This window comes from Cajanus cajan, chromosome 1, assembly GCF_000230855.2.
Source record: "Cajanus cajan strain Asha chromosome 1, NIPB_CcT2T_4, whole genome shotgun sequence".
NCBI classification, from domain to species: domain Eukaryota; kingdom Viridiplantae; phylum Streptophyta; class Magnoliopsida; order Fabales; family Fabaceae; genus Cajanus; species Cajanus cajan.
In genome coordinates, this window is record NC_138517.1 from 66,531,559 (window position 1) to 66,603,647 (window position 72,089).

General features: G+C 37.7%; 1 long non-coding RNA gene across 1 annotated transcript; it reads right to left on the reverse strand.

Moving 5' to 3' along the window:
• Positions 1–31,722: 31,722 nt before the first annotated feature.
• Positions 31,723–35,902, reverse strand: LOC145949361 (uncharacterized). The gene is made up of 6 exons (XR_014431286.1): positions 34,414–35,902; positions 33,445–33,511; positions 33,234–33,363; positions 32,946–33,157; positions 32,730–32,836; positions 31,723–32,512 (listed from the first exon to the last, which is right to left on the reverse strand). It is a non-coding gene; the product is annotated as an uncharacterized LOC145949361 (long non-coding RNA).
• Positions 35,903–72,089: the final 36,187 nt, after the last annotated feature.

The window sequence follows — 72,089 nt, forward strand, 5'->3', positions numbered from 1 at the left end:
CACGCTTCAAGAGGTTTCCCTTCAATCCTTCCTTTTACTGCTTTCTGTGTGCATATTTAAACTGTCATCATGTAGATAGTCAATTTATAATTGCTTAGAATAAATAGGGGTAATTTAGTAATTTTATACTGTTCTTTTAAAAATAATCTGTCATAGGGAACCCGAAAGGGGCGCCGTGGGGTGCTAACACCTTCCCCACGCGTAACCGACTCCCTTACCCAACTCTGGTTGTAGTGGCCAAAGTTGATTTTTTAAATCAATTGCCTTATCCCTTTTTCCAATGTTTTGAGTAAAACATTGGTGGCGACTCCACGAACCCTCCTTTTGCGAAAACCACTAAACCATGGAGGGTCCCGCTTGGGATTAATATGGATTAGTGAGACTTTTAATAAATAAATTGGATAAGATCGACAAGGTCTCAGTTTGAGAATAAGTCGTTCTAATAATCCAATACATTTTCAAAACCAAAATAAAAGAGTCCAACCATCCTTCGCGAATGCCGAAAGCCCGTTTCGGGCCGGTGGCGACAAGGTCATTCATGCCCAAACACTCCTTAGACCAAACGTGTATCCCACTAGAGCAAAGGTCATATCTTACCTATTCTACTCAACCTCATTTACTATCAATGACATCAATAGCTCAAATATCAATTTCATATTCCACGTACTCTCTTTTTAGTCTCCTTTAACAATAGATTTTCACATCACTATCATTGTCATATCACACTACCAAATGCCTTTGATAGTAAATTTAAAGAAAAGAATTTTAATAAAAAAATTTATTAAAAATATTATTTCTCATTTCTTTACTATCAATCGTCCTTAATAGTAAAATAAAAACATTTTGAAACTTTTCACAAATTCTTTTCTTTTTCCGAAATTCTTTTGACTCAAAAATCATACTATGCATCATGTCCATGCAAAATGTTATATGCATTTATAGCAATTCATCAGTTTCAGTAATAAATCAAGTCAAATCAATTCATGCAACTTTATACACATTTAATAAATTAATTATTTTTTTTATTTTCAACTAATTAATAAAATATAATATTATTTTTATTTTAAGCATATTTCATGATATACTTTTAATGTTATCCCAAAAATTTATTTAAATGTGTGACTATTTTCTAATATTCCAATTCAAGCCCTAATTTTAATTATTAATTCTAATATTACTCTTAGTTAATTTTTAATATTTCAATTATACCCTTGAACATTTCATACCATTCTATGGCTCTCACTAAAGAATTATCAATATTACAATTATGCTCCTAATTATTTTATAATATTCTATTTTTACACTTAAGTTTTCCTAAATTTCCAATTTTACCTCTATTTATTTTCAAAAATTTCAATTTTACCCCTACTTAATTTATAAAATTTCAATTATACCGCTAAACATTTTCTATTATTCCATTTATTTCAATCATTACTAAAATTACCATTATACCCTTAATATTTTACAAAAATTCTATCTATGTTCCTAGGAACTGAAATGACCATTTTTCCCTTAAACTTTTTACAAAATTTCCATTTTGTCCCTTTCTTCAACCTTAGGGTGGAATACTCCACCATCACAAACAACATTTATACTTCAAATTTTTAACACCCAATCATCAAATCCAAGTATAGTTGTCATCCAGCAACAACACACATACTAAAATCACTTTAAAAACAACAAATTCATCACATAATCCAACCATAATCCAAATCTTCTAATGTATGGTTTCAACCATATAAACTTAAAAGTAATAGTCAAAACATACTTTACAACTATCCTGGATACAAAAATATGAATAATATTAAACATCTAACTCATACCTATTACTCCAAAATTTTGTTAATTTTCTTCTAATTTTCTTAACTTTCTCTACCCATTTCTTCTTCTTCCTATCTCCTTCTCTTCTTTTTTTTCTTTTTATCTTGAAAATTTGGTTGTTTTCCAACTTGTTTCCTCTTGTGACCGTGGGGTTTGGAGGTGGTTTGGTTGGTTTAATTTTTTAAGTTAGTTTTTTTTTTATATTTTTTATTTATTTTCGTTATTTATTTTTTACCTCTACCAACTTGGATTTCTTTTCCAAATTTTGGTCAATTTTTTTGATGGCATCCTTACTTGCATGAACATGAGATGATGAGCAAGGAATAGGACGCCTACTTCAAGGATCAAGTTATTCAAAGGTGACACAAGGTTTTAGGGTGGATGATGATGGAATGGACGAAAATGGAAGTTGGGTAGAAGGTGTTTGATGAAAGGCTTGAAAGGTGCACTCTAGGGTTGGCTCACATCATTGATGATGAAGGCCACTTCTAGGGTTTTTCTCTCAAGGTGGAGATGGTAGGGTTTGGCCGAAAATAGCCAAGGAAGACTAAGGAAAATATTAAGGCTCAAAGGCTCACTCAATATTATAATTTCCAAAGTCTTTACAAGGTGTGGTGCCTAGGGTATTTATAGGAGTGCGAGGCATCTAGGGTTGCATTTGGAGAGTGAATGGCCAAAATTTACAATGCCAAATGCACACCAAATTAACCCTAGATGCAACTTGGTGGCCAAGGATGGAATCTTTGGGTTTAGTTAGGCTACATCTAGGTGCATGATAAGACCATGCAACCTTTGCCCTCCACTTGGGCCTAAGCCTTTCTAAGTCCAAAAGTAGGTCTAAAAACCACCAAAAATACGTCTAGCCTCCTAATTAAATACCTTAGCCCAAAAATAAAAATAATAAAAAAAAACCTATGATCTAAATCACCCCATAATACAAGGGTAAAATGGAAAATACAAAAGAAAATAAATACTATGACTAAGATACCCCAAAATACAAGGGTAAAATTGGAAAATTAAGGACAAGGGTAAAATTAGAAATAAGAATAAATTCTACTAATAAAAACGTAGGAGTTAAGGCCCAAAAGTAGGCCCACTCCTCTTATGATTTTTTAACACTAACTCATTCCTCTTGCCTCCTTCATATATCATCTCTTGGTCTTCTTGGCCTTAGTGTTATTCCATCATTCCCTCCCTCTTTAAAAGGATTTGATCTCAAATCAAGAGGTTCTTCATGGTGGGTATCATGATCAACAAAAACATAAAAAAGGCATTAAAGGTAATAATATATGATAGAAATGGAAAGTGTATCCTAAAAGGAGTTCCACTAAAAATGTTAAAAAGTTTGTCTAAACTAAAAGGACTAGACTCTCTAATGCTAAGGATAGGATCCTCCCCATGGTGAAGTCTAGGTGTATAACTAAAACCCAAAAAGGTAAAAAGACTAAAACTATGGCACACTAATGCATTAGTCCTAAAAACTAAAATATCTTGTTGGAGGTACCCAATGTAGTGACCTAGGTATGTATTGGAAAATAAAGAAAATTTAACTAAAAAATTACCTAAACAACTTTGTATTGCATAATTTGTTAGATACATATGAGAAAAAGGTGTTAAGATGAGTCTAGAAAACTTATATAATCTAAGTTTGTCTTGTAAGGAAGTAACCAAGTTAAGTTCAAATAAGTGTGAACTTCCTTCAAGATCAAAAATAGAAGATACAACACCATGAGATGTATCTAACAAACCATACAAACCAAAAGTTGGGTGCTTTTTGAAGAGAACTAAAGTAGAAAGAGTCTTAAAGAAAGAAGGCTTATCTTCCTTGGGCACCACCAAGGAAGTAGCACAAGAAGTGGGACTAAGTGAAGTCCACTTTTTCTTCACTAAATCTTGAAGTTGAGATTCTTTTTCTTTAAAAAGGATTTGTTTTTGAATCTCCACTTCATGACTAGTGGCAATGTGAGAGAAAGAGCTAAGGTCTTGATGAATGAAGAGAGTCTTTTTTAAATCATTTTCAATGGGAAAGTGTCTTCAAGCATAAGCCCTTTGGAAGAAACATTATCCTCCTTACTCTTCTCTAAGAGTGTTGGTTGTTGTTTTTCTTGTTCTAACTACTCTTTAACCCTCTATATACTTTTCTTCTTTTCTTCTTTCTTTTCTTTTTCTTTTCTTCTAAGTTATTCCTCTCCTTTGGTGTTTTCTTCCTCATGCAAACTCTTAGGGATTCTAACCTCTTTGGATTTTTGATACTTAGTTGGGACAACCCTAGGTTTGGATCCACTAGTTTCTCTACCCTCAACTAATTTTGCAAGTAATTGTTTTATTTCCTCCTTATTCCTAGCATTTTCTTTTTCCCTTTTTCTAATTTCTTCCTCTCTTTTTATGTGTTCCTCTTCTTTTTTTCTTATGTACTCTTTTAACTCTCTAATCTCATCTCTAACACTAGACCTAGTATTACAAGAATTATGACCTTGTACACTAAAAGGATCACTCATCTTTGATCAAGAAAAGGTTTTCACAAATTTGTTTTCAAAAGGTTGGTAAAAAGGTTTTCACAAAGAATGAGTGATAAAAAGGTTTTCACAAAAAGGTTTTCAAGATGCAAGATTGGTATGAAAAGACCTAAGTGTACAAAGTGAACTATCAAGGGAGGTGGACTACTAAGAATCACTTAAAAACCAAGCCTTTTCAAGTAAAAATCACTAAGCCTTTTCATGCTTTTCTCACAAAAAAAAAAATTCACAATACTAAGGTGTGTGATGTGCACGCCCCCCTAGTAGGCAAATGAAGCCTTCTAAACGAAACAAATAAAAAAAGTAAAGTCCTAGGAAAATATACTACCTGATGAGTCATTATTTTCCCTTATTTATTTATCTTTTTGTACTTATTTTAATTGTTGATTTGGGCTTAATCGCTTATTAATTGTACAGTTTCTCTATTTGGGCTTCACTGGGCCAGTAATTCGAATTTTAATTAATTCTAATTCACTTGGTCTAATTTTTGCTTATCAATTGTTTTCAGGTTAATAGTGGAGCATTCTCGGGCTTCGATATTGTTTTTGGACTTCAAGAGATAAAGTTCCACGTAAGCGCCATGTCAGCACCAATTTGCCACATCAGCCACAAACTTACATTTTTGTTTACCTTGTTTTAGTCTTTTTTGGGCTAGACATATGGGAAGGAGGCCCACTTTGTTTTAGGGTTTTGACCATGTGTCCTTTAGGTCTTATGGCTGGCCATGCAGCCACCACTTTTGAACTTGGGAGGCAGACTTGATGTGACCATATTCTCCTTTTTCATCTGGACATTTTCCTTGTTCTGGAGCTGTTCATCACCTTTTTCTTCCATTGTTTCTTCTCTGGTTGTATTAAGTAACTGAACCCTTCCATTTTCTTCCTTTTAGTTTTTCGTTTTCTTCTTTGTCTTCCTCCATGGAAGGCTAAACTTGTAACACTTTCTAAATCAGTTTAGTGCTCATTGAGGTCTGTTTATTTCACTGCATCTTCGTGTTCTAACCCTTTTATTTCCCATGCTTCATGGTGTTTGTTCATCTGGGTTGAATGTTCTGATCATGGTTTGCTTAATCTTGTGAAACAGAGAAATGAATGTATGCTAATGCTTCATTTGTATGCGTTTAAAACAAGAGTAATGACGTTTAGTGATTACTAGAAATTGAACCAAGGTTTAAAACAACTAAAGATAATATTTCGAACCAATGATGTGTGTGTGATAACTGAGTTGGAAAGTGTATTGTTTTATTGGTTATTGTTGACATATTGCTCATTTGAATCTGAAACCCCCCCATACTGTGTGTTTGTCTGTATTTCATGAACCTATTGGTATTGTTGCTCCTTGAGAGACGACCTAGGAGTCACTTCCTAGTACTACAAATTTCGTATTTTATTTGATCGGGTACGACAACGATCACTTCCAAAGCTTTAAAGCATGCAAAGGAAAGCACTTAAAGCATATGCTAGTCGGTTTCCTAGGTGAAGGTTTTCAAATCACCTTCAACTACACGATGATGAGGTTCCACTTGTGAATCCTCAAGAACACTTCAATGCTTCTCAGATTCCTTGTAAAGTTGTCAAGGAAGAAGACTCCAAGTAGCACCAATGTGACCTAGGCTTGCTCAAGCTAAGTTCGAGAGAAGAAGATGCACTCTAGCTCTACAAAGAGAGGAGCTTAAGAAGGGTAGAGGTAGAGTATAGGAGTGACTTTCAGAAATGAGAGAATTCAAAGAGAAAAGTCTCATGTATATCATCCAAAAGTGAAATACAATTCTCCACCACTTTGATCTTATAGGGAAAATTAGGTTAAGGTTACTGTAGACCCCCAAAATTGTCCGGGTCGGAAATAAGACTCGAAGACCCTCAAAGATCGAAGGAAAGTCAGCCAGAAGGACTCCCAGAAGACCATAGGATGACTATCTTTAGGTTTAGAGGTCTTAGAGTAGCCAAAAATAAGGAAGTGGGAGGTTTGGAGCTCAATACGGTCTCCTTGGAGTTCGGTACGGCCGTACTGCACATTTTGAACTACAATACGGCCGCACTGAACTCAATACGGCCGTATTGAAGTTTCTGAGCTTCAATACGGCTGCATTAAAGTCAATACGGCTGCACTGAACTTCAATACGGCTGCATTGAATTCAATATGGCTGCACTGAACTTCAATACGGTTGCACCGAACTTCAATACGGCCGTATTGAGGTTTTTTGAACTTCAATACGGCCGTATTGTAGTTCAAAATTTCAATTTGGACCGTATTGACCCCCAGAGACCGTATTGAGCCTCACCCCTATAAATATGACGTCAATGGGACGTCATTCCACACTTTTGGACTGAGTTTTAACCCTCTTCTTGAGTATTCTGGGTTTTTTTGAGCAGTGCTCTGCCTAGAAATCACTCGGAGAGTTGATCCGACGAAGTTTTTGAGTTCTGAGCATTTTGCTTGAGTCTCAAACTAAGTCGAAGGGAAATCCATCGGATTTCCAAGTCAAAAATTATTTTTTAGGAGGGAGCGAGCGGTCTTGTAGAGGGAGGGAACGCCAAAACGCTTCCCAATTTCTGTCAAGATATATAAGAAAGCACGCTTCAAAGGTTTATCTCTTTAAAGTCCATTCTTTTACCGCTTTCTGTGTGTACATATTTAAACTGTCATCATGTAGATAGTTAATTTATAATTGCTTAGAATAAATAGGGGTAATTTAGTAATTTCGCACTATTATTTTTTAAAATAAATAATCTGTCATAGGGAACCCGAAAGGGGCGCTGTGGGGTGCTAACACCTTCCCCACGCGTAACCGACTCCCTTACCCGACTCTGGTTGTAATGGCCGAAGTCGATTTTTGAATCGATTGCCTTAAATCTCTTTTTCCAATGTTTTGAGTAAAACATTGGTGGCGACTCCATGAACCCTTCTTTTTTATGAAAACCGCTAATCCATGGAGGGTCCCGCTTGGGATTAACATGGATTGGTGAGCCTTTTAATAAAATTGCTCATTTGACGAGGTCTCAGTTTGAGAATAAGTCATTCTAGCAATCCATATTTTAAACAAATAAAAGAGTCCAACCATCCCTCGCGAATGCCGAAAGCCCGTTTCGGGCCGGTGGCGACAGATGGCGACTCCACTGGGGAAGCCTCGAGAGTCAGTCCCATTTAGTGACAGATTATTTTTAACAAATAATAGTTAAAATTACTCCATTACCCCTTTGCTTGTATGATAACATGTTTATCTATTTGGCTTTAAATAACTGTTGTATGTTTAAATTTTTGCAATTGTTTGAAATAAAAACTGCACACAAACCTTTGCACACAACAGTTCCCTCTATACCCGGGGGCATAAGTGGTAAACCATAGGGAGTGGATGTTAGTACGGCCGGTTGTCGAATGGGTCTATAGGTGCCCGTAGACCGTTGTCGAAAAAGCATCACTCAAGGTGATAACCATGAACTCGAGTCCGACAGTGCGTTGGAGCTTTCCATCGACTTACGACGAGAGGAATTGGGTCCCTATAATGGGGGCACCTTGGGGGCCTCAGACCGGTGAGAACAGTTAGAACCACCTTGAATATGCACTTTTCTGCAGGATACCCCTACCTCGTGATTCGCTCGTGACTGTTCGTGGATGAGTGAATTGTGTGTGCATTTTTATGTGACATTGTATGAGCATACATTGCACCTTTTAAACATACAACGTTCTTTTTTTTAAATAAAAAGAATAAATAGAAATAAAGATCTTCTAATACATGGTGTTAACATCTACCTTCATTGCATTCATATAGGTAGTTTCCCTTTTCACCCAAAAAATACAAAAAGATTCAAAATATCCAAAAGAAAAAATATGTATTTATCCAAACCAAGCAATATCATGCATCATCTTAGGAAAATCCCAAAACATGATAATGCTTAGTTGAATAAACACTATGCATGCATATTCATCTCCATCATCTCATATCATGCATTGTATTGTAGAATATGGAGAGGTCTAAGGAGATGCATGGGCAGTTGAAGAAAGTAGACTTCTTGTTATACCATGCTGAGAGGTTGGATCACCTCTGTACTTTGATGCCAAGAGAGGCTCGCGTCAAGTTTGAGAAATCATATGGACGAGTCCTCGACTTGATGAAGATTTGTGTGGATCCAGCATTTCTGAGAGCACTGGTTCACTTCTGGAGTATCGATTTGCGCTGCTTCGAGTTCCCCCAGTTTGACCTAGTTCCTACTCTCGAGGAGTACGAACTCATGCTACGATGGCCCAAATCAGCCGGGGTCTATATCTTTCATGACAACCATGTGGCCGTAGAGAGAGTTGCCACTCAGGTCAAATTACCATAACGATCAGCTGCCTTAGTGGGGAACGACAGTATTAAAGGTTGGAAGCTTGCTATGATTGAGGACCACCTTTCTTCCTTGGCTGGTGAGGGAGATTGGTTAGCTTTCAACAAGACTCTAGCATTAGCTGTGTTTGGGATGATCCTATTCCCCTTTCACGCTAACACAGTGGACCATGCTGCGATGGACGCTTTCTTCGCTTGGGACGTACATATGAAGAGTCCCGTGCCTGCTATTCTTGCCGACACCTTGCTCTTTGTTCATCTGTCTCAACAGAAGCAAGGAAAAATCATCCGATGCTGCACCTCCTTGCTGTATGTGTGGAGCGTCACTCATTTCTATGCCTCTAGTCATATGGGGACCTTGCCCGACCCTTTGAGGAGTTTTTCGAAAATTCCCGTACGCCGCCGATATGCTTCTGAGTGGAAGGAAGAGATGGAACAGTGGAGTATCGAGCACTTCACGTGGGTTTGCCCTTGGTTCCGTCCAAGCCATGTATTGATGAGATGCGGCAGTTATCCGAGCATACCATTGATGGGCCTCAGAGGTTGCATAGCCTACTCACCTAGATTGGCTATGAGGCAACTGATGAGGACTCAGACCATTCCTACTATAGAGGAGCTTGGAGGTTTGTGTTTCTCCTTCGATTCCGAGCATCAGAAGGACATGCACGCTGTCATGAGAGCGTGGGAGAGACCAACCTATGAGGGAGATCTCGAGCTTGGAAAGCCTCGGGTATCCGTCTCCATTGATTATGAGGAATGGAGGAGCGAGAGGGGGGTGCCTCAACCATCCACTTCTTGTGCAACCTCAACAACAAGGAAGGTGTTGCAAGAGCAAGTCGACGCCTTAACCAAGAAACTGGAAGTCATGGGAGCTCAGATGAGAGTTCTTGAAGAGAAAAATGAAGAATCCAGTTATACTATTGATGGTCTTCAAAGGCAATGCAAGAAGAAAGACCACGAGATAGAGCGGCTCAAGGATGATTGTGCTAACCTCAATGAGGAGGCTACTCGGGCACCCAAAATGCCAAAGGTTGAACCGAGTAGTCAACTCCAAGAAGTCAACATGAAGATAGCACACCTTGAGGCCGAGTATTCAAAGCAGGCACAGTTGATCAAGGATATGCAAGACGATCTGCTTATGACTCGATCCAATGCGCAACAATGGCGGGAAGTTGTTCAACGACAAGCCGCAAACCTTTCCGACTTCCGCAAAAAGGAAAGGGAAGGATTGGCACAAATGGCCAAACTCCAAGAGGATAATGATATGAGCCAAGTGGTCCATACTCAGATTGAAGCAATGGGCCGCCATGTGGAGGAAGCCGAAGATGAATGGCAAAGACATATGAACCCGCCTGTGGGTTTTTACCGGCTTTTCTCTTTTTGTAAAAAGTTGCTTCAAAGCATTGTATAAAAGTTGTACACTTTCTTCAATTAATGAAAATTGTATTTTTGAGATTTATTGCCTTTGCATCTCATTAGTCATTCATTTGCATTTATCTCTCCCGGTAATTTAATAATAAATATTAATAAAAAGAAAGAATTAATCGATGCGTATGTTCAGAATGGATCGCACGCCATTGGTAATTAAATGCAAACCAACAACTGCACCAAGCAAGCACACGGCAACTCCGTTGTTGGTAATCAAGACAGACAAAGGGAAAGGTCCGACACCGTTAAGGATCATCGCTCCAAGGCCTTTCCCCTACGAATCAAATAAGGCTGTGCCATGGATATACGACGTCCATTCTTCTGCCGACAGCGATATCTCCAACATCGCTGGACTTGGGGGCATGACTAGGAGTGGAAGGATCTACACTCCCGAAGATCTGCACGACAAAGCTCCCAAGAATAAAGGAAAAGAAAAGGAGAAAACCGAGGAAGATAGAGAATCCGAGGAGGAGACTGATGAGCTGTTAAAATTCATCAAACAAAGCGAGTACTCCATCGTGGATCAACTTCATAGGACGCCAGCAAAGATTACGCTGTTGTCGTTGATCCTAAGCTCCGAACCGCATCGGCAAGCTCTGTTGAAAGTCTTGAACGAGGCATATGTGTCGCATACCATCTCCCAAAACAAGTTTGAGGGGATTGTTAGTCACATCACGGCTAATGATCACCTCTCTTTCACCGATGAAGAGATCCCCGCTGAGGGACCGAACCACAATAAGCCCTTGCACATCTCTGTAAAGTGCAAGGAGTATCACATCGCAAAGGTCTTGGTGGATAATGGATCTTCCTTGAACGTAATGCCAAAGAGAACGTTCGACCAAATGACAATCAAGGGAGTCCAAATGCGCCCGAGCAACATGATCGTTCGAGCTTTCGACGGCTCTAAAAGAGAAGTAGTGGGAGAAATCAGTCTTCCAATCCAAATTGGGCCCACTATCTTTAATGTCGAATTCCAAGTAATGGATATTACTCCTGCATATAGCTGTCTCCTCGGCCGACCTTGGATTCATGATGCGAAAGCTGTACCCTCTACGCTCCACTAGAAAGTCAAGTTCATAGTGGGTGACAAGCTGGTGACTGTACAAGCTGAAGATGACATACTCATCAGCAAGCCATCCACCATACCTTATGTGGATGCAGCAGAGGAAGCTTTGGAAACCGCCTTCCAAGCATTGGAAATTGCCAATGTTGAGACGTTTCCCCGAGAAATGAAGAAAGTAGCCCATATGCTCACTAAGAACGGATACTTGCCAGGACAAGGATTAGGCAAGGACTCCCAAGGAATCCCGGAGCTACCCATTATCAAGGATAATCCGGGGAAACAAGGGTTAGGATACAACCCCGTTAAAGATCAAAGAACGAAGAGGAATCAAGATCCTTCTCGACGTTCTTTAAGCCAGATCTTTAGGAAGGCTGGTTCACAAATATCAAGGCCGGCTGTCGTCATCAAGTGTTTTTCTTCTTCCGATAGGGATGTATAAACTCGATGACTATTAGAGATTACTCCTCGGGGACAGCCCGACCCCCGAGCCTCGATAGGGCACATGTTTTCCACTATGATTATAATAAAATCATTCTTTATTGTTTCTTATTGCTTCTTTTCTTGCTTGCAATAAATCTCTAGACCGCATTATTTAACCCTGTTTGAATAAACATAAATGAGGTTAAAATCGTCTTAATAAAAATAAACCCGCATCTTTTTTATGTGGAAGTGTGTGACAACTTGGAGCACCTTTCCTTGGCCTCAATAAGTGCCGTCATGGATAAAAAGAAATCCATTCAGGACAAAAATCCTAAAAAACAAAAAGCTCGGCAGGAAACCCAAAAAGGGGACTGCGCAAAAATAAGAGCAAAAGACCCGCTAGGAATCCCACAAAAGGGTGACCTAGGCAAAAATTAGGGTTACAAAACAATGAACAAAAACAAAAGCCTGCTAAAACTCCACAAATGGGTGTTTTAGGCAAAAGTTAGGGCAATCGAAAAACAGAATAAATCCATGATGGTACCACCAACTGAATTCAACAAAGGGGCTCAAGAAAAGCTATCCAAGTTGTCAAATCACAAATATTAATAACCAAGACGTGCTTAACTTCATAAGTGTTTAATCAAACAAGCCTAAACACTTAAGCCTACCATTGGCCAAGCCATTCTTACAAAATCCATTTTTCAAAAAATAAATAATCCCTTCTAAAACACAAACTTTTGAAAATATATCCTTTCCTTCTTTTCTCTCTTGTCCCAGCGATTTTTTAATAATCTAGTGGAAACATGGAGATATAGTGGTCAATAGGAGGGTTGACACATCTTCTAAAGGAAGGGAAAGATCATTGGGTTGATGACACAAAAAACAAATATGCATCATTCCCCGGTCATAAAAGTCGGCAGCGCACAGTCCGTCTGGAGGAATGGCAAAATCCAAGCAAAAAACGCATCGGTTAATTCTTTTGAAAAATGAATCAAATAGAATTAGGTGCATCATACTGCATACATGCATACAGATGATAGGTGTACTAGAAGATCACTTATTCTCTGTTTATCTAAAAAAAAAAAAAAAAAAAAATTAATTAATTAAATACGCCCGTATTGAATTCAATACGGCCGTATTAAGACGACCGTTGAAGCAACCTTTCAGCTTCAATACGGGTGTATTAAATCCAATACGCCCGTATTGACCTCCAATACGCCCGTATTGAATTCAATACGGGCCGTATTGGTTGCCAAAATTGCCCAATAACGGCTACACCAATACGGCCGCATTGAATCAATACGGGACGTATTGGCGAAAATTTGTCTATAAATAAGCGTTTTCCTTCTCATTTTTGCATTCCAATCTTCATTCCTCTGCATCCTGCTTGTGAGTGAACCCCAAGAAGAAACCCCAGAAATGGCAGAATCATCTAGAAAGAGGCAGAGGGCGCTCGACTTCGACATTCTCCGTACTGTGGGCTTGGAGGATGAAGTCCGAGGCTACTTCGACAGTATAGGATGGGGATTCCTCCTTGATCCCCCTTCTCACCTGTACTTGACGGCGACGAAGGAGTTTCTGGCCACTGTCGGCGTTACTGAGTCGACAAACAGTTTTGGGGAGGCTGTCTGCTCAGTTGACTTCTGGATAAACCAGGGGTACCGCTCACTGACGTTGGACGAGTTCAACGTCCAGGCAGGATTTTTCAGCAGGACTGATCAGCTCGCATATCGAGATGCTATATGCGAGTGGCCTGATCAGTGGACCCCGGTCGACATGTGGAGAGCGATCACAGGCCACGAAGACTATCATGCCGGGGTGAAGGGCACCCGGCTCCCGACCGCTCTTCGGATCTGTCACAAGATCCTCACCAGCACCATCCATGGCAGGTGGAAGAGCCCCGAGTCGGTGACACGGCCGGATTTATTAGCATTATACTGCATGGCCACCAGTCGGAGGGCCAACCCCGGATACTTCTTCCTCGAGCACGTTAAGAACTTGGGGGCACGAGAGGGAGGATCTAGGCAGGGATACATCCTGGTTGCCCCACTCCTCTCACGGCTTGCGGAGACTTGGGGATGCCCAGACGGCGTAGAGCCAGGGCCATTGGCACCGAAGCCAATTAATGCCTCCACCTTGATCAGTATGAAGATCATAGCAAGGTCAGGAGGGAGGTATGTACGAGCGGACGGCCCCGACGCCTTCGCCGAGCTCTTCAATGACGTTGATCTTCAGGGCGACGACAGCCCACAGCCAGAGGCCAGCACCTCACAGTCGGATAGGGCCTACTTTGATGCCCGCTTTGACGCTTTACAGCAAAGCATCGATACTCAATTCGATGCTTTTCAGCACAGTATCGGCGCATGGCAGCAGAGCACCGATACTCGACTGGACACTTTGGTGCAGGGGTTCGACAACCTCTCGGTCTGGATGCACCGCCAGTTCCCTGCTCCTCCACAGGACCCGCCGGCAGAAGAATGAAGACCGGCTTTCTTTTTCCTATTTTTATGTATTTGTTTGAATGGGCTGCGTCCCATCATTTCCCTTGTACAAAATTTCATGTTTATTTAATGAATGAAATTTTTCACTCTTTGAGTCTAAATCTTTTAACACTTTTATTTCTGTACAACAAAAGCCAAAATCAACAAAAAAGGCAAAATACAAAAAAAAAGCCAAAATCACAAAAAGGCAAAATACAGAAAAAGCCAAAATTCGACAAAAAAGGCAAAGATTCAGAAAATCAACAGCATCATACAGAATAATTGAGCCTGGAGAGGCTCGCAGAAATAATACTCCCTAGAGAAACCTCAGCTTAAGCTCATGGGCCAAATTCCCCAGCAAAAGCTATCAAACCAAGATCAGCAAAATTCCCCAACGGAAGCATGATCCAAACAAAATATCCAAGTCAAAGGACTTAAACTTCTTCAGTGGAAGATAGCTTTCCAACTCAAACAAAGAGTGAAGCTAAGCCTGTAGAGGCTTCCTAAATAATACTCTGGGATACATAAGATCCCTAAATCCCCAGTCGCCTACTCAAGAGGCATTCCTACAAAAAGGAAAATCAAAAAAAAAAAAAAAAAGAAAATCAATAAACCATTCCCCAAGTGGAAATCGGCTTTCAGCCAAAAAAAAAAAAATCAAGCGTCAAGATGATCCGCCTAACAGAAGAGGCTAATCAAAAATCAACATCCAGAATCCCCAGCGGATAACAGCCTACACAGAGGCAGCAAAAATCAGAAAATCCAACAGAGTCACCCGAATAAGGATAGCCGGGATACTCCACAACGTCGAAAGGACGACAGCCAATCATAAGGCACCGCTCACATCAGAAAGAGCATCTTTGTGTCTGCACCCCCAAGGAAACAGAAATTCCTCAATGGGCACCAATTACGCAATGCAAAATTGGGACACAAGAACCTATGAGTAACTGCACATCCCCTAGACGGATCCCTGCGTTATCCAGCCCTCAGCGGCACCAAAATCAAAAACAAATCGTCGAAGCAGCATCGTGGACTGTGGAGACAAAACCATCACAGATCCCTGGAGAGGGCAAACTCACATTGCCAACGTCGTCAAGAACACGGAGGCAGACCCTGGGGAGGGCAAACCGCAGACCCTGGAGAGGGCAAACTCAACTGCCTAGGTTGTCAGAAACACCAAAGCAGAGCCTGGAGAGGCGGTACTCACGCTACCAAAGTGTTCAGAAGCACGGAGGTATGCAGCTTCCAGCTCGGGCGGCGAGCGAAGCAAAGCCTGGAGAGGCGATACTCACAACTTCCAGCTCGGGCGTCGAGTGAGGTTGAGCCTGGAGAGGTGATGTTGTGTATTTTACTCGTATTTTAGCACTTTAATTCACAAGAATTCATAGCATAATCATGCATATCTTTCATGTTTTTAATAAATTTTTATATCATTTTCCTATTTTATGCTTTTCTTGGTATGTGTTGTGTTTTCTCTGAGCAGGATCAAGATTTAAGAATTAAAGAGGAAATGCTGAGCTACAGGGAAAATCACGGCCGTGATTCTAAATCACGCCCGTGATTCACCAGAGAAAATCACGGCCGTGACTCCCAATCACACCCGTGAACGCCACTGACCCTTCATAGATGTGCTCCAGAGAAGATCACGGTCGTGATTCTCAGTCACGGCCATGATTCACTTCGCGTCCCAGCTTTTTAAGTTTTATGTTTTATTTTTATTTTTGTAATTTTTATCTTGGTAGTTTTACCTTTTTACCCTTTTAGGTTATAAATTAGATGAGGTTAGCCTAGAACAGCACTTTTGTTTTCGGAGACAGTTTTTTAGTTTTTGACACTTAGAGAAGGTTGGGCGCCTGTGCCATCAACTCTAAGGTTTGCTTTTCTTTTATTCTTCTTTTCTTGGAGAACTACTATGAACTCCTGTGAGTAGTTTCCCTTTTTCTGGGATCAGGGCTTAGCCTCTGAGAACCTCTTTATTAATGCATTATTCAGTTTCTTAATTTTATTCCAATTCTTGATTTGTTCTTTTATATTTTATATATGAACTTTAACATTATTGTTTTCATAATAACATTAATTAAGGATGAACTGAGAGGAGAACTTGATTATAATTATGATAAACAATTAATCTTAATTTTCATAATCATAGATAATTAGGGATGAACTGAGAGGAGAACCTAATTATCGGAACCTAAAGGAACAGACTTGAGTGTTAAATCACGAGAGTTGATTTAAGCTTTCGAGGAGTAATAGATTAACAAAGATCTTAATGGGTTTAATTGAACGTAATTACCACGAGAGTAGGGATTAATTTTAATTGAACACGTCCTCGTAGCCTGAGAAGGTGCAAGGATTAAATTAGGTTAAGACTACCTTCAAGATGGAATAGAACTAATTAATGAAAATAATAATTCAATATTGTTGGAACTCTTTGTGCGAACCCTAGATTCCCGGAAATCTCCTTATCTTATCTTAAAGTTTTATCTTATTCATTAATTGCATTACTATCTCTTTTACCAGCGAATCTGATCTTATCATCTCAAAACAAACATTCTATCTGTTTTAAAATTCAAATTAAAATACTAGTAATTCTAGGTCAAACACGTAGTCCCTGTGATTCGATATTTATTACTTGACGACAACCGTACACTTGCGGTTTTCCACACAACAAGAGGCGGTACTCACAGCTTCCAGCTTGGGCGGCAAGCGAAGCTAACCCTGGAGAGGGCAAACTCAACTGCCTAGGTTGTCAGAAACACCAAAGCAGAGCCTGGAGAGGCGGAACTCACGCTACCAAAGTGTTCAGAAGCACGGAGGTATGCAGCTTCCAGCTCGGGCGGCGAGCGAAGCAAAGCCTGGAGAGGCGATACTCACAACTTCCAGCTCGGGCGTCGAGTGAGGTTGAGCCTGGAGAGGCAGTACTCACAGCTTCCAGCTTGGGCGGCAAGCGAAGCTAACCCTGGAGAGGGCAAACTCAACTGCCTAGGATGTCAGAAGCACCGAAGCAGAGCCTGGAGAGGCGGTACTCACAACTTCCAACTCGGGCGTCGAGTGAAGTTGAGCCTGGAGAGGCGGTACTCACGCTACCAGAGTGTTCAGAAGCACGGAGGTATGCAGCTTCCGGCTCGGGCGACGAGCGAAGCAAAACCTGGAGAGGCTACTCAGCAAATTTTCCACCGGAAGACACTACAAGTCGGAAGGATGGCCTTATTCCCCGGTCAATTGGGTCAACCCCTTTACTTATCAACCGGTACACTAAAAGGCTGTTTGACTAAGTAAAGGGGGGCAGCTGTAGACCCCCAAAATTGTCCGGGTCGGAAATAAGACTCGAAGACCCTCAAAGATCGAAGGAAAGTCAGCCAGAAGGACTCCCAGAAGACCATAGGATGACTATCTTTAGGTTTAGAGGTCTTAGAGTAGCCAAAAATAAGGAAGTGGGAGGTTTGGAGCTCAATACGGTCTCCTTGGAGTTCGGTACGGCCGTACTGCACATTTTGAACTACAATACGGCCGCACTAAACTCAATACGGCCTATTGAAGTTTCTGAGCTTCAATACGGCTGCATTAAAGTCAATACGGCTGCATTGAATTCAATACGGCTGCACTGAACTTCAATACGGCTGCACCGAACTTCAATACGGCCGTATTGAGGTTTTTTGAACTTCAATACGGCCTATTGAATTCAATACGGCCGTATTGTAGTTCAAAATTTCAATTTGGACCGTATTGACCCCCAGAGACCGTATTGAGCCTCACCCCTATAAATATGACGTCAATGGGACGTCATTCCACACTTTTGGACTGAGTTTTAACCCTCTTCTTGAGTATTCTGGGTTTTTTTGAGCAGTGCTCTGCCTAGAAATCACTCGGAGAGTTGATCCGACGAAGTTTTTGAGTTCTGAGCATTTTGCTTGAGTCTCAAACTAAGTCGAAGGGAAATCCATCGGATTTCCAAGTCAAAAATTATTTTTTAGGAGGGAGCGAGCGGTCTTGTAGAGGGAGGGAACGCCAAAACGCTTCCCAATTTCTGTCAAGATATATAAGAAAGCACGCTTCAAAGGTTTATCTCTTTAAAGTCCCTTCTTTTACCGCTTTCTGTGTGTACATATTTAAACTGTCATCATGTAGATAGTTAATTTATAATTGCTTAGAATAAATAGGGGTAATTTAGTAATTTCGCACTATTATTTTTTAAAATAAATAATCTGTCATAGGGAACCCGAAAGGGGCGCTGTGGGGTGCTAACACCTTCCCCACGCGTAACCGACTCCCTTACCCGACTCTGGTTGTAATGGCCGAAGTCGATTTTTGAATCGATTGCCTTAAATCTCTTTTTCCAATGTTTTGAGTAAAACATTGGTGGCGACTCCATGAACCCTTCTTTTTTATGAAAACCGCTAATCCATGGAGGGTCCCGCTTGGGATTAACATGGATTGGTGAGCCTTTTAATAAAATTGCTCGTTTGACGAGGTCTCAGTTTGAGAATAAGTCATTCTAGCAATCCATATTTTAAACAAATAAAAGAGTCCAACCATCCCTCGCGAATGCCGAAAGCCCGTTTCGGGCCGGTGGCGACAGATACCATGGGTTAGCCTAAGGTTAAGTGAAACCATGGTATGGTTTACTTAACCTTAGGCGCCCAAAATTTGAATTCAAAATTCAAATTTTGGAGCCAAACCCGGAACCACACCATGTGCACCTCATTTGGAATGTAATTAAGCTTCCATTTGAGTTGCATTTCGGTCACACCATGTGCATGTGTTGCACATGGCCGAAATGCATACCAAATGTAAAACTAATTACATTCTAATGCAAATACACATGTAACCCTAAATAAACCCTAAATTCAAATGACCATTTAAATGAAAACCTACTCTAAATGGCCGGAAATACAAGGCCTAAAAGAAATAAAAGGCCCTAAGGCCCAACCCTACACTACTCCTACTCTACTTGGGCTTGAATCAAAGCCCAACTAAACAATGTGATGGGCTTTCCTTGGGCTTGGGCCCACTCCTCTTGGATCCTCTTTTCCATAGCCCTAGTAGTTGGGCCCTTAGCCCATGGGCCTCCTCCATCATCCCCTCCCTCTTGAAGAGGATTTGTCCTCAAATCCAAAGCATCCTCCTCTTGGGTAGCAAGTCCTATAAAGATAGACAAATCAGAAACATTAAAACTAGGAGTAACACCATATTCAGAAGGGAGATCGAGGAAATAGGCATTATTATTGATTTTCCTAAGGACTTGAAAGAGGCCATCTCCTCTAGGACTAAGCTTGGACTTTCTTTTGGAAGGAAACCTATCCTTTCTAAGGTGCAGCCAAACCCAGTCACCTTCCTTGAAGAAAAATTCCTTTCTACCCTTATTATTGTATTTTTGATATTTTTCAGTTTGGGATTGAATATGATTTCTAACCCTCTCATGTAAATTTTTAACAAATTCAGCCCTAGATGTGCCTTCTTTATGGATAAAGGAAGCAACATCTGGAAGGGGCAATAAATCCAAAGGAGTAAGAGGATTGAAACTATAAACAATCTCAAAAGGAGACATGTTAGTGGTTTTGTGGACCACTCTATTATAGGCAAATTCCACATGTGGGAGATAGTCATCCCATGACTTTTTGTTGCCTTTGAGGATCGCCCTCAACATAGTCCCTAGAGACCTATTTACTACCTCAGTTTGCCCATCAGTTTGGGGATGACATGTGGTAGAAAATAGAAGTTTAGTTCCTAGCCTTGCCCAAAGAGTTTTCCAAAAATGGCTAAGGAACTTAAAATCTCTATCTGAGACTATAGTTTTGGGTAACCCATGTAGTCTCACAATTTCTTGAAAGAATAACTTAGCAACACTACTTCCATCATCCACTTTGTGGCATGGAATAAAGTGTGCCATTTTACAAAAACGGTCCATAACCACATGTCGCCACCGGCCCGAAACGGGCTTTCGGCATTCGCGAAGGATGGTTGGACTCATTTATTTTGGTTTTGAAAATGTATTGGATTATTAGAACGACTTGTTCTCAAACTGAGACCTTGTCGATCTTATCCAATTTATTTATTAAAAGTCTCACTAATCCATATTAATCCCAAGCGGGACCCTCCATGGTTTAGTGGTTTTCGCAAAAGGAGGGTTCGTGGAGTCGCCACCAATGTTTTACTCAAAACATTGGAAAAAGGGATAAGGCAATTGATTTAAAAATCAACTTTGGCCACTACAACCAGAGTTGGGTAAGGGAGTCGGTTACGCGTGGGGAAGGTGTTAGCACCCCACGGCGCCCCTTTCGGGTTCCCTATAACAGATTATTTTTAAAAGAACAGTATAAAATTACTAAATTACCCCTATTTATTCTAAGCAATTATAAATTGACTATCTACATGATGATAGTTTAAATATGCACACAGAAAGCAGTAAAAGGAAGGATTGAAGGGAAACCTCTTGAAGCGTGCTTTTATATTGCAAAGAACTGGGAAGCGTTTTGGCGTTCCCTCGCTCTACAAGCCCGCTCCTCGCTCTCCTAGAACAAAATTTTAACTAAGGGAATCAAAAAGATTTCCCCTCGACTAGGTTCGATCCTCAAGCAAAATGGCTCGGGGCTCAAGAACTTCGTCGGATCGACTCCCAGAGAGTTTTCTAGGGCAGAACACTGCTCAAAAACCCCAGAATACTCAAGGAGGGAGTCAAAACTGAGTGAAAAAGTGTGGAATGACGTCCAATTGACGTCATATTTATAGGGAATAGGCGCAGTACGGCCTACAGGGCCAATACGGCCGTATTGAAATTTTTGAACTTCAATACGGTCGTATTGGAGTTCAATACGGTCGTATTGAAAGTCAGAAATTTCAATACGCCCGTATTGAGTTCGCAGCGGTCGTATTGAAGTGTCAATACGGTTGTACTGACTTCAGTACGGCCGTATTGAAGCTTCAATACGGCCGTATTAAGTTCAGTACGGCCGTATTGGGCTTTTTCCCTCCACTTCCTTATTTTTAGCTATTCTAAGACCTCTAGACCTACAGAGAACCCTCCTAGGGCCTTCGAGGAGTCCTTCTGGCTGATTATCCTTCAGTCTTCGAGAGTCTTCAAGCTTTATTTCCGACCCGGACAATTTTAGGGGTCTACAGCTGCCCCCCCTTTACTTAGTCGGACGGCCTTTTGGTGTATCGGCTGACAAGTAAAGGAGTTGACCCAATTGTCCGGGTATTGCGCCGACCTTCTGACTTGTAGCGTCTTCCGGTGGAAAAATGTTGAGTAGCCTCTCCAGGTGGGTGCATACCTCGGCGCTTTTGACATCCTCGGTAGCTGAGTTTACCTTCTCCAAGGTCAACTTCACTCGACGCTCGAGCCGGAAGTTGGACATCAACGCGCCTCTGATGACGCTGATGGTTGAGTACCGCCTCTCCAGGCTTAGTCTCGCTCTTTGTTCGAGCCGGAAACCAAGCACCTTTGCGACGACGGTGAGCAGTGTGAGTTTTGCCTCTCCAGGCCTTGCTTTGCTTGTTGCCCAAGCTGGAAGCTGTGAGTACCGTCTCTCCAGGCTTAACTTCACTCTTTGTTCGAGCCGGAAGCTAAGTACCCTTGTGACAACGGTAAGCAGTGTGAGTTTTGCCTCTCCAGGCCTTGCTTTGCTTGTTGCCCAAGCTGGAAGCTGTAAGTACCGTCCTTCCAGGCTTAGCTTCACTCTTTGTTTGAGCCGGAAACTAAGTACCTTTGTGACAACGGTAAGCGGTGAGTACCCCTTTTCCAGAGATAGCTTCTCTCATTGCCCGAGCCGGAAGCTACATACCTCCGTGTTTGTGACGACGGGGTAGCGTGAATATCTCCTTTCCAGGGATTTGGTGATGATTTTGTCTCCACAGTCCACGATGCTGCTTCGACGGTTGTTTTTTGATTTTTGTGCCGCTGAGGGCTGGATAACGCAGGGATCCGTCTAGGGGATGTGCAGTCATTCACAGGTTCCTGTGCCCCAACTTGCATTGCATTGTTGGTACCCTTGGGGAATTTCTGACTCCTTGGGGTATAGACACAAAGATGCTCTTTCTGATGTGAGCGGTGCCTTATGATTGGCTGACGTCCTTTCGACGTTGGTGGAGTATCCCGGTTATCCTTGTTCGGGTAACTCTTTTTGATTTTCTGATTTTTCGCTGCCTCTGTGTAGGCTGTTATCCGCTGGGGATTCTGGATGTTGATTTTTTTTGACTGGCCTCTTCTGTTAGGCAGATAGTCTTGATGTTCGATGTTTTGGCGGGATGCCAAATTCCGCTTGGGGAATTTTATTAATCTTTTTGATTTTTCTTCCCCTTTTGTGGGGATGCCTCTTGGATAGGCGATCATCCACTGAGGATTGATGTTGATTGGCCTCTTTTGTTAGGCAGATCATCTTGACGTTCATTTGTTAGGCTGAGAGCCAAATTCCACTTGGGGAATAGTTTATTGGTCTTCCTTTTGTAGAAATGCCTCTTTAGTAGGCGATTGGGGATTTGAAGTTTTTATTCATCCCAGAGTATTATCTAGAAAGCCTCTTCAGGCTTAGCTTCACCCATCGCTTTTGAGTTGGAAAGCTATCCTCCATTGGGGAAGTTTAAAGTCCTTAGACATTTTTCTTGGATGATCAGGCCTCCTTTGGGGATTTCGCTGATCGCATTCTGATAGCTTTCACTGGGGAATTTGGCCCGTGAGTGTAAGCTTGAGATATCTCTGGGGAATCGAGCCTTTCTAGGCCCAACTATTCTGAAGGAAGAGTATTGTTTCTGCGAGCCTCTCCAGGCTCAATTATTCTGAGGGAGTATTCTTTCTGCGAGCCTCTCCAGGCTCAATTATTCTGAAGGAGTATTATTTCTGCGAGCCTCTCCAGGCTCAATTATTCTGAAGGGAGTATTCTTTCCGCGAGCCTCTCCAGGCTCAATTATTCTGAGGGAGTATTCTTTCTGCGAGCCTCTCCAGGCTCGATTATTCTGAAGGAGTATTATTTCTGCGAGCCTCTCCAGGCTTAGCCTCACTCAATGCCTGAGTCGGAGAGCTACTTTCCACTGAGGAAGTCCGAAGTCCTTTGACTTGGATATATTACTTGGATGATCGTACTTCCTTTGGGAGATTTTGACGATCTTGCTTTGAAAGCTCTTGTTGGATATTGGCTTCATGAGCTGAGGTTCCCTTTGGGGAGTATTATTTCTGCGAGCCTCTCCAGGCTCAATTATTCTTTGATGTGGAGGATGAGGAGTATTTTGGTAAGCCTCTCCAGGCTCAGTTATTCTGTGCAAACTGATTGTTGGATTTTCTGTATCCTTGCCTTTTTTATTTTTTGGCTTTTTCTGTATTTTGCCTTTTTTTATGTTTTTGGCTTTTGCTGTACAGAATTTAAATTACTAGAGAATTTTGAATTCAAAAGTGGCAAATTTCATTAAAAATGAATTTGTACAAGAAAAATTTGAGACATGGGGCTAAGCCCAACCAAACTAGTACATGAAAAAGCAATAAAACAGAAGCCGGTCTTCACTCCTCTGCTGGCGGGTCCTGTGGCGAGTCCGGGAAGCGGCGATGCATCCAGACGGAGAGGTTGTCGAACCCCTGCACCAAGGTATCTAGTCGAGCATCGGTACTCTGCTGCCATGTACCGACACTATGCTGAAAAGCATCGAATCGCGTGTCGATGCTCTGCTGAAAAGCATCGAATCGCGTGTCAATGCTCTGCTGCAGTGTGTCGAAGCGGGCGTCAAAGTATCCCCTGTCCGACCGTGACGTGCTAGCCTCTGGCTGCGGGGTGTCGCCTCCCTCAAAGTCGAGGTTGTTGAGGAGGTCGTCGAAGGTCTCGAGGCCATCTACTCGCACAAACCCCCCTCCTGGTGACCTAGCGATGATTTTCATGTTAATCAGGGTGGAGGCACCAATCAACTTTGGCGCCAAAGCCCCTGGCTCTGCACCATCGGGACATCCCCATGTCTCCGCCAGCTGTGAGAGGAGTGGGGCAACCAAGATGTACCCCTGTCTGGACTCTCCTCCCTCTCGTACCCCAAACTTCTTCACGTGCTCAAGGAAGAAATATCCAGGATTGGCCTTCCGGCCGGTGGCCATGCAATATAAGGCCAGCAGATCCGGTCGTGTAATCGACTCCTGACTCTTGGACCTGCCATGAATAGTGCTGGTGAGGATCTTGTGACAGATCCTAAGAGCGGTCGGGAGCCGGGAGCCCTTCACCCCTGAATGATAATCCCGCCGGCCAGTGAGCAAACTCCACATCTCAACCGGAGTCCACTGATCAGGCCACTCGCATATGGCATCTCGGAAGGCCAGCTGATCAGTGCGGCTGAAAAACCCTGCCTGGACGTTGAACTCGTCCAACGTCAGCGTGCGGTATCCTTCATTCATCCAGAAATCCACCGCGCAAACATCCTCCCCATAGCTGTTAGTCGACTCCGTGACGCCGACTGTGGCCAAGAACTCCTTCGTGGCCGTCAAATATAGCTGGGATGGTGGATTAAGGACAAATCCCCATCCTATGGCGTCGAAGTAGTTCCTGACATCATTCTCCAAGCCCACCGCTTGGAGAAGCTCAAAGTCGAGCACTCTTGACGGCTCGATGGTGAACGTCTCTATGAGCTGCAGCCGGTCTCGGTGTCGGTCTGTCATTACACGTCTGGCCGGGGCTCTCTGCCTTTTGCGAGAAGATTCTGCCATTTCCGATAATCTCTCTAGGAATGCACTCACAAGCAAGGAATGTGGAGAATGAAGAAAGGTATGCAAAATGAGGGAGGGGAAGCCTTTATTTATAGGCAAAATTCCGCCAATACGGCCCGTATTGGATTCAATACGGCCGTATTGGTCTTTCCGTTGATGTACAAAATTCACAACCAATACGGACCGTATTGGGTTCAATACGATCGTATTGGGATTCAATACGGTCGTACTGGATTTTAATACGCCCGTATTGGAGTTGAAACGTTGTGCTTAACGTTAACTCCAATACGACCGTATTAATACCAATACGGGCGTATTGGATTTTTCTGATTTTATGATGATTTTTTTTTTTTTTTTTTTTTTTTTTTTTTTTTTTTTTTTTTTTTTTTTTAGATAAACAGAGAATAAGTGATCTTCTAATACACCTATCATCTGTATGCATGTATGCAAATGAGATGCACCTAATTCTATTTGATTCAGTTTTTCAAAAGAATTAATCGATGCGTTCTTTGTTTGGATCTTGCCATTCCTCCATACAGACTGTGCTTTGCCGATTTCTGTAACCGAGGAACGATGCGTATTTGATTTTTGGTGCTATCAACCAAATGATTCTCCCTTCCTTTAGAAGATGTGTCAACCCTCTTATTGACCACTATATCTCCATGTTTCCACTAGATTATTCAAAAATCGTTGGGGACAAGAGAGAAAAGCAGGGAAAGGTATATTTTTCAAAAGTTTGTGTTTTAGAGGGGATTGTTTTATTTTTGAAAAATGGATATTGTAAGAATGGCTGGCCAATGGCAGGCTTATTGTGTTTAGGTTTGTTCGATTAAACATTCATGAAGTTAAGCACATCTTCGTTATTAATGATTGTGCTTTGACAACTTGGATAGCTTTTCTTGAGCTCCTTGTTGAATTCAATTGATGGTACCATCATGGATTTATTTTGTTTTTCCTTTTTGACGGCCCTAACTTTTGCCTAAAACACCCGTTTGTGATGTCTTAGCGGGCTTTTGTTTTTGTTCATTATTTTGTAACCCTAATTTTTGCCTAGGTCACCCTTTTGTGGGATTCCTAGCGGGTCTTTTGCTCTTATTTTGCGCAGTCCCCTTTTGGGTTTCCTGCCGAGCTTATTATCTTTAGGATTTCTTTTATCCATGATGGCACTTATTGATGCCAAGAAAAGGTGCTCCAAGCTGTCATGCACACTTCCACATAAAAATGATGCGGGTTTATTGATTATTAAGACGATTTTAACCTCACTTATGTTCGTTCAAACGGGGTTAAATAATGTGGTCTAGAATTTTATTGTAAGCAAGAAAAGAAACAATAAGAAATAATGAAGAATGATTTTATTATAATCATAATGGAAACATGTGCCCTATCGAGGCTCGGGGGTCGGGCTGTCCCCGAGGAGTGATCTCTAATAGTCACTGAGCCTATACATCCCTATCGGAAGGAGAAGGACACTTGATGACAACAACTGGCCTCGATGTTTGTGAACCAGCCTTCTTAAAGATCTGGCTTAAAGAACGTTGAGAAGGATCTTGATTTCTCTTCATTCTTTGATCTTTAACAGGGTTGTATCCTAACCCTTGTTTCCCCGGATTGTCCTTGATAATAGGTAGCTCCGGGATTCCTTGGGAGTACTTGCCCAATCCTTGTCCTGGCAAGTATCCGTTCTTTGTGAGCATATGGGCTACCTTCTTCATTTCTCGGGGAAACGTTTCAACATTGGCAATTTCCAATGCTTGGAAGGCGGTTTCCAAAGCTTCTTCTGCTGCATCCACATAAGGTATGTTGGATGGCTTGCTGATGAGTATGTCATCTTCAGCTTGTACAGTCACCAGTTTGTCACCCACAATGAATTTGACTTTTTGGTGGAGTGTAGAGGGTACAGCTTTCGCATCATGAATCCAAGGTCGGCCTAGGAGACAGCTGTATGCAGGAGTAATATCCATCACTTGGAATTCGACGTTGAAGATGGTAGGTCCAATTTGGATTGGAAGATTGACTTCTCCCACCACTTCTCTTTTAGAACCGTCGAAAGCTCGAACGATCATGTTACTCGGGCGCATTTGGACTCCCTTGATTGCCACTTGATCAAGAGTTCTTTTGGGCATCACATTCAAGGAAGATCCGTTATCCACCAAGACTTTTGCGATGTGGTAATCCTTGCACTTTACAGAGATGTGCAAGGGTTTGTTGTGATTAGGTCCCTCGGCGGGGATTTCTTCATCGGTGAAAGTGAGGTGATCATTAGCCGTGATGTGGCTAACAATTCCCTCAAACTTGTCTTGGGAGATAGTGTGCGACACATATGCCTCGTTCAAGACTTTCAACAGAGCTTGCCGATGCGGTTCGGAACTTAGGATCAACGACAACAGGGTAATCTTTGCTGGCGTCCTATGAAGTTGATCCACGATGGAGTACTCGCTCTGTCGGATATATTTTAACAGCTCATCAGTCTCCTCCTCGGATTCTTTATTTTCCTCGGTTTTCTCCTTTTCTTTTCCTTTATTCTTGGGAGCTTTATCGTGCAGATCTTCGGGAGTGTAGATCCTGCCACTCCTAGTCATGCCCCCAAGTCCAGCGATGTTAGAGATATCGCTGTCGGCAGAAGAACGGATGTCGTATATCCATGGCACAGCCTTATTTGTTTTGTAGGGGAAAGGCCTTGGAGTGACAATCCTTAACGGCATCGGACCTTCCCTTTCGTCTGTTTTGATTACCAACAACGGCGTCGTCGTGTGTTCGCTTTGTGCAGTTGTTGGTTTGCATTTAATGACCAATGGCGTGCGATCCATTCTGAACATACGCATCGATTATTTCTTTCTTTTTATTAACATTTATTATTAAATTACCGGGAGAGATGAATGCAAATGAATGACTATGAGATGCAAAGGTGATAAATCTGAAGGATTCGATTTTATTCATTGAAGAAAGTGTACAACTTTTTATACAATGCTTTGAAGCAATTTTTTACAAAAAGAGAAAAGCCGGTAGAAACCCACAGGCGGGTTCATACGTCGTTGCCATTCTTCTTCGGCTTCCTCAACATGGCGTGCCATTGCTTCAACTTGCGAGTGGACGGCTTGGCTCATATCATCACAAGTCTTCTGAGCCTCCTTCGCTTTCTGAATGTGATAGTTGATCATGGCCTGTAGCTCGTTAAGCTCGTCTTCGGCTCGATCCTTCTCCTCTTGGAGTTTAGCCATTCGTGCCAATCCTTCCCTTTCCTTTTTGCGAAAGTCGGAAAGGTTTGCGGCTTGTCGTTGAGCGACTTCCCGCCATTTCTGTGCGTCGGATCGAGTCGATAGCAAGTCCTCTTGCATGTCCCTGATCAACTGTGCTTGCTTTGCATGCTCGGCTTCAAGGCGTGCTATCTTGACATTGACTTCTTGGAGTTGACTACCCGGTTCAACCTTTGGTATTTTAGATGCCCGAGTAGTCTCCTCGTTGAGGTTAGCACACTCATCCTTGAGTCGCTCTATCTCGTGGTCTTTCTTCTTGCATTGTCTTTGAAGACCATCAATGAGGAAACTGGATGCTTCGTTTTTCTCCTCGAGAGCTCTCATTTGAGCTCCTTGGATTTCCAGTTTCTTGGTCAAGGCGTCGACTTGTTCTTGCAACACCTTCCTTGCTGCTGTAGTTGCACAAGAAGTGGATGGCTGAGACACCCCCCTCTCGTTCCTCCATTTCTCGTAGTCGGTGGAGGCGGATACCCGAGGCTTTCCAAGCTCGAGATCTCCCTCATAGGTTGGTCTCTCCCACGCTCTTATGACAGAGTGCATATCCCTTTGATGCTCGGAATCATAGGAGAAACACAACCCTCCAAGCTCCTCTTTAGTAGGAACAATTTGGGTCCTCATTAGTTGTCTCATAACCAATTTAGGCGAGTAGGCTATGCAACCTCTGAGGCCCATCAATGGTATGCTTGGATAACTGCCGCATCTCGTCAATACATGGCTCGGATGGAACCAAGGGCAAACCCATGTGAAGTGATTAATGCTCCACTGTTCCATCTCTTCCTTCCACTCGGAAGCATATCGGCGGCGTACGGGGATCTTGGAGAAACTCCTCAATGGATCGGGCAAGGTCCCCATATGACTAGAGGCATAGAAGTGTGTAATGCCCCATACATACAGCAAGGAGGTGCAACATCGGATGATTTTTCCTTGCTTCTGTTGTGATAGATGAACAGACAGCAAGGTGTCGGCAAGAATGGCAGGCACGGGACTCTTCATGTGCACGTCCCAGGCGAAGAAAACGTCCATTGCAGCATGGTCCACTGTGTTAGCGTAAAAGGGGAAAAGGATCATCCCAAATACAGCTAACGCTAGGGTCTTGTTGAAAGCTAACCAATCTCCCTCGCCAGCCAAGGAAGAAAGGTGGTCTTCAATCATAGCAAGCTTCCAACCTTTAATACTACCGTTCCCCACTAAGGCAGCCGATCGTGATGGTAGTTTGACCTGAGTGGCAACTCTCTCCACAGCCACATGGTTATCATGAAAGATATAGATCCCAGCTGATTTGGGCCATCGTAGCATGAGCTCATACTCCTCGAGAGTAGGAACTAGGTCAAACTGGGGGAACTCGAAACAGTGCAACTCGAGACTCCAAAAATGGACCAAGGCTCTCAGAAAGGCTGGATCCACACAGATCTTCATCAAGTCGAGAACTCGTCCATAGGATTTCTCAAATTCCAAACGAGCCTCTCGTGGCATCAAGGTACAGAGGTGATCCAACCTCTCGGCATGGTACAATAAGAAGTCCACTTTCTTCAACTGCCTATGCACCTCCCTAGATCTCTCCATAATCTACAATACAATGCATGATATGAGATGATGAAGATGAATATGTATGCATAGTGTTTATTTGAACTAAGCATTATCATGTTTTCGGGATTTTCCTAATATGATGCATGATATTGCTTGGTTTGGGATAAATATATATTTTTCTTTCGAATATTTTGTATATTTTTGTGTTTTTTGGGTGAAAAGGGAAACTACCTATATGAATGCAAATGAAGGTAGATGTTAACACCATGTACTAGAAGATCTTTATTTCTATTTATTCTTTTTATTTAAATAGAATAGGGATGTTGTTTGTTTAACAAATGCAAATATATGCTCATACAATGTCACATAGTCAATGCACAAACAATTCACTCATCCACGAACAGTCACGAGCAAATTACGAGGTAGGGGTCTCCTGCAGAAAAGTGCATATTCAAGGAGGATCTAACTGTTCTCACTTGGTCAAAGGCCCCCAAGGTGCCCCCATTATAGGGACCCAATTCCTCTTGTCGTAGGTCGATGGAAAGTTCCAACGCACCGTCGGACTCAAGTTCATGGTTATCACCTTGAGTGATGTTTTCCGACAACGGTCTCATAGGCTCCTATAAACCCATCAACCGGCCGTACTAACATCCACTCCCTATGGATTACCACTCATGCCCCCGGGTATAGAGGGAACTGTTGTGTGCAAAGGTTTGTGTGCAATTTTATTTCAAACATTTGCGGAAAATTAAACATACAACAGTTATTAAAGCCAAATAGATAAACATGTTATCATACAAGTGAGGGGTAATAAAGTAATTTTAACTATTATTTGTTAAAAATAATCTGTCACTAAATGGGACTGACTCTCGAGGCTTCCCCAGTGGAGTCGCCATCTGTCGCCACCGGCCCGAAACGGGCTTTCGGCATTCGCGAAGGATGGTTGGACTCATTTATTTTGGTTTTGAAAATGTATTGGATTATTAGAACGACTTGTTCTCAAACTGAGACCTTGTCGATCTTATCCAATTTATTTATTAAAAGTCTCACTAATCCATATTAATCCCAAGCGGGACCCTCCATGGTTTAGTGGTTTTCGCAAAAGGAGGGTTCGTGGAGTCGCCACCAATGTTTTACTCAAAACATTGGAAAAAGGGATAAGGCAATTGATTTAAAAATCAACTTTGGCCACTACAACCAGAGTTGGGTAAGGGAGTCGGTTACGCGTGGGGAAGGTGTTAGCACCCCACGGCGGCCCTTTCGGGTTCCCTATAACAGATTATTTTTAAAAGAACAGTATAAAATTACTAAATTACCCCTATTTATTCTAAGCAATTATAAATTGACTATCTACATGATGATAGTTTAAATATGCACACAGAAAGCAGTAAAAGGAAGGATTGAAGGGAAACCTCTTGAAGCGTGCTTTTATATTGCAAAGAACTGGGAAGCGTTTTGGCGTTCCCTCGCTCTACAAGCCCGCTCCTCGCTCTCCTAGAACAAAATTTTAACTAAGGGAATCAAAAAGATTTCCCCTCGACTAGGTTCGATCCTCAAGCAAAATGGCTCGGGGCTCAAGAACTTCGTCGGATCGACTCCCAGTGAGTTTTCTAGGGCAGAACACTGCTCAAAAACCCCAGAATACTCAAGGAGGGAGTCAAAACTGAGTGAAAAAGTGTGGAATGACGTCCAATTGACGTCATATTTATAGGGAATAGGCGCAGTACGGCCTACAGGGCCAATACGGCCGTATTGAAATTTTTGAACTTCAATACGGTCGTATTGGAGTTCAATACGGTCGTATTGAAAGTCAGAAATTTCAATACGCCCGTATTGAGTTCGCAGCGGTCGTATTGAAGTGTCAATACGGTTGTACTGACTTCAGTACGGCCGTATTGAAGCTTCAATACGGCCGTATTAAGTTCAGTACGGCCGTATTGGGCTTTTTCCCTCCACTTCCTTATTTTTAGCTATTCTAAGACCTCTAGACCTACAGAGAACCCTCCTAGGGCCTTCGAGGAGTCCTTCTGGCTGATTATCCTTCAGTCTTCGAGAGTCTTCAAGCTTTATTTCCGACCCGGACAATTTTAGGGGTCTACACCACAAAGATGTAATCCTTTCCTCTTTGGGTCCTAGGCAAACCAAAATCCATGGAAATGTCTACCCAAGGAGCATTGGATATAGGCAAGGGGGTGTATAGTCCATGAGATTTTGTGGTAGACATAGCTTGTAAACAAGCTATGCAACTACTACAAAATCTTTGAACATCTTTTTTCATATGAGGCCAAAAGAATTTCTCTCTCAAAAGTGAAAGAGTCTTCTCAATTCCAAAATGCTCCATGAGCCCACCTTCATGGCTCTCCTTTACCAAGAGTTTCCTAATAGATCCTTGGGGTACACAAAGTTTATTTTCTTTAAAAAGATACCCCTCAGAAATATAGTACCCTTGATAAGTTTTTTGAATACATAAAGAATAAAAGTTAGCAAAATCAAGGTCTTTCTCATACAACTCCTGGATGTCATCAAACCCTAGTATTTGAGAACCTAGGATGTTCAACAAAACATGTCTTCTTGACAAAGCATCAGCTACTACATTTGTAGAGCCTTTCTTATATTTGATGACATAAGGAAATTGTTCAAGGTACTCAACCCATTTTGCATGCCTCTTATTTAACTTATGTTGACCCTTCAAATATTTAAGTGACTCATGCACTACTACAAAATGCATATTTTACATCGGTTCTTTAAAGGCATCTACATCGGTTCTAAAACCGATGTAGAATAGAGCGATGTAAAAAATATATACATTTTTACATCGGTTCTGAAAAACCGATGTAGATTTAAGCATAAATCTACATCGGTTCTCTTTAGAACCGATGTAGATTGCATTTTTTTTTATAAAAAAATTTATGCTTATTTCAGCATCATATTCCATCTCCAAACGCATGCTTTCAGTAATTTCATACTAGTGTTCTTCACCCAAGTCAGACTTATCTGCCACTTCATCCTGGACACATGAAATTAATAATTGTATAAGTTGATGATATAGCATTATAGCATGCATATTGAAACTCGAAAGTAGTCATAATAATTGTAGTGTGAAAGAAGAAAACCACACATGCTCAGAACTTTGATTAAAAATTATTCATTTTCATTTTTCAGCATTTATAATGAATTATCAAATACACAAGGGAACTATCAGACATTAGATGCAAAATATATACCTCATACGTATTTGAAGTTTGGGAAGAAAAAGTAAGTTGATGAGACCTTCCATTATGTCTGGCAACAGAAGATAATGGAAGTTTATGTACCACTGAGTGGGTTCTCCCTACTTGACCGAAATAGTCAGGACCCAAAAAATGTAGAGAATAATTATAATCCATTGTTAAACCACTAATTAAAAATGAAGTTTATGTACTAATAGTTAATTGACATACCTTTAGTCAGTGTTTATTGGCCTGATGTCTGGATTTGGGCCCACAATTCCATCAAAAAGGGATATATATTTTGCATAGTTTAGCTCTTCGTTAAACTTCAAATTCACTACATATTCAACAAAATGCCGGAATGCTTGAGGACAAAAGCAACATAATGTTTCTGGAGAAGTGGCCATCTTTTTCATGCAGACAATAAATCCTTTATTTTCTCCCTGTAAAATTTTTTTTCATAAGAATCATATCTTCATTTACCATTAGTACTAAAATGACTATTAAAAAAATTATAACCTGATATCCTTGCCAAGGTAGCCGACCACGAATAAGGAAGACAAGAGTGTAAGCAAGAGATTCCAAATCATCTCTCCTGCTACCTGTTCTACCAAGATGAGCATGCACACTAGCATAACGAACTGTGCCCCTGTGGCAAGAATATACGTTACAAAATAATTTAAAACTTGGACGTTAGCTGAGGTTTATAGATATTTAACAAATAATTTACCTAAAAACATTTGGTCATTGGTCATAGTCAACATGAAGGCCAGTCGAACTATCATGCCACCGAGTTGCTGAGTAGATAAATTGGGAATGAGGTGAGTAGCCAGATTCCATGAAATTAGGCATTCTAACTTGGCACAATATGATAGAGCAATAATTGCTATAGATTCAGCACCTCTAAGTAAAGTGACGGGGATCACTTTATAGATTAAAGTGCAGTTACAACAATTGTTTTTAATGTACAATTGAGGATTGTGATAAAAATAAGCACATGTATAACAAACTCTGAAATTAGTTACAGTCTTCACAGTTAATTTTTGAATCAATGGCTATTAGCACATTAACTGTGGAACCAAATAAGTATTTACTATTTAACAATTAATAATTATGGGCAGGGACAAAACATGAAGATATATATAAAACATTGAATCAATTATCAATCAACTTCAAAAAAAGTGTGTGTGCACATTATAGATGGAATCCCACAGGTTTGTCCCATGCCATAATAAGTGGAATTTGGATTTATTCCTTACTCTACTTGTAGTCAGAACTAACATGGATTTTTTGGGGAGGTCTAGCTAAGATAAAAGGAATGAATTATGAGGGTGCAGTGACCCCAGTCATCCTTGTCATGGATCTTCTTGATTATGGGTAAAATATAATCCAGAATGATAAATCAAAACCAAGAACAGACTTCAAATTTAATAGTTCGCAAATCATTTATAAAAAAATTTAATAAAAAAAATGTTGCTCAAGCACAGAAATAAGATATCTTTCTTCTTCATCATGTTACCGAAAGACAATAACAAATGATTGACCATGTTTCAGTCTTGTGATAAACAGAGAACACCCAAACAAATTAACAATGACATATTGTGACAACAGTCAGGAATCATTCTAAATTGTAACCAATCAGTCAAAGAAAATAAAATCCATAAATAAATCATAAATATGATCAGGAAATGAGCATCACCCTCTAGAATGCATCTTCTCTAATATGGAGATGGCCTCAATTGCAATACATGCAACCATTTCAGTTGACATCATGAAACCCAAAAGGAAGAAGTCAAGGTTAGTTATTCAATATTTACTAGATTGCTGACAAAAATAAGATGCATTACATTTCAATAAATTTCACAGAGATACCTACATGTGTGAGTTGTTATTCCAAACATCCCACAACCTAGAACCAAGCATATCCATGACCTGTACAGAATAGGACCTGCCGTGCCTTCCTCAGCAGCTCCCGGAGCCTTATCGGCACTGCGGCCACCACTATCGTACTCATCCATGTCTTCCTCTTCCAAAACCCTAACCAGTGAATGCTCCTTCTCCCTCTCCGCTCCCTGTTCGCCTTTCAACCTCCTACCTCTTGCTCCACGCACAGTATTGGCCTCCTTGTTGGAGCAACAATGGATGTCCTCCTCTGACGGGCTCTGGCGGGCGGCGGCGAGTGTGGTTCAGTGATCGAATTAGGATTTGCGTTATTTAAGAGGCAGTTTCTGCGTGGTTGGGGCCGCAGCTCAGGCATGGTAAGGTGGCGGTTTCCTCCAAGAGTGCCTCCAAACCCTAAAACATTAGCACCCGCATAGGGCTTCAATGCTTCCTTGGAGAGTCGTTGAAGATCAACGAGCCTGGACTGTAGGCGTTTTAGGTTTGAGAGTGTTGAAAGGGTTTGAGGAGGAGAACCTATGTGAGCTGTTTGGCGTTTTTGCCTCTTCCTTTTCGCTTATGATTAAGTCCTCTTCTTCGGGACCCTCCAGCGCATCGAACCTCTTCCCCGGCGCGGATGAGAGCGATCGCGTGAAAAACCCTAAAGGCGAAACGCGGAAGGGGAGTCTGGAGAAGCTTCCCAACCTCAACCCTAAACCCCAAATTCAAGCCAACCTCCTTCACCTTCGTCTCGACGGTAGAAGCGAAGCGCGGAGATGAGCTGCACGAAGTAGCAGCGCGCAAGGGACTCCAGGAGGCGGCCGCGGCAGGAGAGCTTGGAGAAGAGCGCTTTAGCTTTGAGAGTGTTTTAGGTTTGGGAGTGAGCGCGCATCGTTGTCGCGGGGAGGGGAAGAATTTAGTCACCTCTTCTACATCGGTCAACACAAAACCTGATGTAGAATAGATCACTATTTTCATTTCTACATCGGTCACTCATATAATCGATGTAGAATTGTTTATATTTACATTGTTTTTTAGAATAACCGATGTAAATATTCTTATTTATTCAAGTTATTTACGAAATTGCCACCGCACATTGTTTTTACATCGTTTTATAAGGAACCGATGTAAATATGGTGACGTAGAATAGTATTTTTCTAGTAGTGATGATCACTATGAATAAAAAATTCCTTGGTCACAAGATAATGCTCCCAAGTTTGAAGGGCACGAACTAAAGCATAGAACTCCTTGTCATAGGTAGGGTAGTTCAACGCAGCCCCATGAAGTTTTTCACTGAAATAGGCTATGGGGTCGCCACCTTGTAACAACACAGCTCCTATGCCAAGACCTGAAGCATCACATTCTAGCTCAAAGGTTTTGCTAAAATCAGGGAGAGCTAGAACAGGTGCTTGAGTGAGTTTTTGCTTATGTTCTTGAAAAGCTAAATTATGTTTTTCTTGCCATAAAAAGACCACATCCTTCTTCACCAACTCATTAAGAGGTGAAGCTAATGTAGAGAAGTTAGGAACAAATCTTCTATAAAAGCTTGCCAAACCATGGAAGCTCCTAACTTCACTAAAATTAGTAGGAATAGGCCATTCTTGGATGGCTTTGATTTTCTCAAGGTCCACATGAACCTTCTTTTTGCTTACCACAAACCCGATAAAAATAACATTATCCACAAAAAAAGTGCACTTGTCTACATTGGCAAACAAGTGATTGTCTCTAAGAACAAGTAGGACTTGTCTTAGGTGATCCACATGATCACTTACACTTTGGCTATAGATTAAAATATCATCAAAATAAACAACTACAAACCTACCAATGCAATCCATAAGGGCATGATTCATTAGCCTCATGAATGTGCTAGGTGCATTAGTAAGCCCAAAAGGCATTACCAACCATTCATATAATCTAAACTTAGTCTTAAAATCAGTTTTCCACTAATCACCTTCATTGATTCTAATTTGGTGATATCCACTTTTAAGATCTATTTTAGAAAATATGGATGACCCATGCAATTCATCAAGCATGTCATCAAGCCTAGGAATTGGGTGCCTATATTTTATTGTGATGTTGTTGATGGCTCTACAGTCACAACACATCCTCATTTTCCATATTTTTTTGGCACCAAGATGACAGGCACCGAACAAGGGCTTAGACTCTTTTGAATCCAACCCTTATCCAACAACTCTTGTACTTGTTTCTCTATCTCTTTAGTTTCTTGTGGATTGGTCCTATAGGCTGTTCTATTGGGAAGACTAGCCCCTGGCACAAGATCTATTTGATGCTCTATTTCCCTAAAAAGTGGAAGTCCCACTGGGCCTTCACTAGGAAATACATCATCAAATTCTTTTAAAAGGTTTTTAACTTCAAGAGGTAAAGAAGTTTCCAAAGAACTTGTGGCAGTGCATGTGAGTGTTCCTCTACACATGAGGATATGAGAAGATGGTTCAAGGAAGAGAGAAGTTTTGTGTATAGGGTTTGTGTTAAAAATATCTTCTTGAACTATCTCTAGAGAGGGAACACTAGTTTCTCTAGAATCCTCTTTGATCACTAATTTTTAGAAGTTTTTTTTTTCAATTTTTTTTTTGTTTTTCCTTGCCTTTTTCTTGCTCACGTTTGGTCTTCATTTGGACTTGATCTTCCATCACTTGCGAAGGTGATAGAGGATGAAGCACAAACTTCTTACCCTTGTGAGTGAAAGTTATTTTATTGGTTAGGCCATCATGATGGGTTTATTTATCAAATTGCCATGGCCTACCCAATAAAATATGACAAGCTTCCGTAGGAACTACATCACATTTGAATTTATCTTGATAGTTCCCAATAGAAAACTCTACTTCCACTTGTTGGTTGACCACCATATCCCCATCATCATTAAGCCAATGAAGTTGATAAGGTTTGGGATGGGGTGTGGTAGTCAAGCCCATCTTTTCAACCATCCTAGTGCTACAACAATTGCACCAAGATCCACTATCCACTATGAGAGAACAAGCCTTGTTTGAAATATTGCATCTTGTGTGAAAGATGTTCTCCCTTTGGGATTGTGTATCACTAGGTTGATTGTTGAGGACCCTTCTCATCATAAGAAGTTCCCCATTGTAAGGGTAAGTGACCTCACATGACTCTCCCTCACTTGCTTCTTCTTCATCCTCACTTGAAGATGAAGAAGTAGTAGCTTCATCTTGGCTACTATAAATGTCTTGGCCCCTTAGAATCATGACCTTTTTATTAGGGCATTGAGAAGCAATGTGGCCTCTCCCAAGAAATTTAAAGCATTTTATGTCACTAGACTTGGTGCTAGTGTGTGAGGTGTTGTTCTTTTTTTCTTTTTCTTTACCCTTGTCTAGATTTTTGGAGGAGTCAAAAGCATTTTTCTTTTCAAAAGTATTTGTCTTGCCCTCCCTCTTGTAGTCAACCTTTGAGTAAGGAGATGAGTATGAGCTTGTTTTGAAATTTTTTCTCAAATTTTGTTGTTCAACCTTGATACAAAGTTGAACCAAGTCATTCAAATCTCTATAAGGAAGAAGCTCAACCTTATCCCTTATCTCAAAAGTCAACCCACTCAAAAATCTAGCAATGGTAATGTTTTCTTCCTCCCTAATGCCAACCCTCATTAAGTATAACTCCATCGTTTGTCTATACCCTTCCACAGTCATGTTTCTCTAATGGAGTCTTTGGAGCTTGTTGATAAGCTCCCTAGTGTAGTAAGAGGGAATATGCCTCCTTCTCAAGGAACTCCTTAATTCATTCCAATATTGATGGCAAGTGTAGTAAGAGGGAATATGCCTCCTTCTCAAGGCACTCATTAATTCATTCCACCAATACATGGCATGACCTTGAAAGCATAAGGTGGCTAGGGATACTTTTCTTTCTTCACTCACTTGATGGCAAGTGAAGATTTGTTCAACCTTCATCTCCCAATCAAGGTACCCCTCAACATCATCTTTGCCATGAAAATAAGGGAGATCTACCCTAGATTCCCTTGCTTTGGGGGTCCTATGAACTCTTCCAGGAGGTTGTTGATAGTGATCACCTAAGGCTAGGCTATCATCATGCATAGACTCTCCTAGGGTTGAACTATGAGTTTGGGAACTATGTCTACTTCGGTGCTTGTGGTGTAATTTTTCTTCTTTTTCCTTTAACAAACGAATTTCTTCCTCCAAAAGAGCAAGTTGAGCTTCTCTTTCAAGTTTTTCTTTTTGTCTTTGTTTAGCTTCTTTCTCTTTCCAAATTTTGAGTGATCTTAATTCATGTGTTACTTTTGAGATGTCATTGTAATCACTTGAATTACTATCACTTTGAGAAGTAGAAAATTCTTCCATTATAGGAGAAAGGTTTCTTTTAATGAAAGAAGTTTTGAAAGAAATTTTTAAACAAGGTTAAGACTAAATACTTGGAGGACTAAGTATACAAATTGAACTTTGGAGGGAGGTGAGCTACTAAGAGCCACTTAATAACCAAGTCTCTTCAAGTAAAAATTACTAATCCCCCTTGTAGTTAATCTCTACCAAAATCTTTTCAATGAAAATTATTTTTGTGATTTGTGAACTAAGATATACTAGACGAATGAAAGCAATTAAAAACAAGTATGATTGCAAGAGATAAACTATCTAAACGTTTCCTAAGCTGAGAGCTTGAGAGATACCAAAGATCAATCAAGGACCACTCTCACCAAGTCTAACGAAAATTAAATCCTAAAGAGAGATGGTTGTATACCAAAGACACACCCAAGACACTCCTACAATTGGCCAATTACAAGGTAATTATAAAACTGAACAGCAAAAGAAACAAGTGGCTTAAAGATAAATCAAAACAGCCACCAAAGATTAGTGAGGGATTAGTGACCAATTTTGCAACAAAATTTCAAGTTAGTAAGGAAAAGTTGGTCTCTAAATCCGTCACTAATACTCCTATTTTTTTTTTAAATTCAATTACAAATCAATCTAAAACTCCAAAGTATCTCCACAGATGTAACAAGTCCAGCAGCTACAAAAGTTCCAGCCACAAGTGTTTGGTGTTTGTTATTTGGTAGCCAAATCCGAAAGCCTCTTTGTCCCTTCCTCCTCCATTTCTTAGTCCTCTTTTGATGACCCTTGTAGAACTAGCTTCTAAGGAGATAGGCTAGGTCAAACGTAGGTCACATTTGAGTACCAAAGTGAGCATAAACAGCAAAGAGACTTGAGAGTTAAAGAAGACAAGAGTAGAGTTTAGGAGAAGACAATATTGATGATCAAAGAACAAGAGTTGGCTAGGACAAGAAAGAATTAACCTAGAAAGGATCTAGAGTTGATAAACAAAACCAAAGCACTCCACACATGTAAACTGAAAATAAAATGTATACAATAAGCAATGTATAACCAAGAACAAACTTGGTGAAAAATTTCAACACAAATCTCCTTATATGGCTTTTTCTTTTAAGTAATTAGGTTTAGCACTTTTTTTTATATTTTTTTTAATCACTTTGCTTTTGTATTTTTCTTTGAAACTTTGTTCTATTATTATTTTTTTTTATCTTAGGAGATTGCCTTTTTCTTTACACAATATGCAAACTCACACTCTCGGTCACACTTAGAATTAAGCACAAAACCAGATCCAATTTGAAATGCAAATGGTAAGAAAATTAGGTCAAAATGTAATGTAAATGCAACATGCTTTTGGTACTTGTTTGTTTGTTTAGCACATGCACGGCTTTGGCTCTCAAATTCAAATTTCAAATGAAGCTTAAACAACAATTTTCAGCACACAAGTCTCACACAAAAATCAAACTCACGGATTGGAGACAAAATTTTTCAAGACATTTTATAGAATAGGAAACCTAAATTCTAAGAAAACTACTAATGAACTAGTAGTAGTTTATGAACTCAAATTCAAAAAAAAAAATTATGAGCACACAAGACACTAAGGATCTCGGCCAAATCCAAAAAAATTTCAAAAAAAATTGCAAATGAAATCAAAATGTTAAACAAGCTTAGCTAAGAATGATGAACAAGAAAGAACTACACATTACTCCTAGACATGGATTCAAAATAAAATGACTCAAACATATATTGACAGAATAAAATTTCAAATAAGACTCAAATAAAACAAAAAGATCATAGGCAGAAAATTCCTAAGAGGCAAAAGAATTGGAGCATGATTCATGGAAGCAATTATTCATAAACGCATAAATGAATCATTCAAGCAACATGATACTAGATCCATCAAATTTTTAGGCAAAAAAATAGATCTAGGAAAGATTAAACTCAAAAGTGACAAGAACACAAGATGAACAAGATGAACAACATGAACAAGACGAACCACGGATCAAAATTCAAAAGACAAGATAAGGAGCTTATCTCTTGAAGACCGAAGCTCTTGATACCACTTGATGAGGTTCCACTTGTGAATCCTCAAGAACACTTCAATGCTTCTCGGATTCCTTGGAAAGTTGTCAAGGAAGAAGACTCCAAGTAGCACCAATGTGACCTAGGCTTGCTCAAGCTAAGTCCGAGAGAAGAAGATGCACTCTAGCTCTACAAAGAGAGGAGCTCAAGAAGGGTAGAGGTAGAGTATAGGAGTGACTTTCGGAAATGAGAGAATTCAAAGAGAGAAGTCTCATGTATATCATCCAAAAGTGAAATACAATTCTCGGCCACTTTGATCTTATAGGGAAAATTAGGTTAAGGTTACCATGGGTTAGCCTAAGGTTAAGTGAAACCATGATATGGTTTACTTAACCTTAGGCGCCCAAAATTTGAATTCAAAATTCAAATTTTGGAGCCAAACCTGGAACCACACCATGTGCACCTCATTTGGAATGTAATTAAGCTTCCATTTGAGTTGCATTTCGGTCACACCATGTGCATGTGTTGTACATGGCCGAAATGCATACCAAATGTAAAACTAATTACATTCTAATGCAAATACACATTTAACCCTAAATAAACCCTAAATTCAAATGACCATTTAAAAGAAAACCTACTCTAAATGGTCGAAAATACAAGGCCCTAAGGCCCAACCCTACACTACTCCTACTCTACTTGGGCTTGAATCAAAGCCCAACTAAACAATGTGATGGGCTTTCCTTGGGCTTGGGCCCACTCCTCTTGGATCCTCTTTGCCATAGCCCTAGTAGTTGGACCCTTAGCCCATGGGCCTCCTCCATCACACGAACTACCACCAAAAATGAAGAGGTTTAAAATGGCCAATTACAACCAAAAATGAAAGAAAGCAAAGGCCAAAATACAAAAAGGCCGAAAATTTAATAAGAAAGAAACAAGTTGAAAAGAAAATTTGCAAGTCTTCAAGTCTTCAACTCTCCACCACTTCACATGAAACACCCAAGGTTAGCTTTTCAATGGTGTTTTCACTCTTTGATTTAGTGTAATCCTCCAAAGCTCCTTGGACTCAAATTGGACAGCCCCTCCACTCAGTCCACCAAGAAAGGGTGTGGTGTTTAGAAGCTTTCCTCACCTAGGTCAAGAAGAAACCAAAACCCAAGAGTACAAGAGGCCAAGAAAGAAAAACTAAAAAGTCACAATTAAAAATGCTAAACTCAAGTGGATTGTTGAGACAAACTTAAGAGTAGAAAGAAGGACTCAAAAACTAAAATTAAGGCACATTAACAAAAGGCAAGCACACAAGAGAATAAGTCCTAGAATGACACTAGAATGGAATTTATCAAATAGGCTTAAAAGAAAAATGATGCACTTAACATGTTTGATTTATTGTCTCATTCGGGCATTAAGCATTGTCCAATGGTCCAAAAATTAACTCCAAGTGCTAAGGTATGAAAATTGGTCCAAACTCCACAAGTGTAGCAAAGGTTCCCTTTTTCTTTTGTCTTTGATTCTTTTGTTCCTTTTTAGGCTTGGATAGGTCTCAATTTTATGTCCAAAGGTCCAGCCACAATATCTTTTTTTTTTTTTTTTACTCTTCCTTTGCTTGGGTTTTACACTTGTGAAAGTTGATTTGATTAGCAATTGTTTGGAGTATCCTTCATTGTAACTTGTGATGGCTCAATGAGATAAGATTTGAGTGTTTTCTTTAAGTTTTAGTGTGCAAAAGTATAGCAGCAAATTATGCACATCAAAGTCATATTTTCACACTCAAATCATCAAACAACATATAGGCATGTAAGTGCACTAGTAAATACATAAAGTCGGCCAAAAATTTCAAGACAAAAATGTGCAAAGAATGTAATCACACATGATATTTTAGGAATGTAGAACATGCTAGAACTAATTAGCATGCATGATTGACTCTCTAAAGCACATATAAGTTCACGGCCAATTCATCAAGCATATGGCATGCATGTCATATTTTTCTCATTTCAATGGTTAAGCATAAAAACTTGGAATTTCTTTTCAAGGTAGTTCAAAGAGACAAGCTTATGACAAAACCGGATGGATTAAAAAATAAAAAGCACTAATATATCATGCAGCCCAAAATTTCCAGCAACTCAAAAATTTAAAGAAAAAGGCAAGAACCTAAATAAGAAAGCCTAAAATGCCAAGATGATTCACAAGGAAGATATGGTATGAATCAACACAAGAAAGGAGATTTATGGATCATCAAAATATGGCAATTATGATGATTCATTTAAGCACACTTAGAAGACATTCAAGGATGACATGACATGACCAAAAATATTTAGAGACAAAGAAAGTGTTACCCTTGAAGAACCAAGGCTCTAGATACCACATGATGGCATCCTTACTTGCATGAACATTAGATGATGAGAAAGGAAGAGGACGCCTATTCCAAGGATCAAGTTCTTCAAAGGTGGCACAAGGTTTTAGGGTGGATGATGATGGAATGGACGAAAATGGAAGTTGGGTAGAAGGTGTTTGATGAAAGGCCTGAAAGGTGCACTCTAGGGTTGGCTCACTTCATTGATGATGAAGGCCACTTCTAGGGTTTTTCTCTCAAAGTGGAGATGGTAGGGTTTGGCCGAAAATAGCCAAGGGAGACTAAGCAAAATATTAAGGCTCAAAGGCTCACTCAATATTATAATTTCCAAAGTCTTTACAAGGTGTGGTGCCTAGGATATTTATAGGAGTCGGAGGCATCTAGGGTTGCATTTGGAGAGTGCATGGCAAAAATTTACAATGCCAAATGCATACCAAATGTAACCCAAATTAACCCTAGATGCAACTTGGTGGCCAAGGATGGAATCTTTGGGTTTAGTTAGGCTACATCTAGGTGCATGATAAGACCATGCAACCTTTGCCCTCCACTTGGGCCTAAGCCTTTCTAAGTCCAAAAATAGGTCTAAAAACTACCAAAAATACGTCTAGTCTCCTAATTAAATACCTTAGCCCAAAAATAAAAAAAATATAAAAAAACCTATGATCTAAATCACCCAATAATAAAATGGTAAAATGGGAAATACAAAAGAAAATAAATCCTATGACTAAGTTACCCCAAAATACAAGGGTAAAATTGGAAAATTAAGGACAAGGGTAAAATTAGAAATAAGAATAAATTCTATGCTAATAAAAACGTAGGAGTTAAGCCCAAAAGTAGGCCCACTCCTCTTATGGTTTTTCAACACTAATCCATTCCTCTTGCCTCTTTCAATATATCACCTCTTGGTCTTCTTGGCCTTAGTGTTATTCCATCTTTTTTTTCACCAATTTTGTGATCAAAATCAGGCCAAATGGCCTCCAAAATGTGCCCCAGGTTGGTTTTTTTCTTTAGACACAAAAGTTGTAGTATTTTTGGAGAATCTTCTAGAAAATTTTAAATTATCTTAGAATCTGATTAGTATTAGGAGAAACTACATTCACAATCAAAATTCCCACCCTCAAAAATATAGGATTAGACTCTTTAATCATCTCCTAATTATTTTAATTAATTTTAACTTAATTATTTATATGTCACAATTTTATTGGTTAAAACTTATATTTTACTTTTTCTTAGTTAGACAGTTTTATTAATTATCCTAAATATAATATAATTAAGATAAATCCTATATGTTCTATCAAACATTTTTCTATAATTTTCTAACTTAATATTTTAGTAGAATAACTGAATCTTTAGAAACTTTTTATAAACTAAATTTACTTATTTTCTCTCTTAACTATATTTATTCTTAATCAACTCTCGATAAACTATCATTTAGATTACGTATTACTTAAATTTCCTTAAATATGGTTTCTCACATTTTACGTGTTCATGACGTTGTCTCAGAAATAGTCAAATTAGATAGTAAAATGCATGTCACTGAATTTTAAAATTTTTGTTGAATAACTCTACACAAATTTCATTCACAATAAACTTACATAATATTTATTACACATTTATTAAAATAAAAAATATGATAATTTATAGGAAATTATATAGATAAGTAATTGAAAAATAGGATGTTACATAGAGCATGCCCAAATCAAATGCAAATGAACACTAAATCACATTTAGGTTCATGCATAAGAAGCTAGAAGCATGTGTAGTCCCTCCTTGAAAGTTTTGGCCAAACCAATTTGAATTTCAAATTAGTTTTGGCTCCAACTTTCAAATTTGGCCCACCATGTCTCTTATTTATCTATATAAGCTTTCTCCTTTGTATTTGCTCTCACTTTTGATATATGAGAATGAGAATTTAGAAACCTCTCTCTAAATTCTCTCATTCCTCTCAAAAGTCTCATTGGAGAAACTTTCTCCTTAATAACTCTCCACAAGGAAACTTTCTTTGTGGATTAGGATTCTTACTTCATCTCCTTGAAACTTTTGGCATGCCAACCTCCACTTTTCTTTCTTCTACTTTTCTTTTCTTTTTATTTTGTCTAGTGGAACTTACTCTTGAAGCTCAAGGAAGGAGACTAAGGTCTTAGGAAGCCATTGGAGAAGGAATCATGCTTCATCCGTCAACTAGCTTCCATCATTTTGGTATCATGAGCCATAATTGCCTTCCTTGATGTTTATTCTTTATTTTCACCTTTTAAAATTGTTAAAAATGTTACTATATGTCTTGGTTGAGTATTGTCGAGGTAGATCTAGATTTTTGCATGAATTTAGATGGATCTACAAGTTCTAGATTAAATTCCTTATTTTCTCAATCTTATGTTTACTAGGTTTCTTATCTTGTTCTTATTTTTCATTTGTTTGAGTCTTGTTTTTATTTTATTTGAGCCTTTTCCTTTTCATTGCATGCTTTTTATTTTTGAATCTTCAAGTTGTCTAGTAAGTCTTGGTTAGTTCTTTATGTTAAGTTAGATGAAGACGAAAGCAATTCCCAGCAAGGTTTTGAATGAGACAAATATAATATGTATTTTTATTTCTAACAAGTGTGTTAGTGTTTCAGGTATAAGTATAGTCAAGTTAATATACATCTATACCAGGACCAAGAGACATGATCCAAGCACTGGATAAAGGCTAAGCAAACGAAGGGAACACATTAGACGTAGATAACAAACACAGACACAAAAGAAATAAAGAAAAAGGTCATGAGCAACCAAGATGATGGACAAAACTAAGTTAAAACATACCAGACGGAGACTCGAATACATAAATAAAGATCAAGAAAGAGGGATTGCGTCTGATGACACAACGAGATGAACTACCTAGCATACATACTCTTAGAAGAACACATGAAGACATCAAAAACAAAAGAAGAAAGATAAAAAATGGGCGAGGGCTTATCCACAAATCAAAAATGCGTGTGTTAGAGTAAGTACACCTACCATTCAGCAAAGGACAACCAATCAACAAAGGACAACACCTTCATCGCTGCAATATCAAGAAAGTACAGAGATATCTTAATGCCAGTCATAAAAGCAAACATATGGTACAAAAGATCTCGTGAAGCGCAAATTCAGCAAGCAAACATTTAATGCAAGATCAAAGGAATTAAATGCAACAATCCACGAAGATTGTGCAACCTAGATAAAAGAATCAAATGATGGCTAGTCAAGCATAAAAACAAAGTCTACTCACGGATGGAAGAAGACTACCACTAGAATGAGACACTGCAGTATCAGGTGAAGCCTATGAAGAATAGTGAAGGTAAGACACGTACCAGACAAGTCGAGATAGATGAAGCAAGTGACATAGGAAACTAAGTGTCAAGAGATGAATCGTTGGAACACAAATATGCGCTAGATGATTACAAAATATCCAGACAAAGTTGTGTCAAGCACAACTGCTTTAAAAGCACAAATCAGATGAGGCATATGTCTAAGGTCAGAAGAAAGTTAATCGTGCATCAAGACCAAGAGCAGCATAGACTAAAAGATACTTTGGACAAATACAAGTCTGCCTGTAATGCTGACCAGACCATATAAGAGGCCAAAGCATCAACGACAAATACTTAGATGGAGAACAAGACGTGAGATACAGATGAAGACTATTGCGCAAGCACTTATCTAGTCTTGAAATATTACTCAAAGTACTACCTACGATCACATAAGTGTTCTCAACGTAATAGCAAAAGAAACGAAGAAGAAGAGAAGCACGTAAAAGCAAAGCATGCATGTGTCAGAAAAAGTGCATTACTTTTTCAAAAAAAGACAACGGCTATATTGCTTCATGACCAAAAAAAGACAAATAATTTCTAGGTCTTAGATAAAGTCAAACACTGTTGGCAATAGGACAGAAAAGAATACACGCAATGTCTAAGAATAGGAAGCAATATTTAATGCAAGACCAAATGCATTAAATGAAAGGATCAAACCAGTCATGAACGACTATATTAGCTTCAATAGACATATCCAACAAGAAAATTTTACAGGCCTATAAGTATGCAATAACATAAAACCGGAAAAGGTTGGTAAGAAGCAACGAAGAAATAGTTATAGGCTTTGCCCTGGGCTTTTGACTAAAATGAAATGATATTAAGCCCACGAGACAAAGAGTTCATAGATGAGCATTGATAGTCATATGTACAATGTAATATTGTATTGGTATCTCCATAGACTAAGGTTCTTGAAATGACAATTATGGTCAAACCTTAGTGAGTGGTGTAAACCTATGTATCCTCTCTACAAGAGTAACTCAAACACTCAAACACTAGTCTCTGTAAGACTAAGGTAACAAACCTTAGTGAGTGTAGATCATATATGTATCCTCTCTGTGAGAGTAACCCAGAACATTCAAACCTAACTATACATCTATCATTTGTAAACCCTGAAGAGGCTAGGAAAAGAATACTTGTAAAGCCCGGAGGGGCTTGTCAAAGAATACTCAATGCTAGCTAGAAGTGGATGATAAGAGAATACTAGCGTTGGTAAGTGAAGCCAACGGGCCAAGAGTGGTTGAGAATACTTGGAGAACCAGAAGTGGTTTAAGAATACTAGTGTTAGTGAGTGAAGCTGGCGGGCCAGGACTGGTTGAGAATACTTGGAGAACCAGAAGTGGTTTAAGAATACTAGCGCTAGTGAGTGAAGCTGGAGGGCTAGGAGTGGTCGAGAATACTTGGAGAACCAGAAGTGGTTTAAGAATACTAGCGCTGGTAAGTGAAGCTGGCGGGGCAGGAGTGGTCAAGAATACTCAAGTCCAGGAGTGGACAATAATACTCAATGTTCTTCATCTTTGATATCTAGTGGAACCTTTCAATTGAAGGAGACTAGACGTAGCACAGTTGAGCGAACCAGTATAAAATGATTGCATTGCTTTTCTTGTTTAAATAGAAACAAATCACTTTTATTAAGTAAATTTTTGTGAAACTTCTTTATTTCAATAACAAAAAAGAGAGATAACACTAACGAAGCATATTTAATGTGTTCTTATCCAACTTTTCCCCCTATTCTATTTGAGCTAGCAAATCAACTTTTAATAAGTAGCTAATGAAACTTCTTTATTTCAATAACAAAAAAGATTAGACATGTAGACCATCAAAGTGATCTCTAATGACATAAAGAAAGCACAAATAGTTTGTATTGTGGAAGCCTTAAAATCAAGACAACATAATTAAGGGAAATGAAAAAAAAAATCTAGAAGTATCTTCTACTTGTTTCTCACTATGAAGTATCTTCATTTCTAGAAGTATCTTCTACTTGTTTAATATTAAAATGAAATGTCTTCTAGAAGTATCTCCTAGAAGTTTCTAGAAGTATCTCCATTGGATTTTCAAAATGAGATGCCTCTTGCACAACATCTTTATTTTTAGAAGTATCTTCTACTTGTTTAATACTAAAATGAAATGTCTTCTAAAAGTATATATCTTCTAGAAGTATCTCCTAGAAGTATCTAGAAGTATCTTCTAGAAGTATCTCCATTGGATTTTCAAAATGAAATGTCTCTTGCACAACATCTTCATTTATAGAAGTATCTTTTACTTGTTAAATATTAAAATGAAATGTCTTCTAAAAATATCTTCTACTTGTTTAATATTAAAATAAACTTCTAGAAGTATCTTCTAAAAGTATTTCCTAGAAGTATCTTTTAGAAGTATCTCCATTGTCTATAAAATACACTAACACATGAAATAAAAAACTATACTACAAAAAGTAATGCTCACGACTCAGATTAGCAATGCCAACTCAATACTAAGAAGTCATCACAAACAAAAAATACTATTTATAGAATATACAAGAAAAAAAATAGCAATTGAATTAAAAAAATAAAATACTTGTTTCCAAATGAACTCAAATCTAATAATCTTGAAAAATTTTATTTCACCTAGATTTATAGTTTTTGAAGTGAAATATTGTCTTGTAATGACACATATAATACATTATTTTAGATTCAAGAGTGGTAAATTAATTTTCTTTTACCAAAATTAGAGTAAAAACTAACTTCCAAATGACACACAATACCCTATGATATGAAAATCTCGCAAAAATTGAGTTCCTAGCACATAGATTCATCTTTACCAAAGAGAAATAACACGTGTATATTCATTATGATTTGAATCTCTACTTTCTCTTCCTAGTATATATATCTTGTTCTCAATCTCTAGCTACAGGCTAAAAAAATAAAAAAATAACATTCTTTCATCTTTGTTTTAATAGACCAAAAAGAAGAAAAAATCACTATGAATGCAAATCAAGTTGCTCAACTCTTTCTTATGATTGCATTTCTAAGTAGAGCTAGCCAGGTTTAATTTAAACTTCATTTAAGAAATAAAATTTTCAACTGCAAATTATGTTGAGAAGACACCAAATATACTAAGGCTAGGGGTACACCAAAATTAAATAATTATCAACCAACAGCTAGCAGCAACAAAGAAGTTATTATATTTTTTCTATAGTGCTATTATATAACAAAGAACATACAAGGTATGCAATGTTTCTCAGAACTAGGCATGAATATATAACAAGATTTTATTTATCTCAACAAATGAGACAAGCTACATGCCTATGAACTAAGACATAGTAATTCATCCATAAATGTAGCGACTGCACAACTATTGGATTAATAATTAGCATCCCCTGCCTAATCATGTGCATTAGCTTCTGATTTCTGAAGTATAAATAACATAGATCTTCATTTTTCAGTCATTGTACAACCAATTAAATCAATTACATGGACATTTAAACCGTGATACCACAATATTAAGTATTCCATTAATCATTTAAGATTTGATGCTTCAATCTTGTGTGATAGGAGTGTCCAAGCCCAACACAAACATGCATCCTCTTTTCAATTTGAGTGTTCATACTTCACAAGTGCATCATATTCATCCACCAAATAGTAGTTAAAGCTAACACTACTAAACTAACTAATAGGAATGTTGATCAAAGCCTTTAACTTGACAACATAAAGGCCAATTTGTATGTATATTAATAAGGACAAAACTTACACACAGTATCATAGGACTATTAGTATTGTTGGTGCTACTCCAATTAGAATTGGAGAGTTTTACCATGGTAATACACATTAACATTAAATTCACTACAAAAAAATGGCATTTAGCGACCACCAAAATCGGTCGCTAAATTGTTAAAATCGGTCACTATTTACCTTAGCGATCGAATTTAATTAGTCGCAAAAACCCTGGTCGCAAAGCTATATAGCGACCGAAAAATTTTTTGTCGTTGTTTAGCGACCGAAAATTTCGGTAAAATGGTTGCAATGATTTTGGTCGCTGATGTGTATGGGGACCAAATTAGTGACCGAATAAATCAGTCGCTAAAGATTTATTTTGTATTTTATAAATTTTATAGATGTCACAAATTCGGTTGCTACGAAACACTCATATTTGGACTTTCAAGGATTCTATTTCACAATACTTCACTTTTCAACATGTTTTGTCCTTAATTACACAATTTTTTGGAAACTTCCTAGAAGGTCACCCATCCCTATATTACTCGAAGTCAAGCATGCTTAACTGTGGAATTCTGATGAAATAAGCTACCGAAAAGCAGATGCATGTTATTAGTATAGGTAGCACAAATTAATTCATTTAAGTCATCCTCAACTATAAAATCTCAACTTATACTAGCTTTGGATCCTTCTCATTTCGATGTTTCCGGAACGTTATAATATATAATAATATATATAATAATTATATTATATTTAATTAATCTTTATTTATATATACTTATTTTTATAATTAAAAATCTACTTATTTCTATTTAAAATTAATATTATGATACAATTTAAATTATTAATTATAAATTTAAAAGTTTAAATAATAATTTTTATATTTTAAAATGAGAAGGGTTATAATAACATTGATATAACTTTTACTAAGTATTACACTACTCAATACCTTTATATTAAATGTGAATTTTGTAAATCCAACTGTTAGATTGAAAGTTCATATATATCACTTTATATGTTTATATCAAGTTTTGTTAAAATTGAACAATAACTTGAAGGTAATCAAAGTGCTCATATTTTAGTATATTTTGAAATCTATATATTACGTCAATTTTATTTTACAAGAATGAAGTATCAAATCATCTTGAATTCACATAAAATTTTGTATATATGATCTAAGAGTAAAAACTTTCAATATAACGGTTGAATTTATAAAATTCACATTTAATATAAAGTTATTGAGCGATGTAGTACTTAGTAAAAGTTACACCGGTGTTATTATAATAACCATTCTCTTTTAAAATATTATTTTTATAAATTAAATTTTAACATTTTAAATAAATTATTAATTAACTTAATATATTTATTCATCTTAAATCTAAGATATAAAATTCAAAAAATGTTTAATTCAAATTGAAAAATAATAATTAAAATAAAAAAAGATTTATGAAAAGAAGTTTATTTACCTTAACAAAATTGGAAAGCACAATAAATTATGTATTTTCATATTATCAAATAATATAATAAACTATTAAGCACGATAAAAGAGAAATAAATTTATCAAGAAAAAAATAAATAAATTTTCTAGATAAATTATTATTTAAATTAGTCTAATTGTTTTTTAAAAAACAATTAAAAATATTATTATTTAATTTTCTTTTATAGTATTATGTTTCTCATTTTTTAATACATCATGATATATTAATTACCTATTTTAAATTATATAATTCATATTATTTTAAAAAATAAATTAATTTTATTGGGAGAGTAATGATTTTTATTTCTTATCATTAATATTTTTATCATTATAAAAATAATATTATATATTTTTATATTTTCTTTCATTTAAAAGAAATCTATTTTTAATTTTTTTTCAAGATTTAGATTTTTTTTTTGTAAAGCAAAAAAAATTTAGATTTAACGACCGATTTCAATTTTTTCGTTAAAATTATTATAAATAATAATATTTTATATTTTTTAGCAACCGATTTTAATTTGTTGCTAAAATTATTATAAATAATAATATTTTATTTTTTTAGCAACCAATTTTAATTTAGTCACTAAAATTATTATAAATAATAATATTTTTTTATTTTTTTAGCGACTGATTTTAATTTGGTCGCTAAAATTATTATAAATAATAATATTTTTATTATTTTAGCGACCAATTTTAATTTGGTCTCTAAAATTATTATAAATAATAATATTTTTATTTTTTTAGCGACCGAAACTGTTCGGTCGCTATTTTAACCAACAATTATTATTTTAGCAACCGATTTTTTGCCACTAAAAATTCGGTCGCTAAATAAAATTTGCAACCAAATCAAATTCGGCCGCTAATTAAGTCGCTGTTAGCGACGGAAAAAAAATCGGTCGCTAATTTCGGTAGCTAAATTGATTTTTTTTTTGTAGTGATTAAACCCTATATTACATATATTATCAAAATGAAACTCTAATTATGATTGAATAAAAGTACCAAGAACATCTGTGGTATTGCATGTAAATTTTATCCTAATAATAACTTGAAGCATAATCATACCTTAGGCTGCAAGAGATCAGTATAAGCAATATTAACCTCTTATCCCTTTTTAATTTTCTTGATACTTCTCACAACCAATTTGGGACCATAACCCAACTCACCTACATTAAAATTAACCTAATTAATTTTCTAATTATCAGAAAATAATCTTATTAGTCATACAACCTATTTGGATAAACGTTTTCCACAAGCACTAAAAGTTGGAAGGAAAATGAAACACTAGTAGAAAAAAGGCTTTTAAAATCGGTTATTTTTTACTTTTAAAATCGGTTGTGGAACCGATTTTTAAAGAGCCGATTTTAAAAAGGTAGACTTTTAAATTCAGTTATCAACCGATTTTAAAAGTCTAACTTTTTAAAATCGGTTGTGGTGTAACCGATCTTAAAAGTCAAGACTTTTAAGATCGTTTATGAAACAACCGATTTTAAAAGTTAGACTTTTAAAATCAGTTATGGCATAACCGATCTTAAAAGTAGTGATTTTTTTTTGTATGTTTAACTTGTTTTGGGAGCACCTCAGAACAAAAAACCTGTAGAATAAATACGAGAAAGTTCAAATGTTTTCAATTAACCAAAATATTTGTATTTGGTATATGTTACTTCTCAATGAAGCAAATTGCATACAAATGACAAGAGATGATAAATGTCAACCATATATATATAATTGAATAATTTTAAATACATCTAATACATAAATGGACCACATTGCTCAATGAAATGTAAGTTCTAACTAGTTAAAGCAATACTATAAAACATAAGCCTAAACTAGTTAAGTAATGGTCAATAAAAATTGTGGCCCATTGCTCCCTAATGGTGTTTATGTCTTCTAGCGGCAATGGTGATCGATCTATAAATATTTGTTAAGAAAAATTAAAATAATTAGTAATAATTCATAAAATATATAAAATGAGAACTTAAAACAAAAACTTTCAAAATTGTAAAACTTATTTCATTCCACCCAGATACTATTTGTGAATCGACAATAGTATGCATTGTCTTCATTACATAGTATCCGCACTCATAATTTCCTTTTTGTTTATGAGACTACAAAAAGAATATAAAATCAATTTCAATATAATAGTAATTAAAAAAAATTACTTAAAAAAAATACCATTGCTAGAATTAAAATCTTACTTTAGGAGAGACCCAACTCATATTTTTCTTCAACTTTGAACCCTTAAGTATATGATATCCTTCCATGGCCTTAATGATAAAATGACATTATGATTAGTGTAAAGTCAAATGTAATGATAATCAATAAAAGAAATTAGAAATTTTTAAACAATTTACCTATCTAATAATTGTCTAAAATCCATAGGAGGAGGTTTATGCAACGAGCAAATGCATACAGCTATGTTGTCCATAGGACAAATAACTAAAAGTTTCCAATGAGCACTGCATTAAGAAATTATGAGTAATAGAAAATAGTTTTTATAAAAAATTATATTTAATTATATAAAAGTAAACTTACTAAAAAAAATAAGGGGCCAAGTAAACTTTTTTATTTGAGTCGAACATCCAATTTTGAATGTAAGCTTGTATTTCTTTGACTTTTTTCCCACTTTTTTAGCTTGACTCAGGTTCCAAAAATCCATATATGTGATCATTTCCCTTATCCACGCTCAATTTATGGATAAATCTACAACGTTAGAAACAATGTTAGAAAAAATCAACAAAATATAATTAAAAATAATTTAAATACTTACAACAACCATAACTACAAAATTCATATGTTTAGCATACAATGACCATTTGTAATCTCTGATATATCACTCTGACTTATATATAGAGGTACTTTACTAGACATGTTAAACACTTCAAGAGGCCAAGGAAGTTGTTTGGGTTGCTCGTCATCTTCCATATCTGCAACTAATCTCCATAGCCTTTTTATTGGAGGAAGATTTCTAGAAGGGGTAACAATGACCGTCCCTTTACCCTTCGGTGAGGTAACAATATCCTACTCCACAAAGTAGAAAGCTAATATTATACAATATTATAATAAAATTACACCAACTTAAAATTAAATATTATTTAAATAACATACCTTCGTAGATATCACCTTTACTAACTTATGAGGCCACTAAAGGAAGGTGTTCAAGGCTTGTCCCATTGTCTGAACCTCCTCTATGGGCACAAGAACTCTAGCCTCTGGTTGTCTCACATCCAACACTGAAACCCTAACCATATCATCTCACATGAGTTGATGGTGTACAATGAACCCTAATATGTGAGTCTGCCCTATACCCACAGGATCGAGTGATCCATCCACAAACAACTCACATTTATTAGATGTACCCAGGCCAGTGGCAGTAACAAGGGGATCAATAGAAGCATATGATCCCTTTGTACTCACACGTGCAATAAATGGTTCTATTGGTGGAGTACTTTGTTGAAATTGTTGGCTGAGTGATTGCATATGCTCTTGTAGTTGCCTTTCCATGTCCTCTTGTAGCCGTTTATGAATCTCCTCCTGCATCTGACTAAATTTTTGCTCATAAGTTGCTATAACTTGAGAGACCTTTAGTTCCACTAACTGGTCCACCATGCCAGATGTCTGTGAAGATGAGCGTGATCTAAAGTAGGTTTGTAGACTATGACCTCCACCAGCAGCCCGAACCTGACTTGGGTGCTCAGGCTTCCTAATTGCAACTGCGAGTATATCCTAGCGTCCATGGGAAACAAAAGATCCCTCTGTGGATTGTTGTTCCAATATATCCTACAATACAAGACACAAAAACAATTTAATAAACATCTATTAATCCATATGTTAATTAAAATCATATGTACAAAACAATTATACTTACTATCTTGTTAGCAATCTCTTTTGCTGTCTCAGTTGTAAACTCGCCCATTTTTTTTATGCGACCATACTTCCATAATTCATGGCGTGTGGGTGGAGAAGGAAGACCACTAACTGTAGTCTCATCTTGGCTAGCTTGACGCTTCATAGCCTTCTCTTTCATTAACTTTTTCTTAAGCCATGGATAACCCCCACGAGACATCACAACAATGATGTCATTTTTTGCCTGAATCTATTGTGCCTTCTTTCTTTTCTCCTACAAAAGTACCATATAATGAGATTAAAGGTAAAAACATAATATTCTGAACAACACAAATAACAATGCATGTAATCCTAACTTACCAAAAACTCTTTAGTCATTCTAGACTCTACAAATGCGTTCCATGTCTTTTGACCTATGGTGGGGTTCTTATGACCAGAAAATTCACCTTTCTTTTTTCCAAAAATGTAATTGTTCGTGAGGCTGGTCTTATATGCCCTCCACCTCTCAGCCACAATAGAGAGGGTTTTCCTTCTCATGTCCTCTATCTGAGGAATGTCCCAATTTTCCTACATTTATGATAACAATGAGTTAGTACATGTTATATCCTAATAAAGCTTAATAATGAAAAATGTTAAGTATAAATGAAATTTTACCGTAATATCTGCCCAAATATGGTTCTTGACAACCTCGTCTACATGATCCCAATTAGGCAATAAAATAGAAACCTTGGTTCTAGCAAGAACCCCCATGGTACTCATAAATTGGGTAGCTGAGTTTCCCATAGGTCTCCTAGTTATCTCATCAATATCAACATGCAATCTCTCCTCATGAAGGCGTTTGGATGTGACATTCTTCATTCTAGTGGGACCTCTGACTTTCTTCTTGGTTGTAGTCTGTGTAGAGTCTAAAGGAGAGTCTTGATGTTCATCCATATTTATCTGTTGACAGAAACAAAATAAATTACAAGTCATTAGTATAAAATTAAATTTATAACAAATAATACTTAAAGTGATAACAAAAATAAAAGTATAAATAAAAGTAACTAACAAAAAAAAACTATAATAACCTATTTTAGAAATATGATCAATTTTGAATGTTCTCCCATATTCCTTCCTGATGATCATTATGAGTGGCATGTACATTATCAACATCATTTTCTTCATTAATAGTTGGCACCCGTTTGGACAAAGAAGGAGTATCCATAATATCAATTGAATCTCCAAATTCATCACCTATATTATTACTCTTACCTTGTAGAACAATTTACCACCTATTGTTAGATGGATCAGTGACATAAAATACTTGCTTTACTTGCATAGTCATGATAAAAGGCTCTTCCTTATGACCAACTTTATTGAGGTCGACCAAGGTAAATCCAAGTTCATCAATTTTGACACCATTGTTACTATCAACCCACTTGCATTTAAATACAGGTACTAAGAATGGACCATAATCAACCTCCCATATGTCTTCAATAACTCCAAAATAACACATGGATGTTGTGATGGGGTTCTTATCATTTCTGGTTGAAAAATGCATAGATTGAGCAACTATCATAACACCACTATTTTGCATAGTACTTTCGTCATCTTGTGCCTTTGTATAAAATGAGTAATTGTTAATGTGATATCCACAGAAAGTAAACACATCAAAGTTAGGTTCTTGAGCTAGCCGTTGTAAAGTTTTAGAAACATTTAAATTTGTCCCAACATTCTTTTTGAACCACTCTATAAAAGTCTTATTATGCTCATTCAACACCCATTTCTCAGGCATTTCTCAGGAATGCGAGGGTTGTTTCGCTTCACTAAGTCTTTATGGGCATTTAAATAAGGAAGAACCTCATCAGTATTGTTTAATATGTACAAATGCGCTTGAAGCACTTCTTCTCGCATCATGCTTTTTAGTTTTGTGCCTATTGTACCCTTCCCAGCACTTCGTCCCTCATGACGAGTCTTAGGAATGCCTATTGATTCAGCTTGATACATGTATTCAGCACAAAACTCAATTGCTTCCTCTGCAATGTACCTTTCTATGATGGATGCTTCTGGACGATATTGGTTCTTCACATACCCTTTTAGTATCTTCATGTATCGCTCAATTGGGTACATCCACCTCAAAAAGATAGGACCACACAATCTAACCTCCCTAACAAAATGGATGATTAAGTGAACCATAATGTCAAAAAATGAAGGAGGAAAATACATCTCTAATTGACACAATATTAGAACAACTTCATCTTCTAGTTCATCCAAATTCTGAGGATCAATTACTTTGTTGCATATGCCATTGAAAAATAAGCAAAGCCTAGTTATGACTTGTCTCACATTTTTAGGTAGAACATCGCGTATAGCGATAGGAAGAAATTGTTGCATCAGTACATGACAATCGTGAGACTTCAAGCCAACTAATTTCAAATCTTTCATTGATACTAAAATTTTTACATTAGAAGAGTAACCGTGCGGCACTTTGACACCATGTAAACACTCACAAAAACTTGTTTCCTCCTTTTTTGACAAAGTGTGACATGTTGGGGGCAAATATGTCCGCTTACCCTTAGATTGTGGATATAATTTGATGGAATAACACTAAGGCCGAGAAGACCAAGAGGTGATATATTAAAGGAGGCAAGAGGAATGGGTTAGTGAGGCCACTTTTGGACCTTAGCCCCTAAGTTCTTATTAGCATAGCATTTATTTTTATTCCTATTTTGCCCTTGTACTTTGGGGTATTTTAGTCATAGAATTTATTTTACTTGTATTTCCAATTTTACCCTTGTATTTTGGGGTGTTTAGGACTCATAATTTATTTTCTTTTGTATTTCCCATTTTACCCTTGTATTATGGGGTGCTCTAGATTATTAGGGTTTTTAATTTTGGGCTAGGGTGTTAATTAGAGGGTGACGCATTTTTGGTGCTTATTGGGTCTATTTTTGGTGTTAGAAAGGCTTAGGCCCAAGTGGAGGGCAAAGGTTGCATGGTCTTATCATGCACCTAGATATAGCCAATCTAAACCCAAAGATTCCATCCTTGGCCACCAAGTTGCATCTAGGGTTCATTTGCATTTCATTTGGAATGCATTTGCCTACTCCAAATGCAACCCTAGATGCCTCCCCTCCTATAAATACCCAACACCTCACACCTTGTAAATACTTTGGATTATATGAATTTGAGAGAGCATTTCTTTGCCTCAAATCCTATCCTTAGTCACTAGGTTAGTTTCGGCTAGCCACCTTCATTCTCCACCCTTGGAGAGTGAAACCCTAGATTGGCCTCCATTTACACTTGGAGTGAGCCAACCTTGAGCATTCATACACCATTCACCATACACTTCCGCCACCTACAACCATTTCACGCCTAGCTTCCCTTGTCACCATAAACCTCCCTTTTGTCTACCCTTTGGTGAGCCTAGATCATGGGCTAGGTGTCTTCGTTCATCACACTATCATCAACCATGGAAGGAGGGATGCCATCAAGTGGTATCAGAGCCAAGGTCATGAGTTCGATACCTAGCAGGGCAATTGCTGAGGGGGAGATTGTTGCGGGTTGCATCAATTGTCCCGTGGCGGAGGCTAAGTGGGCCAAGTCACTGTCGAATCATGGCGCTTGGGCTGCTACACTCTTAAGTAGAAAGAGTTGCATGAGTGGCATGTACATAAACCTCCCTTTTGTCTACCCTTTGGTGAGCCTAGATCATGGGCTAGGTGTCTCCCTTCATCACACTATCATCAACCATGGAAGGAGGGATGCCATCAAGTGGTATCAGAGCCAAGGTTCATCAAGGGTAATATCTTGTCTTTCTTGTCTTCTTGGTTGTCTTTTTTTTTCTATTCGGTCATTTTCTTCTCCTTGTCTTCTCTTGTGTGGCCGAATAGTTTTGGGTTCACACCTTGTTCCTTGTGAGCCTTCCTTGCCATTTTAGGTTTCCATTATTAGGTGTTGCCATGCTTTTTCATTTTTAGGTTTGAGTCTTATATGAATATGCTTTTTGATTTTTGAATCTTTTAAGTTTTGTCAAAGTTTTGCTTCCTATATTTTGTCAAAAAATTCCATGTATGTATGTCAAACACTTTGCATGAATACATGAACAAAAAAATACCATATTGCATGATATAGTGGGCGTGACATATAGCTACCATTCTAGGAGTCATTTATGCATGCTACTTAGTCCTAGCATGTTCCTCGTATTTTTGAGTTTCCATGTGTGAAATGCTTCCTTGCACATGCATATAACTTGCTGCCCACTTTTCCCTTGCATTCCACTTGTTATGGTCTTTATTTGATGCTTAAAAAAAACCTAAAAGAATCTAAGAGGTGGCTGGAAAATTGTGCAAAACAAATTGTACTAGATAGTACAAATCTATTTCCACTAAAAAGATACCCTAAACACCTCTAAGAAACCGCCACTTGTCCTCCTCTCCTTCTCCTAAATTTGACCTAATTTCTTCTCACCCACAAGTGAAAAACCTAAGCAACAAATGGGCTAAACATTAAAGAAAAGAAATTGGACCCAAAGTATAAAAAAAATGACGTGAAAATAGAGAAAAAAAAAGGAGAAAAAAAAATTGACCAAAAAGGACTTGTTGCTAGACTTGTGGACTTGGACTTTTACCTATGCATTTGGGAGTTGGACTTAAGACCTTATTGACCTTATTGAACCTATTTTGAGACCTTAAGAGTGGCTGTACCGAAACACTTAAAAGACTTAAGCAAGTGGACTAAACACTAACCCATTCTAGTGCCATTCTAGGATTACTCTTTTGTGTGCTTCCTATTTTTTGATTGCGTCTTAATTTTAGTTTGTCTTTTCTTTGGCCTCTGTTGTTTTGTCTTCATCAATTCTCTCTGAGTTTAGCCTTCTCCTAATTGTGCATTTTCAGTTTTTATTTCCTTGGACTCTTGCTCTTGGGTTGGTTTCATTTTGTTTGTAGGTGAAGAACCTATCTAGCAAACTAGCAAACTTTTGGTGGATTTGAGAGGAGGAGTGAGACTAAGTGAAGTCCACTTCTTCTTCACTAAATCTTGAAGTTGAGATTCTTTTTCTTTAAAAGGGATTTGTTTTTGAATCTCCACCTCATGACTAGTGGCAACGTGAGAGAGAGAGTTAAGGTCTTGATGAATGAAGAAAGTCTTTTTTAAATCATTTTCAATGGGAAAGTGACTCTCTTCAAGCATAAGCCCTTTGGAAGAAACATTATCCTCCTTACTCTTCTCTAAGAGTGTTGGTTGTTGTTTTTCATTTTCTAACCACTCTTGGACTTTTTCTATACTTTTCTTTATTTTTTTTTCTTTTCTATTTTCTTTTCTTTTTCTTTCCTTCTAAGTTCTTCCTCTCTTTTTGTATTTTCTTCCTCATGCATGCTCCTAGGGACTCTAACTTCTTTTTGAGATCTAGTTGGAACAATCCTAGGTTTGGATCCACTAGTTTCTACCAACTTTGCAAGTAAATTTCTTATTTCCTCATTATTCTTTTCAAACTCTTTTTCTTTTCTTCTCATCTCTTCCTCTCTTTTTAAATTTTCCTCTTCTTTTTTTCTTAGGTACTTCTTTAGTTGCCTAAGTTCATCCCTAACACTAGACTTAGAACTACAAGAATTATGACCATGGACACGAGAATGATCACTCATCTTTGATCAAGGAAAAGGTTTTCACAAATGTTTGTTAAAAGGTCTTGAAAAAGATTTTCACAAAGAGTGAGTGATGAAAGGTTTTCACAAAAGGTTTTCAAAGTGCAAGATAGGTAGGAAAAGGCCTAAGTGTACAATGTGAACTTTCAAAGGGAGGTGGACTACAAAGAATCACTTAATAACCAAGCCTTATCTAGTAAAAATCACTAAGCCTTTTTCCACTTTTCTTACAAAAACAAGTTGGCACAATCAATAAGGTGAGTGTGTGCACGTTACCCCTAGTAGGCAAAGGCCTTCTAAACGTAAATTGGAGCAAAGATAAAAGTCCTAACAATTATACTACCAAAAACTATAAAGCATGCAAAAGGAAAGCACTTAAAACATATTCTAGTCGAGGTCCTAGGTGAAGGTTTTCAAATCACCTTCAACTACACGAACTAAAACCAAAGTGAAGAGGTTTAGAAATGGCCAAATTACAAACCAAAAGAATGAAACTAAGGCCCAAAAACACAAGAGGCCGAAAAGAAAATTCCAAGCAAAATTATGAAAACAAAAGTTCTAGGTCTTCAAACTCCTCCACTTGGGTTCCTTCACAAAGAGTAAACTTGTTAGTCCTCTCTAAGTGTTTAATCACTCCTTTTGTATGGTGGAAATCCCTCCAAAGGCTAGGTTTGGATTCGGTTCACTCCTCCACTCAAATCCACCAAAAGTTTGCTAGTTTGCTAGATAGGTTCTTCACCTACAAACAAAATGAAACCAACCCAAGAGCAAGAGTCCAAGGAAATAAAAACTGAAAATGCACAATTAGGAGAAGGCTAAACTCGGAGAGAATTGATGAAGACAAAACAACAGAGGCCAAAGAAAAGACAAACAAAAATTAAGACGCAATCAAAAAATAGGAAGCACACAAAAGAGTAATCCTAGAATGGCACTAGAATGGGTTAGTGTTTAGTCCACTTGCTTAAGTCTTTTAAGTGTTTCGGTACAGCCACTCTTAAGGTCTCAAAATAGGTTCAATAAGGTCAATAAGGTCTTAAGTCCAACTCCCAAATGCATAGGTAAAAGTCCAAGTCCACAAGTCTAGCAACAAGTCCTTTTTGGTCAATTTTTTTTTCTACTTTTTTTTTTCTCTATTTTCACGTCATTTTTTTTTATACTTTGGGTCCAATTTCTTTTCTTTAATGTTTAGCCCATTTGTTGCTTAGGTTTTGCACTTGTGGGTGAGAAGAAATTAGGTCAAATTTAGGAGAAGGAGAGGAGGACAAGTGGCGGTTTCTTAGAGGTGTTTAGGGTATCTTTTTAGTGGAAATAGATTTGTACTATCTAGTACAATTTGTTTTGCACAATTTTCCAGCCACCTCTTAGATTCTTTTAGGTTTTTTTTAAGCATCAAATAAAGACCATAACAAGTGGAATGCAAGGGAAAAGTGGGCAGCAAGTTATATGCATGTGCAAGGAAGCATTTCACACATGGAAACTCAAAAATACAAGGAACATGCTAGGACTAAGTAGCATGCATAAATGACTCCTAGAATGGTAGCTATATGTCACGCCCACTATATCATGCAATATGGTATTTTTTTGTTCATGTATTCATGCAAAGTGTTTGACATACATACATGGAATTTTTTGACAAAATATAGGAAACAAAACTTTGACAAAACTTAAAAGATTCAAAAATCAAAAAGCATATTCATATAAGACTCAAACCTAAAAATGAAAAAGCATGACAACACCTAATAATGGAAACCTAAAATGGCAAGGAAGGCTCACAAGGAACAAGGTGTGAACCCAAAACTATTCGGCCACACAAGAGAAGACAAGGAGAAGAAAATGACCGAATAGAAAAAAAAAAGACAACCAAGAAGACAAGAAAGACAAGATATTACCCTTGATGAACCTTGGCTCTGATACCACTTGATGGCATCCCTCCTTCCATGGTTGATGATAGTGTGATGAAGGAAGACACCTAGCCCATGATCTAGGCTCACCAAAGGGTAGACAAAAGGGAGGTTTATGGTGACAAGGGAAGCTAGGCGTGAAATGGTTGTAGGTGGCGGAAGTGTATGGTGAATGGTGTATGAATGCTCAAGGTTGGCTCACTCCAAGTGTAAATGGAGGCCAATCTAGGGTTTCACTCTCCAAGGGTGGAGAATGAAGGTGGCTAGCCGAAACTAACCTAGTGACTAAGGATAGGATTTGAGGCAAAGAAATGCTCTCTCAAATTCATATAATCCAAAGTATTTACAAGGTGTGAGGTGTTGGGTATTTATAGGAGGGGAGGCATCTAGGGTTGCATTTGGAGTAGGCAAATGCATTCCAAATGAAATGCAAATGAACCCTAGATGCAACTTGGTGGCCAAGGATGGAATCTTTGGGTTTAGATTGGCTATATCTAGGTGCATGATAAGACCATGCAACCTTTGCCCTCCACTTGGGCCTAAGCCTTTCTAACACCAAAAATAGACCCAATAAGCACCAAAAATGCGTCACCCTCTAATTAACACCCTAGCCCAAAATTAAAAACCCTAATAATCTAGAGCACCCCATAATACAAGGGTAAAATGGGAAATACAAAAGAAAATAAATTCTAAGTCCTAAACACCCCAAAATACAAGGGTAAAATTGGAAATACAAGTAAAATAAATTCTATGACTAAAATACCCTAAAGTACAAGGGCAAAATAGGAATAAAAATAAATGCTATTCTAATAAGAACTTAGGGGCTAAGGTCCAAAAGTGGCCTCACTAACCCATTCCTCTTGCCTCCTTTAATATATCACCTCTTGGTCTTCTCGGCCTTAGTGTTATTCCATCATAATTGTTGTCGTATCCCCATGAGTTGCAAATCTAGACGGGAGTTGAGCCCATCTTTTGTCTTTCCCTAAACATTGAGAAGCGTGTCGATTACACTATCACATACATTTTTCTCAACATGCATGACATCAATGCAATGTCTAACATCAAGAACCTTCCAATATGGAAGATCAAATAATATCGACTTCTTCTTCCATATGTTTGTATCTTTTGATTGTTTTTTAGTCTTACCAAGTACCACATTTAAATTTTTCACTCGTTCATAAACTTCGTCACTAGTTAATGCAGTAGGAGCAATGTCATATTCTTGATATCCATTAAAAGCTTTCTTTAACCTTCAATATAGATGGTTAGGTTTAAAAAACCTTCGATGGCCAAGGTAAACTGTCTTCTTCCAATTATGCAATTGATGATAACAAGTTCCCTCTTCACAAATAGGGCAAGCTTTATGCCCCTTAACACTATACCTGCACAAGTTTCCATATGCTGAGAAGTCATTGATTATGTAGAACAACATGGCATGCAACTTGAATGATTCACTTGAATACCCATCAAACACATCAATTCCCTCCTCCCACAACATCTTTAAGTCTTCGACCAACGGACTTAAATAAACATCAATGTAATTTTCTGGTTGCCTTGGACCAGAAATCATCATAGATAACATTGTAACAGCCCAAAATCGCTGGGCCAGAGGCCCAATTGATTGCCCGGAACGGGCTGTTTCAAAAGTGAAACGGGCCGTTCCGGAATAAGAAAAATGCCCAAAATTGGAGAAGCAGAACGGGCCGTTCTGGTTGGGAGAATGGGCCGTTCTGGTGGGAGAACGGGCCGTTCTGCTGGGATTGAGAATGGGTCGTTCTGGTTTTGGAACGGGCCGTTCCAGTTGAGAATTTTGTGTAGTTTCGAAGGGTCCAGAACGACCGTTCCACTTTTGGAACGGGCCGTTCCGGTAGGTGAGCCTGAAATCCTATAAATAGCGCCCCTCACCTATCATTTTCACATATCTCTCATACTCTCTTCCTATTATCTTCTGTTCTCTCTTCTTTCCCTCTTCTTCTCTCTGAAGACCAAGGGGCACTTAGAGGAGGAGACCAATAGATCCTTGTTTTAGTTCAACTGCTGTTTATCCAGGTACGGGGGAAAATTGATTATTTGTATGCAAAGTTACATGAGGGAATTGGGTAGAAGAGGATTATGAATAATTTTATAATTATTTCTTTTTGGAGAATTATTGGTCTTATGTCATTCTGTATGTATTTAGGACTATGAATATATGATTAATTTGTAAAAATGATGCTCTGGGAGAGAGAACGAAATTATAGAAAACTACCTGTAGGTTAGGTTTTGGAAAAATTGGATTATTTCTGTTTGAGGAATTGATGATCCCATTAGATTTTGTATGTGTTGAGGATTATAAATATGCTAATAATTTGTAAGAATGATGATTTGAGAGAGAGAACGAAACTGTAGAAAAGTGCCTGTGAGCTAGGTTTTGGAACAATTGGGGGTTTTACCGTTATGTTGAAATTATATTAAATTGGTAATTTCGTTGATTATTATATTAATTTATGAATGTTATTGTTATATTACTCGTTAAAAATTTATAATCTAGATGTGAATTGCTTGAGGGGTGTGTAAACCCTTATTTTGTTAGACTTATTTGTTTTGTATATGGAATTGTGTATGTGATATGAAATTGAGCTATGAAATGAGATGTTGTATGAATGTGATTATGATTGTGATTGTGGTGCCTCAAATCAATGACCAGGGATGGCACGGCCCCTGGGTAAGTGATGCTACAGGGAGGGCGTGACCCTGGCATGGTGTGGGATGAGTAAGACGATTAACACGTATCACTTATGTCAAATATGGCAGTCCTGGCATAGGATTAATTGCAAGAGATTTTGTGGATTGTGATGTGATTGTGGTTCCTCACATCAATGACTAGGGATGACACGACCCCTGGGTAAGTGATGCTATAGGGAGGGCGTGACCCTGGCATGGTGTGGGATGAGTGAGGCAATTAACCCGTATCACTTATGTCAGTTGTGGCGTGGCCTTGGCATAGTGTTAATTGTAAGATTTATGTGGATTGTGATGAATTGATTGTGATATGATTGTGATGTGATTGTGGTTCCTCGCACTAATAACCAGGGATGATACGAACCTTGGGTAAGTGATGCTACAAGGACGAGCGTACCCCTGGCATGGTGTGGGATGTGTGAGGTAATTAATACTTATGTCGGGGGTGGCACGACCTTGGGCAAGAGATGCTATAGGCGTGACCTTGGCATAGGGTTGATTGCAAGATTTGTGATGATTATTGTGATTGCGAATTGTGACGTGATGATGATGCACGATTGATAAAGTTATGATACATTGAAATGTTTATGAATATTTCGTTGAGTATCGAGTTATAATGAAATGATATGTTGTTTGTTTGTATGTACTTTACATATAGATGTTTTCTTTTCTCACCGTACAATTTTGTTGATGTTTTAGGTGAGGAAGATTCGGCTGCGAGTGGCATCTAGAATGCCAACAGTTAAATTAGGGGTATGCTCTGATATTGTGACATCGGGGTAGTGGACTTTTAGAACAGAATTTTTATATGGATTTGGAATTGTAAATATCATCTTGAAAAAAATTTGTAAACTTTTGTGTTTCATTTTCTAAATTTTTATTATTGTGGTTATTGAAGAACGATTTTTGAAGTTTCTCATGTGAACCCTTTTACCTTTTTTTAAACATTTATTTGTAAAGTTACAGTATATGTGTTGGGGTAGTAAGGGTGTCACAAACATCACATATTTGCGTTTCATGCATAACCATGGAGGTAAGTTGTAAATTATCAACAAAACAGGCCGTGAACTATGCTTTGTGCTTAAATTACCAAACGGATTCATTCCATCTATAGCTAGTCCAAGCCTAACATTTCTTGGCTCATTACCAAAATTTGGAAACACAGAATTAATTTTTTCCATTGCAAACAATCTGCTGGATGCCTAAGTTTTCCATCACATTTCCTCTCATCTTCATGTCATCTCATCAACTTTGCATCATTTTCATTAGTAAACAAACGCTTCAATTTTGGAACAATTGGCAAATACCATAAAACCTTCGCCGGAGGACCCTTAGTGCTAATATCATAATCAAAATCACCTTGCTTCTTTTTATATTGTGATAACCCACACCTTGGACATTGATGCAAGCCTTCAAACTCACCATGATATAGCATACAATCATTTAGGCATGCATTTATCTTCTTATACTCTAAACCCTTGGGACACAACACTTTTTTTGTCTCGTAGTTACGGTTAGGCAATGTGTTACCTACTGGAAGCATTTCTTTCAGCAACTCTAACAATTCTGTGAAACTTTTATCACTCCACCCATGTCTCGCCTTCAAATTAAACAATCTCAATACTACTGACAATCTTGTGAATTTTGTGCTATTTGGATATAACGTCTTCTCTGAATCTTTGCATAAAGTTTCATATATATGTGCTTTCTTGAATGATTTTGGACCAACATCATGAATCATCTCCTCAAGTCGATCATCCATATCTACTTCTTGTGTAAAATTTTGAGTTTGAGTTTCAACTTACACATTTGGAATGTTAATATTTTCACCATGCCATATCCAATGTGTATAATGTTAGAAAAGAATGGCTCAATCCAAGAGGGGGGTGAATTGGATTCTATGACACTTTAAAAATTTTCAGAGTATTTAGGATCTTTATTTCAATTAAAATTTTCAAAAAATGAATTTTCAATGAAGGTTCTTAAAGACTTTTTATTGAAGAATGAATCCTATATGCTTTCTTGATTAACCAATAGAACAATATGTAATACTCAGTTCAAACCAATGTTACTCATGCAAACATGTTAATCAAGAACAATCTTTTCAATATACAATCAAGATGTTACACAAAGTAAAAGATAAGGGTAAGAGAAGATTGCACAAGTCTTTTATCCTGGTTCAGCCACTCCACATGTGACCTACATTCAGTCCTCAATCATAACCTGATCAAGATTTGTTCCACTATCTTAATGAAGAATTTTTACAAGCATACCACACATGCATATGCTCCTACATTCAAGATAACCACTTTCTTGACCTCAAGAAAGCACCCCTTGTAGAAACCCACTACAAGAATTCCTTACCACTTGAGAAACCTACTCAAGATTTACAAGTATTCACAAAGAATTAAGGAACGAATTCACCTGGAATTCAGAAGAAAATCTTAATTTTTTCCTTTCAAGAATGTGATGATGATGATCTTTTCTCAAAGCTTTTCAAAAACGTTTTTCCTTCTTGGTTTCACAAAGAAAACTCCCAAGAATGTCACAAAGACTTCACAAACACGTTTTTCTAATTTTGATTCACAATTCTAACTCTGTTTTGAAGTTTCAAAATGGTCAAACTTTTTATAAGTTTTTGACTTCTAAGTTGTTGATGTCCTTGGCCAGCATGTTCCACACATTTGTTATCATCAAAACTCTTAATCTTCAAAGGTGATCTCATCAATCTCAGGCTCCCCCAATCTCAACATTTAATTCTTAAGAAACCCATCACATAGAAGATGTTCCCTTATAACATCAAGTTCTAAACGACTCCCATTACAACAATTAACACAAGGACAGAAAAACTTTCCATTCATATCATCATTACCATTCTGTATTACATATTCAATAAAATATTCAACTCCAGTCTCATATTACTCACTTATGCGTGGTGCTCGTATCCAACTTCGATCCAATAGCCAACTTTGATCCATAAGTTATGTTCTCTATCAAAAAGATAGACCATGGATGTTAATCTCACTATTTTATACAAGGTGTGACCCTATCCCATTCAAGATTTTATTTTATATTTGATCAATATGTACTAGTACAATCCATTTTCTTAAACTTGACAAAATTTTGACAGCATTTCGTATTGGTCTCTAAGTACATGAAATGAAAGTGGTGACATCAAATTATATACACCACAATCAAATATGCACTCAAAGAACAACACAAAATGCAATAAACCAAAATTTAATCAAATTTAAGATGAGACTTAACCTGTACGTATCAAACAAGTATAAAGAAAATTACTCATCCCAAACTGTCCAACAAGACAATTCAAGATTAAATATAAATGATTAAATAAATTTAATCATTTGTATTGAATCTCAAACGAGAAACTAAGGTTCACTTAATGTGTGCATAAACTAAATATATAATAGACAAGATTTATAGAGAAAAAAAAAGTCCATGCGTTTCAAAGCTTCAAATAATAAATCAAGTATGTTTATTTATAATCTTTTTTTTTATTCTATTTAAAATAAATGACTTGTTACATTATTTCATTGCAATTTTTTATCAAACCAAATAAACTAAAAACCTGCCTTATTTTTTTTATAATTTTTTATTCTATTTCTCTTTTTTTATTTTAGTAAATTTTTGAACTATATTATTATCTAAAATATTCTATCATGCATTCAAAATGTTCCTTGACAAACCCATTTAGAAGTCCAATATCCTTACTCTTGGATCTTCGTCACCATTTAGCCTGTAGTGTCCTCTTTTATGGGTTTTTATGGTCTACACTTTTGTTTTTTTGTTGCTTATGGCTGTTGTAAGGGAGTTGTTGTCTCTGATATGCAGAGAGATTTGGCAGTCTTGATGCAGTTAATGCTACTTCTTTTTTTATATAATAATGATTCAGGACACCTTTGGCTGCTAAGATTCAGTTAATGCTACTTCATTATATATATATATATATATATATATATATATATATATATATATATATATATACATATATATATATTTATGTTTGGTATGGCTACAAATGCTAAACGACACAACTCTTTCAACTAGTGATTATCACATAATCAATCATCATTATAAAACGCAAGTCAAATAGTGCAGCAAATAACATAATCATGTTGGGCACAACTTTAGCAATCAAGTATGATTAAAGTATAATCTTTTTACCGATCAGCGTGATGATCCTGCCGCACTCTAGGTTCATCAGAATGAGAAGGTCCTGATTGATGTTGCTCCCTGAATAAATTAAGGCATGAACTTTATCTCTGAAAACAAGAACAACTACTTCACTAAAGGGTTGGCATATGGAGGTATGAATAGGTGTCAGATATCTCCAATAGCATAACATTTTGTCAAAGGTCCAATTTACATATACTATGACATTGAAAAAGGTTTAAAGAATTTCATAGTACAAAAGAATCATAGAATCACCATGTATACAAAGTACTAAAAATTGAATCATATACTCAGAATCATAGAATTTACATATACTCATGTTCATGTTCATCAGCTGTTGACATATTCTTGTACTTAAAATTAAAAATTGCTGAAAAATGAGAGTGTCAATTTGGGATTATTTGGATCCTTTGCCCGTGAGAGAAAACAAACAAAGATGTTTCCTTTGTCTCTCTAGTGGGAGATAAGTCTAACTTCAATTACTTTTTGGTAGAGACACAGAAACAAAGAAAATTTTATCTCAAATGTTTTCTTTGTTTGGGATACTTAATTAGGAACACATGCAAAGATAAAACATATATAACTACTTATCATGTTGCCAAGCTTCTTGAATGAAGTTGCCAACCTGATGCATTATCATGTTGGGCACAACTTTAGCAATTAAGTATGATAATAATAACTGCTTTTACTTGTGGATAAAACCTTTTTGGATTTCTAATATCAGTTAGTTTTTTTTTGCAAATCATTACAATAACTGGCAACAATGACATCCTTTCATCTAGGATTCGATTTTAGTCATAGGTGTCAGTAATGGATTAAAGTGAATTAATTTTGTTGAATGTGATTCTTCTAAATTTGGGTGTTAAGATTTTAATTTAAGTCTGTAATTAAAACATGTTATTTATACTAGTATAATACACAGATGGATTCCTATGATATAAGACCAAAATAATAGATATCTATATCTAGATAGATATAGATATCTATATCTGTCAAAAAACACCTTCAGCAAAAACAAAATCCAAAAATGTAATTAAAGCCCCGTCTTTCAAAATGCATTTCGTTAGGAGATCATCTAATGAACCATGTCAATATTCTAATTATTAGAATATTACACCCCTCTGTTTTCTTTCTTAATTATGTCTGATTGCTTTGTTCGACAAAAGATACAATAATTATATTGTAGCGGGTATAGTTTAGTGGTAAAAGTGCGATTCGTTCCTTGAACCCCTTTATAGTTAAGGGATCCCCCATTTGATTAAAATCCGATCAAAAACTTTATTTCTTACTTAAAGGGAATCCTTTATACCTCTAAATGAATGATTTGCGGTATAATATACATTATCGTAATTTGTATACAAGAAGAATCAATTCTAAATTGACAAACTGAGTTCTAAAATTATGAAACATAAGTTTTTGAAATTGGATCAATAATCCGAGTCTCCCGACCACTTTATCTCCTACCTTAATTTCACGTTTCTGTAAAATATATATACGAATCGTTTCTGGATTATAACTGGAACCTCCCTTTTTTTGGATCCATCTCACATCAATAACTCGACCCCTACCACCTATAGGTAGTTTTAGACAAGTTTCCTTTGAGGTGGATACTTGAATGCCAAGTATAGCTCGTAATAATCTATCTTACGGGGAATACGAGGATTCTTTCGCTATTTGAGGCGTTAATTTACCCACTAAAATATCGCCCGTTTCTACCCATGACCCCAGGATCACAATTCCATTTTTGTCTAAATTTCGGAGTAAATGGGCTTTTAGGTGTGGAATTTGATTAGTGATTCTTTCAGAACCATAGCTTGTCATATGAGTCTGAATTTCATATTTACGTATGTGAAAAGAAGTATAAATATCTTCATAGATCAGACGTTCACTAATGAGTACAGCATCTTCAGAATTGTAACCCTCCCATGGCATATAAGCTACTAATACGTTTTTTCCCAAAGCGAGTTCGCCGCCAACTGTAGCAGCACCATCCGCTAAAATTTGTCCCTTTTTAATGTATTTACCTCGCTGAACCTGGGATTTTTGA